The following is a 72,089-nucleotide window of genomic DNA, read 5'->3' on the forward strand; positions in this document are numbered from 1 at the left end:
AGAAACTGTACATAAACATGTCCCAAAGTTATTTTAGATATGAGCTGTTCTGGGACACCAAGCATCACGCCCTAGGAGCTAAGTGTGGGCTATGATGTCTGGCGACCACATGACACAAAGTCACTGGAGGCATCATGGATCTCCTGCTGAGTTTCCAATAACAAACCAACGCATTCTGGGAATTGTAGTATGGGTTCGTTTAGGCCGCAGGACAGGGTAAGAATGGAAATGTGGGTCTCTAGTGACAAAATGGAGGACTGCCGATAAAACCAGGAAAAAATAAATGCATCTCCTTGCTGTCCCTCACGCCCCACCCCTACGCCCGCCCTCATCACGTCTTGTGGGCACCAAGGGGCAGAGCTGGCCTTGGGTCAGTTAGCGTCCTGGGCGAAATCATACTTGGCACCCCTCCTAGTCACCCTCTCTAATTATCTGTAAGTTCCATGTCGAAGCGAGGCTTCTGCATGCAGCTTCCGCACCCCTCTTGGGGTGGGCGCTCTGGGCGTGGGCCCAGCTCACACATGCTTGAGCCCCCACCCCTCTGGGCGCTGTAGTACAGACCTGAGTGCGGCTTATAACGGTCTCGGCGACGCAGGGCCCGTCTCACCTTTGTACCGTGGAAGGGGTGCGCAGAGAGGGCTCTTTGTGTCTTCTGGCAGGATTTGCATGCACTCAAATGAGCCGTGAGTGTGAACAGAGGTGTTTGTGTGCGCGCACATTGCATGCAAAGGAGGGAACAAGTCACCGGACACACACAGTGCAGCTTGTTTCGTTTTATTTCGAAAATAAGGCACATTTCCTGTAACAGAACAAATGATCAATTTACAGCTATCTATATATTAACAAGAGATTTCCATGTGTGTGTTTGGAGATGTTAGATCCTGCACATTCCATTTGCATTTATTTTAATATGCAGTCGCCTCTGGCCCCACGTTCATGCCTGACATCCACGTTGCATAAAGACCCCCAGGCCACTCCAGTTGTTCTCATAGTCACCTCCACCCCCACGTTCTGGATCCTATAATGTGGGGCAGCCCCCTGTTTAGGGCCCTTGTGCCACCCCTGGTTCTATACTGGCCCCATACACCGAGCAGGGTGTTAACCCCCAGTCCTATATCACTTGCAGCAACACAGTCTCCATAGGACGCACTATGTGACCCTCTGTTCTGTGCTGGGACACTGCGGGCCATACTCCCCACGCAGTCTGCATTACATGACCGTAAGTCCTATATTGAGCCAGAGGAGGAAACTGTGACCCCTGACCCTATACTGTCTAACAGAGGGGTCTCCAACCTGTAGCTCGTGAGCTACTGTAGCTCATCTGGGTTCAGCCCAACTTATTAAATTAGAAAGCTTTTGCTTGATTTAATTAATATAAATATAACAAAATTGAAATTATAAAACACCAATATTATTAGTAACTCTCAGTGCGTTTCATTGAACATAAGTAGCTCTCAGAACAGAAAAGGTTGGAGACTCCTGGTCTAAATGCAGCACTCTGTCCCCACCTAGCCACACTTTATGACCAATGGGCCTATACTATCAGATATCAGTACTCAGCGCCTCGACTTGCCGCAGTGTGTGATCTTTGGCCCTATGCTGTGAGACAACAGAGCGCGCTATTCACACAGGTTTTCAGAGAATGACCCCTAGCTCTAGACTGTGCGACTGGATGCCACAGTCCTCAGACAGGCCCACTGCCCTATACAGCAGCACATCAGAGCATATTATGTCTAACGACCAGTGTGTGGTACCCGGCCCAATACCCAAAGAGCTGCAGCTATACAGCTCTATACTGTGACAAAGCAGGAATCACTCATACATTACCAAGCGCCTAAGACACACTCTGAACGCTGAGCCCTAAATGGAGCCCCCATACAAGTCTGTGAACCTTCGTCATATACTATGAGACACAGGCCACAGTCCAAGAGCGTGTGGATATTGGTGCAGGAGGGTGAGACATCAGGCACTCACTCAAAGCTGAGCACGAATACTCATGAGATGAGCAGAGTGCTGTTCATCCGGGCCAGTCCTGCGGCCTCAGTCTCCTCCTCATATGCACTTTATTGGCCGCTTCATCTTCTCCGTTTAGTTCTCCACTCTTGACTCTCCCCCCCTCTTCATCACTTCTCTTGCCTCCATTTGAGGACAGTTTAATGAGGCACCTCATGTTTGCGTACATATATACACTGCTCAGGCTCCTGTTGGCAGTGAGATGTCTTTAGCACAGATTTTGGATGAGATGGTTCTGGTCAGTGCCTGAAGCCGCCCTAACTTCCTCGGGCTCCAACCCTGGGGCAGGGTCTCAGCCAGACCACTTGCTCCTCCAGATATGGCAATGTCCATAGGCCATGAATTTGGAAGTATTGACGTAGACGCAAGCGATACAAGTCACTGGTCCAGTTCTTATTGAGGGGTTACCAGCCAGCCCCCCAGCCTAAGTGGCCCCTGACAGACTAAGAAAGAGCCCGGGGGGTGCTCTTCCTGCCCTCAAGCAGCCTGCAGTCGAACTGGTATGTCAGCTTCTTCTTCACCTTGAGGATCTCACCAGTCTTGCCGTAGTTGCGTAATGCGCGGGCCATCTTCTGGTAGGTCATCTTCTTGCGGTTGCCCTTCTGCTGCCCCCAGCGGTGGGCCAACAGCTCCTTGTGTTTGGAGGAGAACTGGAAGGTGCCGCGCTCCTGGTCCAGCCACCACACGCACTCCTTCATCTGCCCGCTCTGCAGCAGCTCCAGCAGGAACCTGTAGAGGCGTACCTTCTTACGGATACCTGTGGACAGAGAGAGAGAGACAGGGACACTGGGTCAATAGACTAAAAGTCGGCAGAGGACAAGTAAGAGCTAGAGTGAAACACAGCAATGTTCCCAACCAACACCAAGAAGACCGTCACTCAGGCCACATCACCAGCCGCCTCGATTACGGCAACGCCCTATACGCTCGCATCTCTATCCAGCTCCTCAGAAGACTCCTGACCATACAAAACTCTGCAGCCAGACTCATCCAGGACCTCCCCAAAAGAACCCGCATTGCCCCCCCCCCCCACCTGAGCGACCTCTACTGGCTCCCCATCCAGAAGAGATGTCAGTTCAAGATTATCACGCATGCCTACAAAGCCCTCCATGACCCAGAACCTGCCTACATCAACCATCGACTGAACTTCCACCAACACTTTAGACACTCGCACTGCTATTCACTCTCCCTCACACACTGTCGCAGCCGCAACACTGGTCCCTCCTTCTCCTATATCACTGCCAAGACCAGGAACGACCAACCCCTCCAGCTTCGTACAGCCTCCTCACTGGCAGACTTCGCAAAGAGACTCAAGACCTGGCTCTTCGAAGGAGACATAGAACCTCTAAGGGTTACAGTGTTACGCTTTACAAATGCTGTTTGATTGATTAATTGATTCACCAGGTGCTAAGTCGTGAACAACAGGGGAGCCAGGGTCATCAGGAGGTGAGGGGTCAAGGTGGAGTCATCAGGGAGCATAGAGGAATAATCCACCACATATGGGGTCCATTTATAAATTCACGCTGATTTTGAGTAGGTGTTGATGTCTTTGGATTTATACAAGGGATCCTAACCCTAAATGTATATATTTCTTATTTTTTGTGAATAAACATTTTTTAATTTTGTGATATTCACTTTATGAATTTTAGTAACAGTGATTATGGTACAACATTTTTATTTTGCTTTATTCTACTGCATATTTCATTCAGTAGCAACATGTTTTTCAGTTTTTTGTCTGATTTGTGAAAGTTATTCAATGTTTATTTACTTTTGGAAAATAAAGAATTGTGACACAAAGTCAGAGCTGCAGGAAGCATAGCAAGAATTTTAAGGAGAAAAGGTCATGCCAACTACCAGAGCTGTGTCATCCTTTACTTTCTTTCTTTGTCCCTAGATGTTTGTTTCCCTGCATTTAGCGTTTTTTCACACAGACTGTGGGACCCCCAGTCCCTCTGGACTATTCAAACTGCAGCCATGATGCTTTTCAGGGACCCCTTTGGTGTTCCATGAGAATGGGGAAAAACTTAATTAGTTTTCCCACTCTACAATCTCAAGGGGGTAACGCCCCTTGATTCCGCTTGGACTGCAGTCGACCTGAACCCTTGATCAGAGAGACAGGATGCTGAGAAATCGACTGCTACAAGTGCAAGAGAGACTAAGTAATCACTGCCATGAATCAATCAACTCGGATTTGTAGAGCGAGGCCAATCACTCGTGAGGCCATCCAGGTGCTTGGATCAGTCGAAGAATAAAAGGAAAAAAACAGGGAGAAAGCAATAAAAACGAGGAAAAAAGAAGTGAAAACAAGGAAAAATCAAGGAGAAAGCGTTGAAAACGAGGGAAAAAGCAAGGAGAAAGCTGTGAAAACGGGGAAAAAGCAAGAAGGACAGGAGCAAGGGCGATGTAGCAGCATGGGGATAGCTGGGCCACATTTTTCTCTCCACCACCTTTGTTATTTTCTGTTGTTTGAGCCTGCAGTTGCAATAGTGCAGCACACAGTTGTCTAGCCACCTACCCAGACCAGAGAGACCCTCATGGTGGGCTGTGAGCAGTGTGAACATACATACGTTGGGGAAGATTTACAAGGTCTGGCGCATCTCTGCAAATCAGCAGGAATGCGCCAAAACACTTGCGACCCGCAAAACCACCCGTGCGCCACCACTGATGCGTGGAATTTACAGTGCGGCGCGCCGTGGCGTACGGATGGGCAGATGCGCGTCGCATCCCCCGGCAGAAATTTCGCGCAATGCTGGAGCTGCGTCGCGCTTGCGACACGGCTCCAGCAAGGCTCGGGTTGCCCTATGCCTAACATGCTGCGTCAATCCTTACACCTGCTTCAAGCAGGCGCAGGGTTTTGACGCAGCATGGCCATAAAAGTGAATCAGTGAAATCTTGTAGATTTCACTGCGTTACTTTTACGAGGCGTACCTGCGAGGGAACCCCGAGCCTACGCTGGAACATCCACATGAAAGATGAGGCAGGTTTCATGTGGCACAGAGGTTTACATTGTGACGCATCTCCCTAGATGCGTCACGTTGTAAATACGGCGCAACATGGTGCATGCTTTACGCCACCGCTGCGTCACAGAAGTGACGCAACAGTGGTGTAAATGTGTCGCAAGGGGCTTGTAAATCTGCCCCGTTGTGTTTACTCTAATTCTAAACTAGAAGGACAACACACCTCGTTAGTTTCAGGAAATGTGTATTTGAACTCCAAGACACTAACCCAATTTCTACAGGTACCAAGTAGATTTGCTGTGGATTTTGCTTTTCTCTGTGTTGGTTTAGAATTAAGTTCACAAACTTCTAGGAATGTGCACCTTAAAAGTTTCCAACTAGCTACAAAGTAATCGTCTCTCTTTGTTACACTATTCAATCTTCTTTGGGCATTGATTGCGAACTTTGGTCATTTTCAAACCCTATTTAACTGTATTACTACACTGTGTTAGTTCTGCACCTTGTCAATTCATGGTGCGTTTCAAGCTTCATGAACAAGAAGTTGATCAATTCTCAGCTAGTTTGGCTCCAGGACACTGAGGCTACCAGTCATTTGAGGTTGAAAGGCTCCCACTGTAGTAGGTTAGCAGGGTTGCCCAAAAGGGGATTATTAACTGTGTTGTGTGACTATCCGGCGAGGGAGGAACTAGTTGTTATGTTCAAAGCACTATATTTGCTAGAGTAAATGGCTATGTTCATGGTTGGCCATTTTTCAAACAAGACTCATGTAATCCTAATGCGCTGCTGCTGTCCACATAAGGGACCCAGGGCGCAAAGTGGCTATCAGCAATTTAGAGAAACGCTTTGGGGTGTTTGGGACTTAGTTGTTCTCTCCGGTGACTTAAATGCAAAAATCAGATGTGAACACTGCAGGTAATACTATAGCTCATGATGCAACAAGGTTGGGGTATGGCTAAGCAACTAACTGCAGTGTGGTTCATGTTATTCTGGAGGTTTGGCATCCGCCAGTCAGATGCCTGCTAGATGATAGGCCAGAAACAGCAATGCCAGTTAGGTACCTGATGCCAACGAAAGCAGGGTACACATTCACAGCTGGTTCTTTTTGCAAAAACCTCTACACCTCATATCATTGATACATGCACCAGGAGCACCCGTTACGCAACAACGGCTTGGTTCTAAAATAAGGGAGGATAGAGCTGTGTCATGCACAGGTGTTGGTGACACTAACTACAAACTTGAAAGTTACCTGGAATAGCTAATGTGAAGATATTCGTACATTTGATACAGCCAACGTATAACAAGCGATCTAGGGAGGAGAATGCCCCTTCTAGGCGCTGTCTCATTCAGTAATGGAAGATTACGGCCACCTTATCTAAAGTGTCATTACGCATATAAGGGAGACAGACAGAACTCTGAGAGTAGATTGTGTGGAAACCAACTTGGTACCAGGAAGTGAAGAAGTATATTGGCTAGAGACCTGCGTCAAGCTGTCTCCCCGTGAGATGGATGACTGTTCTAAAAGTAATAGGGGGCAAAAGCAAAACCATAAAAAGAAGGTACAACGACAGGAGAATAGGGTGGTGTCTGGGAGCTGGGAGCAGATTCATGTAACCATAAACAATGAGAGCAGTAGAGACTTTTGGAAAAGAGCCTGAGCAGTGGTGGATAGTTGAATTTTGCTCATGCGCAAGACTATCAGAAGTTAAAAATGTCTCTGTACACTGAGCATTACCAGGGGGTGTAGCGTAGTTGCAGTTCCTACGACGCGGACCTCCGGTTGCACCAGAGGGTTATTTTGGGCTGCATCAAGAACGCGGGTGTCTTTTTTCATTCTGGTTTAAGCTGCTGTAGCAACAACCAATAAATTGCTCACAGGATGGAAAGAGGCGATTTTATCCCTAATATGGTCTACCCGACCTGCTATTTATTGCTGTGTGTGATCTAAAATGTTTGTAAAAAAACACTAAAAAAAGAAATACTACGCTGGAGGGAACTATCAACTTCTGAGTCCCCAAGTTGCCTTTAGACGGGGAATGTCCACAGTGCTTTTGCACTTGTTAAACAAAGTTTAGAAAAGCATTGGTAAAGGGTGTTGCGCTGCTGCATCACGCAATTGTGGGCGTCTCTTTGGCAGTGGTTTAAGTTTGTAGATTATCGACTGGGAGAACCTCCTCTGCTGGTTGCTCCAAGGTTCCCAGCAGTATTGATCAGTGATATTTAAAGGGTCATCTTGGCTACTGTATGGCACTCACTGCTAATTTTTACTAAAACCCATTACAGCAATTAGGCAGGGATATATTTTTGTCCTCCTTTCCCCCCAATATTTGTCTGCTTTACATCAAAAATTAATAATAATTGGCGAACTGCAAAGCAAACATCTAGAACTTTAATAGCTTTTCTCAGTCTCTCGTTATCCTAAGGTTGTTAAAAAGAGTGGGTTTGTGAAGTAAGGTTTGCTTTGGCTAACCACTGACCGCTGGCTTAACAGGTACATTTCCTAAACGTGTTTCCCCACTAGATCAGTTCCAGGTCAGACTTGCAGTTATATATTTATTTGTGCAGATATTTTTAGAATGCAGAGTGGGCCCGATAGCTAGGAGCGCTTCACAGTGGAGCATGACGAGCATTGTGGTTAACAAATAACATAAAGCAAACGATAAACCCCAAGGGAGTCAAAGGAGCCATTTGTCACATCATATACAGTCCAGCTCAAGGGGTACTTGGATACCAATCATAACAGAACAACCACAGTGCAACAAGAAAACAGGAAGGACACACAGATCGCCTCATGGTAGATAGCCCAAGTCAAGAGAGGAGAAGAAAGGGGAACATGCCTCCCTTTCAGCACAGTGCCTATTAACTGTCTTCCTCGAGAAAGGCCTCTGGCTAAGTCATCCACTCCGCTCCCTCCATGTCGGTTAGCTTCTCCCTGAACACAGGTGAGGCATTGGTCAGACTGTCTCTAGCGCATGCGCATGCACATCCACTTCCAGGCTGTCACAGTGTACGAATGTGCGCCGGTTGGCTTTCTCTCACGCTCATTTGACATTCAACCTTCTCTTGCGCATGCGCTCAGTGCATCAAGCCTTGCAACACTTGCACTTACCTGGGTCGCAGCTGCAAGCCTCTCCTGGGTGAAGAGTCTCATCCGATTCGCAGTCGGACACCTCAAGTTGTGGGCTGTCCCGGTTGGGGTACTCTTCCTCCTCCGAAGGGCTCAAGGTGCCGCCGGGCTGGTAATGGGGGTACTGAGGATATACCTGCTGAGAAAGAGAAGGAACTGTTAATCCTAGGGCACAAGTCCTAAAAAAAAAAGAAGGTGGGGGACTAACCAAGTTAGGCAGTATGCAAGTGACATCATGGCCCATGACTTCACTGTGTGTGACATCACACGTGGGATCACAGGAAGTGACATCACAGGGATTAGCATCAGAACGCATGACCTCACAGGAAGTGACATCACAAGAAGTGATATCAGATCTTAACACCTCAGACATATGTTTAGCAGTTCTACCATGAGGACATTTGAGTGCATTCCAAGATTTAACAAGCGTGTCGGGTTGTGCCAAAAAACTGATGCACTCCCGAAACAAAATCTGTGCTTCAACTAATACATTTTTTTTAAGTCTATCACAAAGAAATTTGTAAAAAGGAGAAATGTGGCAGTAATCTGTTCTGCCCAATTGGTTGCAAAGTCTGCATTTTTAAATATCTTATAGGGTCAGGGCACCTGCTGCAGAGATCTTTGTGTGCTCAGTAAATCTCAGGGAACAATAATAATGGTAAGACAACTCTGGAGGTTAACGCATTTGCGGGAGAGATCTGTGCTTTGTCTAGTCCCAGTTTTGAACCAAAGTAGCATACAATGTTAATATGTTTCCAGCAAAGCACATCATATAGCATGCAGATGACATATTTTTGTATGTAGCTCCGTAGGTGGGTTACTGCTTTTAACACAAAGATAATTGTGTTACTTACAGTTCACAAATTGTAATCCTTCTAATATAGCACAGTGAGCTATGAAGGACACGTGACTTCTACTCCTTATAACCCTCACTGCCTTATGCAACACATCCTGATTTACACACATATGATCTATTGCCAATGTATAATGTTTACGTGTGACGTCAGAAAGATGGAAGACGAAACAGTGGAGCACACACGGTTGCCACTGCATGTAAGCAGTGTATGTTCACAGGGAGGAAGCGTGAAAACCATGCTGAACACCACGATGCAGTAGCCAGTTATGGAAAATAGATGGCCCACCAACCTCCTTGTTTAAGGTGAGATACACAATGTGTGTGGGAGCGCGGCGGGCTTGCTCCCCAAAGTAAACAAAACATTACACAGCCTAAACGCAGCGGCAACCATGTGTGCTCCACTGTTCCGCGGTGTCAGTCTTTCTGGTGATAACCTGGACACTGGGTGGTTCTCAGTTTTGTAGCATCGTGCACATCCACACATTATGCAGCGCTCTTTATGTGACTGCCCTTAACTACAGAGTCCTTTTAACCCGCATCTTGCAATCTATTCTGTTAGGCTTACCACAGATGCACACTGCCCCAGCCTGCCACTACATTCCTGACAGAATACTGCTGTGTGGCCTCTGTGCTCTTTATGCCATACCTCTTATGACATTGTATTGAAACTAGATGTTGTGGTGGAATTCTACCTCCACCTTCCCATACCTTTTTTAAATATTTCTAACTCCATATGAAGAGGCGAAACACACCTCTCCTTCATTATCGTCACCTTACTGATTTAATATTGATATTACTATACTAGAGCAGCTTTCCTACACACATTATGCTCCTGATTGGAATTTGGCAGAATTCCTGGCTCGATTTCAAGCTCCCTTTTCTCCGTCTTTAATTGATGTTGTTACCTGCCTTCTTTGAGGTCACAGCTTTATCTTTGTTATCAGTACCTATTAGCCAGACTACTATGTCCCTCCCCTTTGGAACTCTTTCCTATATTCCCTCTATAGGATAGAGTGCACTCTGATCCCCACTGCCAGGGTCCCTCAAGTTGAAGAACAGTTCCCAACAATTGTGGGTAATCTTGTGGTTCTTGTATGAATACCACATTTGATTGGCTTCACTTGATTGTGGTGTTTATGATTCTCCATTATTTGGGTAGTTGGCAGCACTATCTTTGTAAGTGTTACCTATCTTATGATTTTAACCTAGCTGTAATTGTATTCCCAACAGCTTGCTTTGCAGTCGAATTGTAGTTGAATTTCACTGTGGACCACTTTTGTGTTTGCACTTTTTCTTGTATGAGCGCGTTATATGAGAAGAGGCAGTCTAGAGGTCCAGCGAATGCCAATACTCCTCTCCAGAGGGCCTAGTTGGCAAAAATATGATGGTCTATGTTTAGTGAAACATAAGCAGGGTCAATTAACCTGCAGTGTCCCCATTTTTAATCCTGATCCAGGCACCCACAATTAAAGTTGTACGCCTGCTCTGGAGCCATTTTTAACTAATGTTCCCACTTATTACACATTCCGAGAGCCTCACCACCCATTAGCTCACTACAGGGTTTTTACCAACTCTCTTAAAACATCCAAAGAGCTCTTCTTCCAGGAGAAGGAGTTGTAGCCTGCACCGTGATCAGCTGTCATGATGGGAGAAGATTCCCATTGATGAAGCATGCCACTTCTGATGGGTGAGGGAATTCGTCCTAAAGAAGGTACATTCATGTACAACTAGATTTTTCTGACTTTTCTTAAGGCCCATATGTTTCTGTGTGTGGTAGATATATGAATTGGGAGTGAACACCTGGAGGTGTCTAAATCTCCCTTGGCCCTCTCTATTTTTGTGTTAATTTCCACAATGCTTTCTTCCATCACAAACCAGCTTGCACAACCAACTGAATAAATGCTAAGGAAATGTACAAAATGGCACAACACATTCCTTAGCAGATTTATTGCACACACTCCAACCAAACTGTCCATCATGGAATCCATACCTGGCCCCCAAAAATATTCACAGACCCTCTTCCTGGTCCCTGACATGCCTCACACTTCTTAACATGTATAGAGTGCTGTATGCAGTTTGGTATCATATGTATTTCATTATATTAATTCACCACTAATCCTTTATGGGTGCCGGATCAGTGTGGTACTCGCCAAAAAAGCGTTTCAACACCCCATTAGGGTAGCAAGCGCCATATTAATGTAAACCTTTTTCCCTCTTCTATCCATCCAGTATCCTTCTCAATCCAAATAACTGACTAACATGTCCACCACTCCAATTACTTTCATATTTCACTATACTAATTCAACACTAATTCTTTATGGGTGCCGGAGTAGGAGGCTACTTACCAAACAAGCGCTCCTACGCCTTGTCAGGAGTAGTAAGCGCTATATAAATACAATTACAATACAATACAATACATGTGAAATAATCTTCTTCCTGAACCAAGCTAAAATGCTTCCTTGTCGCTTTCCAGTACACTATTTATCCTTTTGCCAAATATTTCCTGGGACCCTTAACCCTATATATCTCATTAATTTCCGAATTGCGTTCTCTGGCTTGTAGTTCTGCATTAAATAATCCGGGCACTGATCCCAAAAGCTCAATTAGCAATGTATGTGCAGCTGGCGCAGAAAACTGCCCTAGCTGAAGATGTCAGACAAGACATGGGGGTAACTTTGTACCAATGGGGTTTGTGAAGAGGATGTGTGCAAATCCCCTTAAGAAAAAAGAAGACAAGAGAAACAGGTGAACAGGAAATGTATTTTTTAATACACCTGTGTGAAATGTGGCTCTGGTATACACAAAGGGACAAATGTACTGGTATTCCATGCAGCACTGTGCAGCAATGGTGTCACTGTGAGCCAAGCTTAGGTTTTGTGCCAAGCTTAGGTTTTGTACTGGAAGGATAGATACCCTTCCAGTACAATATACTATGCTTACACCTATTTTAAATATTTTCCCACTTTGTATGTGTGCTGTACAATGAAGCACACATCCGAAATCACTAAATAAAGGTTCAAGTGTGCGCTATTTCCTGATGCTAAACCCTGCCTACTTTCCTTTAGTAAATTTGGTTTAGTATCAGAAACCGTGGGTGGTTGCATGGGAACGTGCTTGCACCGCGCATGGTACCGCCCCTTGGTGCAAAATAATGCAAGGCAGCACTATGCATTGCTTTGCGTCACTTTACGCGATGTTTCCAGTGCTAGAAAGTACATAGGAAACGAAGATTTTGCGCGGCGCAAACATGGTGTAAAATCTTAGCAAATCAGCCCAAAGGTCTTTCTGGACTTGCACACAAAAAAATCCTCCATCCTAAACTCAATTGTCGGAGAGATTTGAAGCTTAAGGCTGAATGGACGGTATTCACAATCAAAAACATGAAGTACCATCACGGCGATAGCTTGCATGTTATTCAAGCAAAGGCCACACGAGGGTGGTAACACCCCACGAGGTGGGACCATTGCTGTCGATGCCTGCACTGTTTTGCTTGATATATTATACCTTCACTCGTGCAGATTTAGGAACCGCGGCCGCTTTCTCATCCAGTCTAAAATCTGTTTGAACCTGGGAAACACACCACGAATAAGCGATGGCTCTTAAATATTGTACTCCGGTATATTCATATAGACTAGTGAGCTAATGCTCCTTCTCGATAAAGCGCTCTACCTTGTCGAGCTGACTCCGTAATTGAGGTCTGCCCGGTGCGTCCGCGGTTCATCAAATGACTACCTTGAGGCTGCTTATCTTTTACAGTCAGATTTTTACTTGACGTTGAAAGATGATGACCCAGGCATTGCAGATTCACGCGGGAAACCATTCAAGGTCTTAAATGGAGTTAGAAAAAAGCTGCGGCAACTGGAATAACATTGCAGCACGGCGCAGAGTGCAGCCTCTCGTCTGCTGCCCGCCCTCTCCTGCCTGGCTGTGCTCAAGAAAAGGTCACGCTTCATAGTTTCTTCAACAAATGAAACTATATTTTATATTTTTCTGATTTTCCAATCGGCAGCTCTGATGGGGCATCTCTAGATGCAATGGGGAAACGAGATTTGCGACTCCCCTTCCCCAATCCCCCCCCCCCCCCCTGCAAAGTGCTTGGAGGGACCCAGTCAGGTGGTCCCAGGCCTGTCCATGGTCTTAGGCCCCAGGGGAGAGGGGTCCTCCAACAGAATCATGCCTTTTAAGAGTATACACCAAAGGTTTCAATGCTTTGGTATTTCTAGAAGCGCTGCATACAACCCAAATAAAGGACTTTGGAGGAGTCTGGTCTGGCAGAGATGAGCTCTTCGGGTAGGGCGTAAAGGTGAGCCAGGGCTACAAAGGGAACAGTTTTATCCAGAAAGCAGAGTTGAAGACATAACAGCTGAACCGAGCAGTATGAGTCGACTCAGAGCAAGCCTCAGAGTGGAGCGGAGTGGTGGGCGAGCTCTGGTGACTTGGGCATTATCAGTATAACAAGAAGACCAACATCTGACGGAGGAGGCGAGCAGAGGACCACACATCGATTAGGGAAAGAGGAGATCCCTGTGGAGCGCTGCGTGGGATGTTGCAGGCTTGAGATCTAAAAGGATCTATGCGGAAGACCTGAATTAGGGTGGCCTGATCAACTGCGTCCAATGCTTCACTCGGTTCAGAATGGCCAGAGGTGGAGCTCCTTTGGGATTGGATGAAGGTTTCACCCATCCCAGGCACCGACCCCCTACCAGTGAATGGACTGAAACTGGCTTGCAGGGTGTTGAAAAACTAATGGTGTCAGTGAAACTGGCCAACTACTTGGAGGTTGTCTTTTAAGCACCCTTGGCCAAAACTACAGCAGGAGCGATGTAGGTCAGTGACTAAGCAGGTGGCATATGCCACGTAGGCTTTTAATTATAAGAGCAAGCACCACCGCCTTTGTTCTGATCAGTAGGACATGCCAAGTTCTAAATCATTTATGAAAAATCACAATGACCACTTAACGGAGTTGATTCTCTATTTCACACAGCATTGACGTAGAACTGGAGGCCTGTCCGTAGCATGCCCAGAGTTTTCGCCTGCTCTTACCTGGGTGTCATAGGTCACTTCTGGCATTGAGCACAGAGCCTGTGCCACCCCCTCCTCAACCTCCGCTTCCAGGGTGTAGGGTTGGTAAATACTCTGCATGTACGACACATTCTGCAAAGCGGTCAGCTGTCCATTTCCGGATACATCATAGCTGGGCTCCGGCTGCTCCATCCAATTCAACAGGAAATCTGAAAGAGAAGAAGCAGAGGCATGAGGCCATATCTGTCCCAGAGCAAAGATGTGAGATAATATCTGTACAGGACAGGCACGTGAGGTCATATCAGTTTAGAGGCAAAGATGTGGGACCCTGTCAAAGCCTTAGCAGAGGTGTGAGGCCATATCTGTCCCAGAGCAAAGATGTGAGATAATATCTGTACAGGACAGGCACGTGAGGTCATATCAGTTTAGAGGCAAAGATGTGGGACCCTGTCAAAGCCTTAGCAGAGGTGTGAGGCCATATCTGTCCCAGAGCAAAGATGTGAGATAATATCTGTACAGGACAGGCACGTGAGGTCCTATCAGTTTAGAAGCAAAGATGTGGGACCCTGTCAAAGCCTTAGAAGAGGTGTGAGGCCATATCTTTGCAGAGCTGAGGTGTTGTATTTTATTATTGCTTTATCTTTTGGAACAACACCTCGCCATGGGACGACGCATGACGGCCTGGGGATCTTGGCCCACCACACCTCCGACAGACCACGCCCACAACCTCTGGATCATTCTAGACAGCAAGCTGTCCATGAAGATATAGGTCAATGCAGTCTCATTGGCCTGCTTCCACACCCTACGCATGCTCTGCAAGATATTCAGGTGTCTCCCGGTCACCACCAGAAGAACTGTCACCCAGGCCCTCGTCACCAGCAGACTGGACTGCGGGAATACTCTGTACGCAGAAATCACCGCACTCCTCCTGAAGAGACTACAGACAATACAAAACTCAGCCGCAAGACTCATCCTCGACCTCCCCAGAAGGACCCATATCACACACCCACCGCAAGAAGCTTCACTTGCTCCTGAACCAGAAGAGATGCCAGTTCAAGATGCTGACCCCTACACAACGAAGGACCTACATACATCAACAAACATCTGTCCTTCCACCAACCTATAAGACACCTACGATCTGCTTCCCTCTTCCTCACAGACACCCCCCTGATCGGCTGAACCAACAGCAGAGGACGTTCCTGATGTCCAAGGCATGGAACAACCTCCCCCTGCACTTCAGGACTGCCCCATTCATCCAGCAATGCAGGAAAGAACGTAAGCCCTGGATGTTCAAATGAACAAACCACTGTACAGCAGCCAGCTTCTCCAGTGCCTTGAGACCCTCACGGGTGATATGCTGCACTAAATAATGGTCTGATTGATTTACAGTAGATCTGTACTAGGTCAGATGGGAGAGAGTACATCTGTGCTGGAGAACAAGTGGGTTTGCCATTCACCTGGGGCACTAAAATTCCTGCCTCTGTGTCCCCTCCTCTTATACTGGGTGCCTGTGGGTGCCCCTTTTACGGAAGACACCATCAATGTGTGGGATCAGCAGCATATCAAAGGATACTCAGAGACAAGATAAAGTAAGGTCAGACCTCCTCTGTTCCCTCCTCCCTCCCTTCCCCGTTCTGGAGAAAATTGTACTCTTGTAAAAAACGTCAACAACTTTCCAGAACGGTAATCATTTGTATTTCTTTTATTGTTGTTACTTTTATAAAAACTCAATAAAGACAATTAAAAATAAATCGAGGCCTGCTCTTACCTGTCTGAGTGTCTGGATGAGAGAGGTACGACAGTGTGCTGGATTGTTTGCAGATAGAGTCCATGTCATAGATCATTCCATCCAAGTACTGAGGAGAAAAAGAGTCATATCAGTACATTAGGAGACCCTCGCAGGTGATGGTGCGCTTTACAAATTACATAAAATAACATAATCCTGGGCGTTGTGCAAGGCCACCCAGCATATGCTGTTTGAGAGACACCTCATGACGGCAACCTGGCTCCACAGAGCCTTTCGATCCAACATTGGATCAAAGCCTCATACATGGCCGGAAGAAATATGACTATAACACACACGAAGGAGTAGGGAAATGAAATACAAAGGTGGCACATGCTTAGTAAAAAAATACTGCCCTCACTCACAAAGTTGTGGCATGCTTCATCATTGGGCTTGCTTCAATACACCCTTGCACAGACAAACGCCTGGGGTGGAGCAAAAGGGAGGGGAAAACAATGCAAACATGAAAGTTGGGATCACTGAAGTAAAGTGCAGTGAAGGTTAAAACTAGCTCAGAAGTGTCCCCTCTCGAAATGTTATTCCTGGGCCCACCTGCTAGGTCTGAAAATGTGACACTTTGGCAGTAAGGAGGGGTGAAGGAAACCTTTATCTTCTCCTATCACCATCATCCTTCACGTTTTTAGACCTAGCTGGTGGGCCCAGGAATGACATTTCTAGAGGGGATACTTCCGAGCTTCCTGAGGTGCAGGGGGAGGTTGTTCCGTGCCTTGGCCGCCGAGTGCTCTTGGTACTCCTAAAGCCAGGGCATCAACAGATAGGAACACAGTAGGGCAAATAAGAAACACAAGCCAGCAGCCCTTTGCAGTCTATGTACCCAGCTATCTGAACAAATACCTGTGTCCATCAGGTCCGCCCCGTCTGTGTTCCAATTTAGGAAAGACTCAGCTCTTCCACGACTGCTCTCAGAACCCATCTACCTCTACCAAGCATTGTTGAATGTACCTTGTTTCTCACTCGACTGCCTTCTGCTAGGCTTGCGCTATAAAAATATCAAGAGGCTTATTTAAAAGCCCTTTATGTCACGGGTGCATCACTTTTACCCATAGTAAAAGTGACACACTGGTGGCTCAAGGTGCTAGTAAATAAGCCCCTAAGTGTATAACTCCAAGGAGCCCATACAGACTAACTAGGGCAAACTACCTAGGTCTAAAAAGCTATCTGCAGCTAGGAGATAGCAAGCAATTCACCCTGAGCTTTGTTGTCAAATATTTCCAAGTAGTCTATCATGCAGTATATCCAGTTGTCAGCCTATACAACCGGTAATATCACACCAACTAATCCAAACTCCCTTGAGCAGCTAGGAGGCACTGAAAATCTATCTTAAACTCAAATATACAGCGAATATTGCAAAACAATATTACTCTATATCACACCCTTGCAGGCATTCCATACTGCAACCATGCAACTAGGTGATACCACACAAGCTAATCCAAACTCACCTGAACAGGTAGGAAATAGATGGTGCCTAATGCAACTCAACTACATAGCCAATTAATACCCAGCAATCAAATTAGAACACATTCATAGAACCAAGTTATAACAATCAATCCAAAATTCACCCTATACAACCAGGTGACTGCAAAAAACGTAACCCAGAATCATTTGAACAGCAGGAGATACAAACCAGTCGATTTCAAACTCCACTGCAAAGCCGAATTATACCAAGCAAACTACCTCAAACTCAACCCAAGAGCCAGGTGATAACCAACAGTCTATCTACAACTCAACCATACAAACAGGTGACACTGAGCAAACTAATCCAAAATGACCTGAAAAAGAAGTAGATATCATGTAGCCACAAGCAGCCTACACAAAGCCCAAACGCCTAGCCAAATAATACCAAACTACCATAAACTCAATACAACTATATGATGATACCAGTCTATTACACTCACTCGCACAGCAAGGTGATATCAAGCAGTCTATCCAAGCTCAACTTCAAAATACAAACTCAAACACAAAGATGATGCAAAGCATCCATCATACATTTTTCTGTAGAATCCAGTGACACTAAAAAAATTGAACTGAGCTCCACCAAACAAACAGGTGGTACAAAGTAGAGTATCCCAAACAGAATGATATAACTTGGTGATAACAAGCAATATATCCGAAACACATCTGTACTACGAGATGCCAACTAAACTAATCAAAACTCAAACATACATCTATAGGATCTAAAACCAGCCTTTCCAGACTCAGTTAATTTACCAGATAATGCCATTCCTACACTAAACTCAACACCACAACAAGGTGACACCAATCCATCACACTCACCTGCACAACAAGGTGATATCAAGCAGTCTATCCAAGCTCAATCTCATAATACAAACTCAAACATTTAAGTAGGTGATACAAAGCATCCATCATAAGTTTGTCCGTAGAATCCAGAGACACCAAATAAACTGAACTTAGCTTCACCAAGCACACAGGCAATACCAAGCAGACTATCCCAAACTGAACGATACAACGTGGTGATAACAAGCAATATATCCGAAACACATCTTTACTAGATGTCAACTAAACTAATTAAAACTTAAACATACATATCTCTGATCTAAAACAATCTATTCCAGACTCAGTTCATTTACCAGGTAATACCACACCACCTACACTAAACTCAACGCTACAGTTGGTAATATCAAACAATTTACTCCAAACTTGTCCAAACACTTATGTGATAGCAGCATACAATAAGCACGCACCTAGGTTCTATCTCCCCTGAAGTGTTGCCAGGGTATACCAGGCAGATTACCTCAGGCTCAATGTCATTGCCTGCGACCACCTAGAAAGCAACCATATACTGAATACGACTGCCAGGCACGGAACATACAATGTGTCTGGACCCTGTTGTTAAGTGATTCATGTCCCATCATCGCTGGACCTCAGTTCACGCTACTCAGTCATCTGTAGATGCCATACGAGATATTCTGCGCCCACTGCTTCTTTCTATTGATATTCAGTGCCAACACCAATGCTTTATTTATGCTGCAGTCTTATTTGACGCAGACAATGCCTCGAATCCCTCGCATATAGGGGCACATTTACTATTATTTCTTGTAACGCGGCACAGCAAGGGAACTTGCCCTGTTGCGGGAAAGAGAGCAGTAATGCTCCTTATTTACAAAGATATGGAAAATTTCTACTCTCTCCTTGAGCTAATGCACTATGTGCTGCCTAGTGCCAACATAGGCACCCTTGCTCCATACTACCAGGGTGCCTGTAGTATGGGCAAAACAATACTTCGGCAGCACACATGGAAAGAGGAAGTAACAAGGAGAAATAAAGATATTTCGCCTCGTTATGCCTCTGTCAAGTTGGCGAACATTTTAGCTCAAACCCTGGTTTGCAAGTCATTGTAAATCTAGGTTTGCATCAAAATACATGGAGGATGTATGGTAATGCCCATTCTCCACCCTTGGAACACCTACTCAATGCAAAGTGAAGTAAGGTAGCGCTATGCACTGTATTGCAATAGTAGCTTTGATTAGCTCAGTAAATTCCCAAAATTATTTTGCATCGGGGCTGCGCCACAAAAGTGACGCTAAATCCTAGTAAATCTGGGCCATAGTTTTGCTGCAGACGCGCTTCACGCAGCCCTACTCTGGGATAAACCTCTTTCGGCTTTTCTTGCCAGCTCAGGAAGGCTGACATAAGTTACACAACCACAATCGGAGCACTCTCTTAGCTACCATAAAAGCCACTGGGGCATATGCCCCCTATCAGCATCGGAGACAACAGAGAAAGCGACTTACCGAGTTGGCAAAATGGGAGCCGTCGAACCTGTTGAATCAGAACAAAAACAGCAACATGTTAGAAAGAGGCACGATCGAGGAAAGACAACTCATCAGTGAAGCAGTGGAACAGCTTTAATTCAAAAGAAAGTGTGGCGTCAGTCATGGGACAGTGAACGAGACATCGACTGCGAGGCACCTGCGCCTTCTAAGCACTGGCATTTGAAGGAGGTCTGCTGTCGAAATGTGACGGCACGAGGACACACACATTTTGTTTACTAAAGGTATTTATGTAGGTCAGAAACAATAAGCGAAAGTGACGGAGGCTGAACCTTTACAACAAAACTGGGGTTGGCAATCCAGCTGGTGACGTGAGCAGAGTCTGCACAACTCTTGAAAGACAGATTTCACCTGTAGTCTTACCAGATAAACGTCAGCTATATTTACCCACTTTATCCACGATGTAGTGCTTTATTAAGTTTAAGTATCGAAGTTTAGTACAATCCTGGAATATTCCTTTTCACTGAGAGCAGACCATTTAGAAGCAGGCTGAACAGTTGCGCCAATGAAATGAATATGTAGAGGTCGGTTCAAAGTTCATTGGGGGTCTGACGCCATCTCTCTGAGTTACATCCAATGGCGATGTGGAATATGCGATTAGGAATAGGAGAGTGAGTTTAACTGTTTTTATTAGTCACAGACTCAGAACCTAATCTAATCTGGTTCTCAGATTGGCCCCAGTTGACTGCTGCTTCCTCTGTAATGGGTTATTACTATCTTAATACTTACAATCTGCCCGGGGGTGTGGGTTGTTTTCCTTGCAATTCTTACATTACAAAGCCTCTGTCAAGTGTTGAAAATGAAGCTGTGGACAAGAAGAGACTGTGCAGGGATGTGTGTGCTCTTGAATCTCCCCTTGGTGACTTGGCAATCACTATCTGGGTCTTGTTGCAAACCTTTCTTAATAATTCTGTTTTAGGAGTTTCTTGAAGTGTTACTGGTTAGCCTCAGTACTTACTTGCAGATTGAGAGCATCCCAGATTTTTGGCCTTGAACTCCTAATGCTCCGCCCCTTAGTTCTCCAGTTTCATTAGTTGCTATGGATCTAGAGTTTGTTTTTTGATCGCATCACTAGCTGCTACATAACTGGTCACAAACCTGAAGGTGTTCTCATCCTCTGTCCCAGTAGGTCTGTGACTGGTGGTCGGTATTTAACTTTTATCCTGAACCCTAAAGGGGGACTTCTTAAGCCGATGTGTTTTGTTTCATCTTCTAAAGTTAAGAAACAGGCACAGCACCTGATTTAAAATTTTCTGGAGTTTCTTGTCAAGGTTAGCATAGACTACCAATTTCAATTTAGCGCACTCCTGAAGCACATGTTCAGTAGATGTGACGTGTTGTAAGTACTGTTTAAAGCACCACCAACCCGGAGATAAATGATGCCATCTGCCTATAAATACAGGTACTAGGAGCTGATTCAAACCAAATACACCACACATTCTCCTCGACTTTGTTTCCAGCGGTGGAGTACAATAACTCAGGGTGGCTGTCAGATGGTGCAAATACAAAAACCACCAATATGACCTCTTCTGATTTAAGTTGGCCAGGTCTTTGGTGCAAGACCATTGAGGGATTGTCTTCTTAAGCACTTGTTTAAACTGATCTTTGAAAGTTGTTATCCACCAATCCATACTGTGAGCTGGTTTTCCAATTCAGCTGTGGTAGGACAATAATGGGGCGACCCTGTGTCCTTCAGAACCTGGGTATGGATAAGTAAACGAAAACAATGGTTCTGTCGGGTTTTCCAACCATTTCTTATAAGAACGCCTATTATTGAAATATTATTCTGTAATCATAAACATTTGTATCTCAGCTATCCAGGCTTATAGAACACATAGCAGATAGTAATACGAGTGACACAAATTACTGTCTACTATCTTATAAATAAATTAAATCATTCATATATATTTACACATTTGTAAACAAGGCTGTCAACACGAGGTGAGGTTTGTAGATGATAAGTGATCAAGTGACATTTGTGCTCAGTGCTGGTGTTTAGTGCATAATATTTACAGCGTGCTTAAAATATGTACATGGGAAAGAATAGGTCAGAATTTTAGGAAACAACAATGACCCTGCTGTGTATTAAATATTCCTAATCACGCAGAGCCTTGGTCAATCTGGACCATGCGAGGTCGTCGACGTTTCAACCCAAACTAAGCTCCATTAGGTAGTCAAGGCAGGTTTTCATCAGGACAAAGAACGAGGGTAGGGGGTGACAGCCAACAAATAACCAGATTGACTCCTGGTTAATCATACATCTTATGGAGCCTGATAGTACGATCAAAGTTAATTAGACCAGGCGATGTGAATGTAAGCGTTTTGGTTGTAGCAGAAAGGGAGGATTCAGTGCTGCCAAGCAGGGACAGGCAGGGACAGACAAGCCGTCCGTCAGCAGGGTAGATAGCCCAGCCATCTTTAAAAGGCCTTTCACAAAAATGTGTAGCAATCTGCCAGATTTAGTCCCTTTGAGGTCTTAGAGGAAAGGAACCGTACCCTCCTTCTGCTATTTTTACCACCCCTGATAATTCCAATCTGGATTGGACTAACTTTTCTGACACCTGGCGTCGCTTTTAGAATTGGGCCTCCACTTGTATCTAGCCATGTTTGTTTGTTTTGGGCCCTGACAACATAGATTACAGTAATCCAGCCGATCACCATGGATCCTGTGAGTTCAATTCCATGTCTGGATTCCAAGAAAGGCAGAATTTCCCTCAGTGGTCAGAGCTGAAAGTTTGGTAGCCTTGAGAATTTATTAGAAGTAAGAAGGATTGACCTTCTGTACTGGATCCAGAGCTATCCTTCGTGTGGTGGGATACTCGAGTGGAAGGACTCTGTTCTTGTTGCCACCCATTCGCAGGATCCCTGATTTGTGCCATTTTGGCAGTTCTCTTTTATCGCGCAGGCAATGGGACCCAAGTAATCCGAAGCACTGTTCTGAATCCCTGATTCGATGCAAAGCTCCAGCTTCTGCCACACTGTCCAGTACATCATCGGGAGAGATAGAGAAAAAACCCTTGGTGTGGCCCAGTACCATCCAGCCTACTCATGTTGGGGGTTGTCTCGCATAGGGTCCTGGGGGTTATGCCCTGTAGGTACGAGAGGAGGCATTACCAGAGAGAGAGAGGATTTTGGAAAAACACATTTATGGTGAGCTAGCCAACATCACCCAATGTGTGCGCACACAAAGACACACACACCTCCCCTCTACCTGTCCTTCAAAAGGCCATCAATTTGCAGATACAGATGAAAATAAGAATCACCTTTTTTCACGGTTTGTCTATCCACGTGGAAGTGAAATCCCTTGACAAGAGAAGGAAGCTTAAATATTTCTAGTACAATGGGCTTTGCGAGGAAATAGTTTAATTCGAAGATGAAGAAAATATTAGAAATGATGACAGAAGTGTTTTGAGACACATAGCTGCCAACTAACCCTGTGTATTGAGGGTGCCTTTCTGCCAGGTCTGTCATTTTACCCAAAGCACTGAGCATTCTGGGATTTGTAGTTCATTATTGCCAGGATAAGGCCTCAAGTCCGAGCTTGCTTTTAGAAAGGGCATGGAAGCTGAGCTCGCATGCGCCTCAGAAGGCCTTGCCTGGCCTCATTGTACCAGAACCATAGGGGTTGTGAAAGAGATATCACGTGCCTGTGCCCTTGTATCTAACGCAGGAAATAGCATCATTCATCTTTTGACTTGTGACGTCGTGCAAGTGTTTTAAATATTTTTTTTAATAAGAAAGCAAAGCTGCAGCATTTTAATACACACACCAGTGGTTACTAAGGGAACTAGCTGCAGAGAAATACGTTTTCTCATTTAGTAACCAGATGTGGGTTTATCGCGTTTGGATAGCGGTCGATAATGCTGGTAGGTGCCAATATACGGCTAACTAACGGGACTCCCTTTGCACCACTGCGCTTTCCAAGACACTCAATTTAACGAAATCCTAAATCCCACAAGCCAGGCGTACAAGTGGTAATTGCTAAAACTACACGTGAAGTGAGCATTACTCTCGTCCTTGGATGTCGCCAAAGAGAGGCCTAGAGTTGTATGGGCCGCCGTCCGCATGGCGAGGCGGGCTTCATGAAGCAGAAGGCCCGAACCTAGGGTCCCACGGTGAGCTGGGCGTGCATTCGGAGCACGTGTCTGAGAGCCCGACCTTGCTGCAGGGTGCAGACCCTGGCCGGTGGGCGCCTGCGGACGGAAAGCTGTGAGCCGTGACTCCTAGAAGACGCTTCAGCCGGAGACACGGTGCCTGGCCTCGCCCCCGGCGCAGTCAGGTGGTGAGAAGTTTCCTCACACCCACACCAGAGCCCCCCATGCTCTGGTCCTCGGGGCCCGCTTTGCATATGAGGAAGGCGGAGGTTTCATCGCTGGATTACGGTGACAGGCAAACAACAATCTGGGGCCTGGGCCAGCGAGAGACGCCCGACTCTGGGAACAAGCAGAAAAGCAACAGTTTGTCGTTTCTATAGGTTAATGGGTCAGTGCGCTTAGTGCAGTGCGCGCAGCAAAACACACTCAGGAATAAAACGAGGACTTAAGTATTTCTGCAAAGGCCATGAAAATATATACCATCAAACCAAGGAAATATTAACACGTGCCCAGAACTTGGGAACCGGTGATTATGCTATGAAGGTATATTATTAATGTGCATGCCCATTCGCCACCCTTGGGTCCCCTCCGGAGGCTCAGGTGAGGCGCATGCACGCCTCCAGGCACCTATAACAAGCTGCCATCCCGGCAGCAAGAGCTCTACGGAAGATGCAGCAGCATGAATAAGGTTCTGGAAGATGCCAGTTCAAGCTCCTCAAACACGCCTACAAAGCTCTCCATGACCTATTACCTGCCTACATCAACCATCGGCTAAACATTCACCAACCCGCCAGACACCTGCGCTCCTCTTCACTCGCCCTCGCACCGCCTCCCGCATCCATCGCAAGGAGCTTCTCCTACATCACGACCAAGACCTGGAACAACCATCCCCAGCATCTCCGCACAGCCCCCCGCTGGCAGGCTTCAGAAAGTGACTCGAGACCTGGCCATTCCACGGAGGCACAGGGTCCGGATACCCCGGGGGTGACGGTGCTGTGCTCTACAAATGCTGTTTGATTCATTCATTGGTTGCATCAGAAACCTTCCGCCCCCTGACACATCTGTCATTAGACTCGAGTTAGAAAATATTCAGCAATCCTGAGGCTGCTAGACCAGTGCATCCCAAACTGTTTAGAACCACAACCCAAAGCGTAACTAAAGCATTGTGTGGCAGCGCACTGTCACATACAGACAGCACATTTTCCATTGAAACTGCCACTAAATTTCCACAGAAAGGCAGCTTTACTGATGAAACTATAGTGCACACAAATGATAAGGTGTGAAGATCGGATTTCTGTGAATATCTATACTTTGTTTATTACCAAGGGCCTTTTTATGATGTGGGGCGGACCATCGTGGATACGACCTGAAAGCTGAATTACGATGCTACTGTACATGGTGCGGTCGCAAGCTCCCTTTCCTGCATGGGAGCTTGCGCTGTGGTCAGAAACCGGCCGTAGCACAAGCTCCCATACAGAGAAGGGAGTTTGTCTTCAGCCCTGCACTGTGTGGCAGGCACCACACGGTGTAGGGATGAACAGGGGGGCACCATAGGTGCCCACTAGGCCACCAACCAGAGGCCGCTGGTTGAAGGGGGCCCTGCTAGGGGCACCCAAACTCGCTTTCCGACAGGCTTTCCATGTCGGAAAGCCCGGCATGGTAAGCCTGCCAGAAACCGCCACCCTGACCGCCTCCCCCACCCCCTTCCCCAGCACCTTGAGACCCTCACGGGTGAGTAGTGTGCTTTAAAAGCCTGATTGATTGATTGATCATAATCCAGATGGCGTAAAACGCCATCCATATGGTTTATGGGCTGGTCTCCGACTGCTCGGCAGGAAGCCCGTCGGAATCTAAGCTGGAATGACCAGCCGGTTTCACTTCCGACTGCCTAAATTGTAATTAGGTGGTCGGAAGTGAAACCGATGATATTGGTTGGAAAGCCTCCAACCTCGGAGGCTCTCCGATCGAGACCGTGATCGGGCCTCAAGTGTCTTGATTTATTTTGATCCTATTAAAATCTTTGTTTCCATCACACTTCAGAATTACCAAAAGATTAGCTTCATTTTTACTTTCCTAACTGATGAATTTTACAGTTCTTTGTATTTACATTTAGTTCTGTGTTACAAAAAAATTACATCATACAGCCTTTTCTTTCACACTACCTATACACCAGGAAGATTGTCACAAAATTAGCTTTACTTTTCTTTTATAACTCTGACTGAAAAAGGTAGAGGAAATGGTAAACACAAAGCCCATATTAAAAAAACATAAGCAGCAATTTGCCAGAAGACATGGCCTGATATTTGAACTGTTTTTGAAGCGCAGGAAATGTGACGAGATAAATACAGAATTTAAAGGCATCTTTACTTATTACTTGAACTTTCACAACCCATCAAAAATCAACATGTGACCCACCAGTGGGTCGCGACCCACAGTTTGGGAAACAATGTACCAGGTTGAACGATATATGAGGTCCACCCCTAGACTCCAGTCATAAAAAATACACATCAGCCACTTGTACTAACACACTGCAGGGACCGACCAAGCCTACGTGCACATACAGAGCACTGCTGCTTGGGGACTTCATGGTTGCCGTGTTAGCTTGGCTGGTCAAGCACGATGCACTGTCTTCCGTGGTCTCAAGCTCTGTTCCGTGGCAGTTTCAGACACGATCTCCGCCCCCTCGCTTAACTCCACGCCATCTGGTAAGAGCTCAGAATAACGGAGGGCCCCACAGCAGCGGTGCGAGTAACAGAACAGTTGGTTCCCTCATACGTGGCCCAAACTTGCAGATTTCAAGTTCAAGTTCAGGAATTTGTATAGCGCACTACTCACCCAGAGGGTCTCAAGGCGCTTGAGGGAGGGTGGGTGCATTACTTATCGAATAGCCAGGTTTTTAGTTGCTTTCTGAAGGAGAGGTGGTTCTGTGTAAGTCGGAGGTGAGTGGGGAGACCCGACCCTCTCACACCTGACTCACTCTTGTGGCTCAATCACGCCTAGTGGGGTCTCCTTCTTTCTGGTACTTGAGGGAGGTGGGTGGAAGTTGCCTAAAATTTAAGCAAATTGCATTGCTTTGAGTTACTTTGTGTCAAGGGGCGTCCTGTGGGTAATATATTACACTACCGCTCATAGTGTTTGTTGCAAAGCCCTATCTACTAACAATGTAGGCAGGGCTTCACACCCAAAAAGCGACTCCGCATTGAGGCAGGTGCAAAGTGGTATTTCTCCATACTTTGCATATGGGCTGCACTATGGAAGTGCACCCTGCATGTACAGAAGCTTTGCTAGACTCATGCAGCCACCTTCGCACTGTGATGCAATGAAGTGTACGTGGTACTAGGCAGCCTGAGTGTGCCAGCACTTACGAAGAGAGCCTCAGTACCATATCTGTAGAAAAAGCCATTGTCTTGCTTTCTCCCTTTCATACAACGCTGCACAGATGCGCGTGAAATAAAGGTACATTTACCCCTTTTCTGACTCTGGTTGTACTGTTTTTTTTCTTTAAAACGTCGCCGTGAGCACTGCAGATTCCTCAAAGGGCTTCATTACAAAAGAATTTACATTGTAGGCATTTAATTCTTTCTAAAGCAATAGCTATGGTCTACGTATCCTAATTTTTGCACCAGGGTTTATTGGCTTACTCTGAGACCTACAACCCTGCAAGTGTAAAAACTCACTCCACAGTGAATTTCATACATTATTTGATGGCCTGGTCATTTTTTCAGTACACAGTTTCCATTCACAGCTTTCCTGTGCACTGATGTGTCTAGGGTGCACACATGTACAAAACATATGGGCATACTTTGTTCCGCTCTGTCATTTTGCACACGCATAATTCAAATGTATGGCACAAGAAAAAATAGATGTCAGCAAAAAAGACTTGCACGTGTGTTTGATGCAACTAAGACATGCAGAAAAGTAGTGTGCATCTGTAACCTTTCCGTGGTGAATATTCACCAGCACTGGGATATCCATGGAGGTACGAATGCCAAGTGTTCAAACTTATAGCTCCAAAAAGCATCTCTGCCAGGTGATGTGGGGCACTGAAGCTCTGTGTCCTAGCCTCTAATGTTATTCTTTGTTACTCTTGGGCCATCCTTTTAGTCCCATTCCTTTATATAATGAGCTGACTTCCTCTCAACGTGAAACTCCACTTGCACCCAAGCTATGGGAACTGAATGGTGGATTGCTGGGCCGCCAAAGGAGCCCACACTGTTACCCTTCCTACCATGGGAGATAAACTGTTGAGACGCAGAAGGTAGCAACGCCTGATCATGTTAGATAATGATGGCGCCCCATGCAAAGCACGGAACAAGGACAACTGCGCCAATTATATCACTCTGAGTGCCATGCCTACCCTTTCAGAGGGTGCGGATGGGCGATCTCTTAGACCAGCCAACTCACTGTGATGGACTAGACCATCTACTGCTCTGAGGCAGGGGACCGCAGACGTACAACTGCCCCAGTGGGAGCCATTGCCCCATTTGGGATCCATAGGTAGATTGGTTTCTCCGAGCAAAGTATCATCTGAGAAGGAACCAAGTTCATGCCCGACGGGGAATAAGAGTAATTGCACTCAAGTTCTCCACATTGTACCACCCCCTAGTTGTGGCCTCAGACAAGGATGAGAAAGAAAGTGAGCAACTGAGAAGGTGGTTGAGCAGAGGAAATGCCACGCTTCTACTCACTTTCCCCCAACTTTGACACCAGAGCAGCGAGAGGAATGTAAGCCCGCTTGGGGCCGTTCTCTGTGCTGTTTTCTCTGACACTGGGATAGACACAGTAAGTCTGCCAACAACAATGACACTGGTTTCAAAGAGCTGGTCAAGTGCAACACCTGCTGGATGTCTGCTCAGGTTCAGGAATACATTAGCAGCATCCATCCAGATGCTGTATCTTTTGGTTAGTGAGTCCTCACCGAGCCCCTCGGCTAGTCCCCTGGGTCTGCTGTCAAAGGAGGGGTGATGAGGGAACCACAGGGGGCTTACTGGTGCCACTAGAACTGGCAGCAGCTCATTGTCAGAGCTGATGAGCTCATTGTTAAATTCAGTGTTCAATTTGTTGAAAAGCTGTAGTTTAATCTTCGCCTACTTTTACATTGCTGTTACACTTGATGTAAAAGAGAAGGTGGTGACCCCAGAGAGCCGGTTCATGTTTAGGGTGATTCCTTTTTAGGCTAAACCCTGTGATGGTAGCCTTGAAGACAGCAGTTTTCAGTGACATTTGGACAGATCACCAGGTTCACCTCAAGAAGGTGCTGTGGGCACTGTAGAGATTTATCTCGTGATCAAAGCTACCAAATCCCCGATTGGCAGAGGTCCATATTTCGAACCAGGTGGGTGATGAAAAGACAGAGCCTACCAGATGAAAGATCCAGGCACAACTATTCTGGGAAACCCCCTGTCCCCCAACTCACACCCATATGTTGGCATCCTTGGGCCTCACTAATTACTTTCAGAACCGTTTAAAAACCAATTTGACCAATTGAAAAGAGCTCTGTGAGGCACCAGTCGTGAGAATGACGGACATCCATTAGTCCTTCACTGTTCAACATGGCATCGCTGACTGTGGGACTGGCGCTATATTAGCCCATTCCAACAAGAGGGTTAAGAGCACCCTCTGGATTTTGCTTGTCATCGGATCCTGCTTGGGAAGGAGCTAAGTGGTCTAAGCTTTACAATTGTGTCAGTGACCCCCCCAACCTCCCTTGATCATGCAGGTAGTGCAGTGGTAGAGCACCCTTTCAACAATGCTGACATTGAATACTGAGCTCACAGGTGGACCGCGAGGCCTTTGTTGACCTGGGCATTGACCATCAACTAGACTTATGGAGGGAAGCCAGCACCTGTGAATTGTTGATCCCCAGGTTTTACTTTTAAAGAGCCATCAGATAATGCATTATGAAGACTCAGGGAACTCCTGAAAGCTGAGGACTTCAGCCAGAGGACGGAAGAGAATTACAAGTGGTCACTGAACTGCAGAACAAGGACCCTACCTAAAACCTATATTGACAATAGCCTTTGAAATGTTAAACCTCGAAACACCAGCCTATACCATTCTTATTTTAATTACTCTGCAACTTTTCAGTGTACTAAGCTTCCCTGGACAATCACCTTCTGTGTCTGACTCACCCTTCACACCACCTCCCCTGACCTAGGCCTTGGCTGATTGGCCGAACTACCAAGGAGAGTCCAAGCGGTTTTGGGGACCCAGCTTCCACTATAGACCCAGTGCCCAGCAGACTGGTCAGTGGGACAAACCTGCAGTCTCTCATTTTGATACAACTGTCTGGTCCTTGCAACCTGTTGAGTGAAGGGAAATGCCTAAACGGTGCAGTATGGCCCTGTGGCCCAGTTTGCAGCATTTTATGAAACATTGGAAGGCTGTGTCTGCGCAGACGTGCAGCCTACATATTATGCTAAAAGGTGTTTAAAGGTCAATAAATATAGTGTGGCCCTGTGCATTGGTCTGTATTGATTTAGAAAGAATCCAAACCTTCCTTGGGGGCTGCAGTGTTCTGTGTTTTAGGCTATAGTGCACTGAAGCCCACTTTGGCTCTTTTGCCTTTTTGCCCAGCCTGCAGTGCTTCACACACCTACACTGGGTTGCAACATTGGATTCCCTTGTCACATTGTATGATACTACACACAGCGCTGTGAGGCAGCACGGGTGCAGTGCAACCCTATGCCCAAGCCTGCAGTGCTTTAGTAGCCTCACAAGACTGTGAGTACAGCACGGGCCTGTTTCTCAGTTGATAGTACATTAAAGCTTTAGAGGGCGCTCTGGGGCAGTGCAGTCCTTTGTCACATTCCACGTTGCATCACACTACCCCCAGGGTGCACTAGGGCCTGTCTCTTGGCCTACAGTACTTTAGAAATTAGAATGCAACCCAAGACTCTCTGGGTGCAGCACAGGCCTGTGTATCAGTGAAGAGAACATTAAAGCATTAGGGGCTATGTCAGGCAATGCAGTCCTTTGTCCCACTATATGGTAACTCAGAAAGCATCACACTGGCCTGTGTCTAAGTCTACAGTACTTTACAATCCATGCCAAGCCTCTGTGGGTGCAGCACGCGCCTGGGTCTCAGGCTGCTCTGTGGGTGCAGTGGGGCCGGTGTCACACCTTGCCGTGTTTCGAGCGGCTCGACCATGCCCTATGGGTACTTTAGGTGTTTCGTGTGACAGTGAATTAAACTCAGCTGAACGGGATTGCCGGCCTCGCTGGTAAGTCCGCCCTTGCTGCGTGACAGTCGGAGGACATGTGATTTCTCTCCAGACGGTGGAACAAGTTGCTCCACAGGAAGTGTTTACTAATCTCTCTGGGGACAGATGGGTGTTTGAGAAACACACTGCAAGTGGATGACAACTGTTCACCCTCATCCCCCTCCCCCCCCCCCCGCCCATTTCCCGTCTGGGATGTGACCACATTGCCCCAGTCTTTCGGGTGCACCCGCCTGTTGGGAAATATCCCTAATTCATAATAGGCCAGTCCGGCATCTCTTGGCGCCTCTTCTGTCACCGTTTTGCGTCGAGGGGGCCCAGGAAAACACCCGGGGTGCTGTCTGTCGTTGGTGGCGGGAGCGGGGCTAGCTGTGCTCAAACCTCATTAGTGGGTAACCCAGGGCCTGGCTGAACCCGGCGACGGGCATTAACAGGTTGTCCAGACTGGCCTGAGGACCAACCTCTATTTTGGAGAGTGAACAGGGTGTGCCGGGTTGAGGCTAGAGAGACCCTGTTTACTGCCATTAACAGGTTATCCAGACTGGCCTTAGGATGAACCTCTGCCTTGGCACCTTGAAATTAACAGGGTTGGGCTGATGTACCTCTGTTTCAGGTCTTTGAGGGTGAACACTGCTTCTTTGAGGATGGCTAAGTCTGGACAGAGGCAAAACCTCTCTCTGACGTTGCACAGGGCTGCACTCAGGTTAGCATCTGTCTCAGGTTTTTGAGGCTGAACAAGTCTGGGCCAAGGTGGCCCCTTTGTCTCGGGCCTTTGAGGTGCAATGGGGCTCCGTTGAGGTTGCCCTTCTCTCTGAGGTATTTGAGGTGCAATGTGGCTGGGCTCAGATTGTACCTCTGTCTTAGGTCCCGTGGGGTTGAGCAGGGCTTTTCTAATGTGGCTCCTCTGTTTCAGATCTTTGAGGCCAACGAGGACGAGGCTGCAGTTGCCTCAGGACTTCAAGGCTAAAAAGAGCTAGCCTGAGGTTGCACCTCGGTCTCAGGTCTTGCAGGCCGACTGGGCTGGGCCGAGGTTGTACCTCAGCCTCAAGCCTTTGATGTTGAATAAGGCTGGGCGGACTAACATTGCACCTCTGTGTCAGGTCAGAATATGGTTGGGTCGAGGTTTCATCTGTCTCAGGTCTTTACGGTTGAGCATGGCGGGGATGATACTTTGCCTCTGTCTCGGGTAATGAGGTGCTGGTGCTGTAAGGCTGTGTTGTGGTTGTACCACCGGCTCTGGTCTCAGGAGGTTGAACAGTGCTTGCCTGAAATGTTCCCCTGCCTCAGATATTTGGGGTAGTCCAGGGATAGAATGCTGCGTCCTCTGCCTCAATTCTTTGAGGTTGAACAGGCCTGAGAGGTTGCCTCTGCCGCGTGTATTTGCAGGCTGGCCTCTGGGTCCGGTCTTTGAGGCTGAACATGGCTGCCCTGGAGAAGCTTGGCTGTTTCAGGCCTCATGAGGTGGAGCAGGACTTGGCTGAGGGTTGCAACCTCTGCTCACTTTTCTGAGGTTGTCCTGGGAGCTGGACTGACGCTGATGAGTTTTACAGAGAAGAGTCCGCGTCACGGGTCACAGAGGTGGCTGAGCTCTATGTGACGACGTTGTTAACTTTGAGGGGTCCTTCCCGCGCTAGAGCGCGCGCGCACATTGTTTACCCTTCACGGCGCAGCAGAGACAGACGCCTCTGGTACACACTGGCGTGCACGTGCAGGGCAAGCACGCGTTGCTTCTGAGGCTGCGGCCAGGGCCACGCGCCTGCCATGCAACTCCAGGGCTCAGACTTGTCTGACACAACCCTGGGGCACCCCGGGGAGGACTGGAGGTGCGCGTGGACACCTCTGCAGCCAGGGCCGCGCGCCTCCCATGTAACTCAAGGACTCACACCTGTCTGACACAACCGCGGGGCACCCCGGGGAGGACTGGAGGTGCGCGTGGACACCTCTGCATGGGGCACACGAGGAGTATAGTCAAGTGGGATGAAAAAACTGTGTGTGGGGGGAGGGGTCTCTCAAAGGGGCTTGGACGATGTTATTAAGGGAGAGGCCAGGGCTACTGGCTTTGTCAATGGCTGTTAGTTGCATAAGATAAATGAGCAACAACTGTGGCTTCCTTGTATATAATATTGAAAATGCTTCAGTTCTGAAATGATGAGACTGTGAAAGAACTATATCGAATGTCCTTAAAGTGACATAAGAGGCAGTGAAGCGAGGTACTGCTGCAGAGTTAGGCCATTTTTCTCACCATGAGGGTGAGGGCAAAAACAGAGAGCTCGATAAGACCCGTCGCAGCTCAAGCTTTTTCGAACTACCGGTGCTGAGCACTGGCAGGACCTGGCCCACTTAAAGCCCTGAGAACGAGTCTTTGTAAAGCCTATTGTGAGCAATAGTAGATTTATAAAGCGCGCGCATGTCCCTTAGTTGGCCGGAGTTAACCCTCTCTGCGCCCCAGCCTCGGTAGCATCTCACTGTGAGCTGTCCAGGCGTGAAGCTGCGCTTAAGCGGCGAGTGCAAAGTCGTCTCATGATGACCCCTGTGGGAAACGAGCAAACGCCCATCCCGAGGGCCTCACGCATGCTTAGACTAGGCGCCGATCCGATCTGGGCAGGGCAAGGGATGAAGGGACACTACAGCACACCTGGGTACCCCTGCAGCAACCTACGGGCTCCTCACTTACTTCTGCTCCTAGACTCGTCCTACTTGGCGCCCTCCGTCTCCCTGGCTGCGCTCCGCACCCATGCACGCCTCGAACCCGGACACCTTGAACCCTGCGTTCTGCTGCACATTTCGGTGTAGCACCGGGCGGCATCCATCATATACAGCTCGCCTCTGCGCCCTTCCTGCACATCTCGAACTCTGGGGCATATTATCAAGGACCGGTGTTAAAATTATCGCCGTTTGCCGATAATGGGTTTGATAATACGCCCTTGTTAATTCCCATATAAGCCCATGCTGACATCAGAACATGGGATTCTATAGGAATTAACAATGGCGTATTATCAAGCCCATTATCGCCGTGTTATATTTAAAACCGGTCCTTGATAATATGCCCCCCTGTCCCTGGCCTAATAACGAACATTGCACCATTTTACACACCCCAATACCCTCACCCCCGCTTCACACCTCGGACCCTGCACCCTTTATGTGCACCTGGACAGCTGCTCTCCTATGCCCCTCGGTGCCGCCGCCATACGTGCACATCTCGACCTTTGCACCCCGCTGCGCTCTTTTCTGTTTATGCCCCATGCACATGTTGACCTGTTTCCTTTCGACACTAACACTCTCTATCTCTATGCAGAGCGACACATGCATGGACCATTGCAGCCTTTCTGCCCTGCACTCATCACCCTGCGCCCTTGCGAATCTTCACACGCGGCCAGCACGCGCTCTGTCTACCCCATGCACACCACCCTGTACCACCGTCATACACCCCTGCATACATCACTCATATGAATCTGTTCGCCCTGTGTATACCCCTGCTCCCCGAACACCCGGTGCAGCATCTATGTACACAAGACCTGTTGTACCCTTCCTTATGCACCAACGGCACATACACCTTGCCTGTCCTCCCATACCTCTACAAACTCACTTACACCCCCGAGTACTACTCCTGTACCCCCTCCTTCAGGGTACACCTCCCATACCCCCCAGCACATACCTTTCACGTATTCCTCCTGAACCCCTACACACATTTACGCATTCCCTGTACTCCTCCTGTACCCCCACATACACCTTCCTGGCACTCCCCTGCACTCTAGCACGCATCGTTCCTGTACTCCTCCTTTACACCTTTCAAACACAGGGACGCATTTACGGTACTCCCCCTGTACCCCCGCTTTTAACTTCCCCCCACTTTTAACTTCCGCGCGCTCCTCCTGTACCTGCACTTTCCCTTCCTGGTCCTCATCGTACCTCTCTACGCCCACATACCTTTCCTGTACTCCTCCTGTACCCCTAAGCACACACACACGCCTTTATCTATACTCCTCCTGCAACCATATAACCCCAGACACCTTTGTTGTACTCCTTCTGTACCCTTGCAAACACGCATACACCTTCCCCGTGCTCTTCCTGCACCCCTTAAATGTATGCTTTCTGTACCATATATGCACACACCGGTACTCTCGTGTACCACTACAGGCGCACCTATAGCGTTGCTATACTCCTTCTGTGGCTTTACACTCGCTCCTCCTACTATACCACCACATACACCTTCCCAGTACTCCATATATAGAGTTGTGTGTGTGTGTGTGTGTGTGTGTATATATATATATATATATATATATATATATATATATATATATATATATATATATATATATTATATATATATTATATATATATATATGTGTGTGTGTGTCTATACACACATGTGTGTGTCTATATGTATGTATATACGTGTATGTGTATATATACATATATATATATATATATATATATATATATATATATATATATATATATACACACACACACATATATGGACACACACATATTTATTTCCTGTACACTTTCCCTGCACTCTCTCCCGCACACATCCCATGCCAGCGCTGCTGTACCCAGATGTGCTCGCACACCTCTTCTGCACTCCTACAGGCACACACCTTCTCTGCACTCCTGTACCCCTGCACATCTACGCTTCCTTCGCCAACTGAAGCCATGCACTTAACTTCACACGAGCACCCATCCTCTGCGAGCTACACGCTGTACATCTCCTGCTCCTCCCCCCCCCCCCCCCGCGCCCCCCACCCCCCTTCAGATCTTGACCCCGGGACTCTCATGTGCTCTTTTCATCACATGACTATTTACAGCGCTTTGAAACTTTAGGCGTGAGTTTTGGAGCACTGCACAGAATCTCATTTTTATCGGCATATTATTATTGCAGCTAATAGCAGTGTCATCGCGAGCATTGTAGTGACTGTAACACGCAGACTCTTACTGTAAGTGGTCCAGGGCCAGCATGGCTCGGCCGGGGTCACACCGATTCTTGCACGACTGGTCCTGGTGATCTGGTGACTGGCACGACGACGACCCTCTCCAATGCTGTCCTCCGAGGCCTCTCACGACGTCCGACTCCCGTGCTGTCGCGTGGGCTCCGCTGCTTGTGATCAGAGCGCACTATCGAATGTGAGAGCGCGCCTCTCCGTGCCCCTCCAGTGAGGTCGCGGACCTGATGCCACTCTCTGTGTCAGGTACTCACTCCAGTGTCGTGCAGGGATACAGTGCCCCTCAACCTGCAGCTAAGAGCACCCTGCCCAGAGTCCCAGTGGCTCTCTCTGGTGACACACCGGTCTCACAAGTGCTCTCTCTACCACAACGCCTCTGTGTGTGAGGGTTGGCCTCCCCTTGACCTGTGCCCCCTGCGGTGCGAGATTATGCCCTCGATCTGTTGATACTCAGCCCACTATGTGCCCCGTGCCACAGTGGCCCTCTGGCGCTACACTGCCCCTTTCCTGCCCGCAGGTGTCCTGACTGAATCCGTCCCCGCCGGCGTTTCCCTTTTAAAGCCCGTGCGAGGCAGGGAGGGGCCGGGCTGAGGTCACAGAATTCCCCTCCACTAGTGAAAGGTGGAGCCAGGTTCTTGCACAATACACAATGCACAATAGGCAAATACACGAAGAGGGAAGTCTGTAAAGAAAGGGCCGGGGTGTCGGGGGTGGGGCAGGGGAGGGGTGCAGGGCAGTGCTCCGAGGGTTCGTGTACACAGAGAGATGGGTGACACGGGGGCGGGGAGGGAGGGGTACAAGTAGTGATCAGCAAGTATACACCAATGGTGGGTGCGCACATCGAGGGGAGTGCGAACACGGGCCTCAGATGTCTGACCACAAATAGTTGACTGCGACCAGAACGTGTCGCTTAAGCAGTTTGAATACACAACTCAACAATACACAACATATGTGCGGACACGGAGACACAATGTACGTAAAGCCGCAGCATTCGGGGACACACAGTATGGGAAGACAGAGGCACGGATTATATGCAGACCTGGCAGCAGTGTTCACAGAAAAGATATACGTGGAAAGGACACACACAGGGGCAGTACATGCTGCCAGTAGATACACAGCATATATACACACTGACAAAGGCAATATATGCAAACAGAGTAGAAATATACACCGAGCAAGACAATGTACACAGAGGCAGTATGCAATGATCCTTACCGTAGACACACAGACAAAATACACAGAGACACACTACACAGACAATATGCATAGCCATCTAGGAGATATACAAGCAGGATGCGTGCAACGATAATGCACAACAAAAGGTGTCATACAGGCAAAGGTAGATGATATACACATATGATATCCACAAATACACAGAAGCAACATACACAGACAGAGATGAGCTGCACAGACACTTTGCATAGCCATCTAGGGGATATACAAGCAGGATGCATACAGCGACAATACACAGCAATAGGTACAATACACACAGAGATAGACGAATCCTGCCTGCTAATCCGCCTTGACCTACTGTCAGCCTTTGACACGGTTAAACAGGACAGCCTCCTAGAATTACTGGAAAGTGGGATGCAGATATCTGGGTCTGTCCTGAATTGGTTCACCTCTTTCCTCCACAACAGATCACAACGAATCAAGGTTAATCAGTCCCTTTCCAATTCTCCACCTGTCACACTTGGGGTTCCACATGGTTCAACGCTCTTACCCACTTTCTTTAATCTGTTTGTAGAGTCATAAACTTAAAATTCTGAACCTACCTAACACTCACTATCAAATGTATACTGAGAAAACCCAACTCTACTTGAAAATCTCTTCCCCTGAAGATATTGGTCTCTTGACAGAACCCTTCAAAGCGCCAAAACTGGCTGACACGCAACCACTAAAAACTAAACGCTCAAAAATTTGAATTCCTCTTAATCGCTCCACCCAAACAGTCCTGTGATATTGGAGAATGGATGAAGCAACTAACAGCTCTTACCTGACTTCCACCCCTCATAGATTTCAGGAGATCTTTAGGAATAACCATTGACAACAGCTTGAAGATGCAGGAGCACATCAGTACAGCAGCTAAAGGAGCCGACGTCCAAATGAACATCCTAAGGAAATGAAAACCCTTCCTCCCCTTCGATGACTTCACATCAGTCGTTCAAGCCCTAGTGGTTTCCAAGTTGGAATATGGAAGTGCAACGCTCTGCAGTCTACCTAGATAAACGCTGCTCCTCTAAGGGCTTCCATTAACTCTGCTGCAAGCCTCATCAGAGGGTACAAAAGATACAACCACATCACTCCTACAGGCTCTAAACTGGCTCCCATATGAGGCAAGGATTGAGTTAAAAATTGCCTGCATGACCCATAAAACCCTTCACTTCAATACACCGCGGTACCTGGCACAAAAACGGGATCTTTCTGACTGCTGTAGATCTTCTAGAAACTCTAGCACCTTACTGCTGAAACCTCAGAAATTCTGTAAAAATAAAACTTACAAGCAAGCCTTCTCGGATATTGCCCCATGAATCTGGAACTCCCTTACCCCTGAAATCAGACGAATCCCCTGAACTGTATCATATACAATGGAAGTCAAAGCTCTAAGTCCCATGAGATCTATTAGCTGGCCACATTTCTATACCTATGTAAAGTAATGGACCGAAATGACCATGTATATGTATATATAGCTGGTGGTATGGGCTCTGTGATGACCCCCTGCCTCATTTTGGGTCCCTCCCGTCCTGTTTCTCTCTAGATTTTGTTATCTGTTTTAATGTTTCTTACCTCTTGATCTCTTGTAAAGCACTCTTTGGGTCATTTTTGCACTATATAAAACGCTATAACTAAATATACATAGATCACATCCACATATACACAGAGGCAACATACACAGACAGAGATTAATTACACAGATAATATGCATAGCCATACAGAAGATATACAAGCAGGATACATACAGCGACAATACACCTCAATAGGTGTCATACACACAGAGGGTGATGATATACACAGATAATAACAAAAGGTAGCAAGGGGTCAACACAAACTAAGTAAAACCCTATATGGTGACTCAGAAGAGTAAAGGAGAAGAACTAACAATGTGTATAAAGTGAGAAAGACATGGGACCACTAGTCTCATTGAGGGAAAAAGTTCCCATCAGTCACCATTCGATTCCGCCCTTCATCATCTGGGATCAGTCGCCCTCAGAGACAAAAGTAGGACCCACAGTGGACTGGTCAGATGTTGGAAACCTAATCATGCCTGTTGAGTCCAAAAAGAGGGGAAACCGACAGAAGTGGTGACTGAAAGCAGTGCTTAAAAAAGTGAGGTGCAAAGTGCAATGGTGAAATGAAATGTATGTAAAATTAGGTAGGGAAGTGAAAAGGGATAATTTATTAAAGAATCACTTCACTCCTAAAGATAAAACAAGAGTGCGTAGTGGTCTAAACAAATAACCACTGCTGGAAAAAGGAGGGAGGTCGACATGTTTCTGCAGACTGACAGGATCAACATAGTATCTAGCTGCTTCTTCAGGACCAAAACGCTACTGCTTTAAAGAGAACAGAAAAAACAGATATCACCTGAAATCCAGTGATACTATCCTTCTCCTGGCTGTATAGTTCAATGCCAAGACAGGTTCAATACACCGTGAGACACACATAAAAGGGAAAAACAAAGTACACAGAAAGGTTATTCCAAATAAAGTCCTGTGTTGAAACAAACTCTTTCTAACACAGTTCTCTTGAAAATATCAGGAGACTACCAAACATGTATACTTCATGTCCTGATATTGCATGGTCACACACTCATAGCTTCTCACTTACCCAATAGGTAGGAGAGAGAAATCCCACCTCACCTGGCACACAGCGCAGGTAAAACGGGGCACCGCTCTGAAAGTAGCGAAAAAAATATATATATAAGAGAAGGAAACTAGGTAACTCGGGATGCCACAGTATTCCAGTGACACTCACAGACCACAAAACAATTGAAAAAAAGTACACCGGCATTAATTGTTCGCCTAATACCGTGTGCCAGAGTCAATATGATTGATTAACTACGCTCTTAGATGAGATGGTAAAAGAGCGCTAGTGAACATCCAGGGGTGCTCGAAATACGAACAAGGTAATGGCGTCTCAGTTAGAAACAAGACGGAAGAAAAAGCCCCAAAGGAGTCTGACAAAAGGACAGTCTAAATCCGTCCCTAGTATGTAGTGCTGGTGCGTGCCAAACGCTAAACCTAGCTGATGCAGAGCTGGCACATACGTTAGACCGCCATTGCGGTTGCCTAAACAAAAATAGTAAATAGACAGAGACAGGGCGCCTACCTGTCCGTCAGTACCCCGGGCGTCCCTCTGGGCTGTCGTGGGAGGTACCGACGCGGCGCCTAATCGGACTATATAATTCCGCCCACTCCCTCGGCCGAGGGGTGCGACTGGATGACGTCAATTGGTGCGCCACGCGCACGGCATCATGGGAATTGAAGTCTTTTGCGGAAATATGACCAATAGGCGCGTCATGGGACCCTCGTATTCAATTTCACAGGGATAGGGAAATGAAAAGAAAGTGCCCTATCAATTAGTGTCTGAGGAGAAAGCGGTGTCAAAGCATGGGAAGGTGAAACCCCTCATGTAGTAATGAGCACTTAACAAGACTCTCATCACTCGTCATAGGATGAGAGGGAAGAAGATCATGTAGTCATAGCCTAAAGTGGCACGCGCTCACACAGGAAAAAACTTTGCGCGCTGCAACATGGCTAATACCCCCTGAAGGTGTAATTCGCAAAATACCCGTCCTGGATAGGGCAAACACCTAAAAAATTCAGAACATTGTGAAAAAGCACTGGGCGATTTTAAATACTGGGAGAGATACGACCATTTTACCTCCCCCCCTTTTGGCTTTCAAACGTGGACGAAATGTCAAAGACCAGCTGGTTCATACCAGACCCAAACAAACTTGCCCACGACCTGTTGGGACTTTATGGGATATGCCAGCGGTCACAGGGCATCATCCCTGTGGGAATTGTGTAGCGTGCCCCTTAACAACTAAATCCACTCAGATTGATTTTGGTACAGGTCGCCCCTGGGAACAGCGACGCTTCACAAACTGTAACAGTCATAATGTCATCTATTTGATCACTTGCCCCTGCAAGAAGCAATATGTAGGCATGACTACGCGAAAAATTAAGACACAAATATCTGAGCACAGGAGCTCTATCAGATGTAGTAAACAAGCTACTAGGCTGACTTCTCACTATATAGAAGTTGGTCACTCATCAATAGAACTCAAATGGACAGTAATTGAACAGCCTTTAATTCCATCCCACATTACTGACATTAGCGGTTTTCTTTTCAAAAGAGAACAAAGATGGGTATATAAACTTAGATCTGATAAAGAGGGCCTGAATGAGGAGATTCCTTGGATGGCACTTAAATGATATCTGCCCATAGTCTGATTCACCTTAGAAATTGCTGAAAGATGCGTATTCGGGCGACCTTTGGGTGGAGTTTTTTAGGTGTTCCGCAAAAGACTTCAATTCCCATGATCCCGTGCGCGTGGCGCACCAATTGACATCATCCAGTCGCACCCCTCGGCCGAGGGAGTGGGCGGAATTATATAGTCCGATTGTTGCTAAAAAGCAGTGGGGCGACGCTCCTCTGCCTTAGGGGAGGAGCCACCACTGCCTGATTGTGGAAGGTATAGTTTCACTCGTACTATTTTGTATCTTCCATTGCCCTGTTTGCCACCTCCTCTGTTTCCCCGCTTCCGAGGTCTCTTCTCCCCAAGGCTGTTGTGTGGCTTGACACAGTGCTTGAAAGGTGGGATAAAACAAGAAAAATAAGCAAAGCCAGTGAATAAGAAGCAAGAAAATGAGAATGACAAAAAAATCAAACAAATGGAAAACACTGGGTGGATGCAAAGCCCACCATAGGTCTTCAACAATACCTGGAAACGATAGAACGAGGCGGAAATGCCATGTTTGCAGAAACACAGCTCACAACCTCTGTTCTTTCTTTTCCCTCCTTACTCTATTCTGAAGTCCTGGATATAAGGATTTCTCCCACTGTGTGTGCAGCCTTCTTTTTCTTGTTAATAGATCGTCCCCTACTTTATGCTTCTTCATGTGCTCTAGGGTTTTTGGAGGCTATCACTTCTTTCAGCACCACTGAGTCATCACATATATGACATCATATCAACTTAAAAACTATTGCGACATACAAATATTGTGGCAAAATCTTCATGGAACTAAATATTGGGCCCGATTCACAGAACTAACTTAAGACAAAATCCTAAACTTACCATTTTCGTATTCACAGAAGGCACTTACTCATTTTGGTATTCACAGAAGACACTTACTCATTTCGGTATTCACAGAAGTTAGGAGTCCTAACTTTAGGACTCCTAAATGCCTTGTGTGAATACCGAAAGTCCTAAAGTTAGGATTTTTCTCAGGTTAGGAGTAGTAAAGTTAGGAGTCCTAAATTTAAATTTGGGATGCATCAAATAGCAACTTAAGAAATTGCTAAATTTGCGATTACTTAAATTGCGATTGCTTAAATGCAATGCATTAAACAAAAAATTATTGTGATTTCGCATATTAAGAATCGCAAATTACCATCAAACTAAAGTTGATGGTAATTTGCGATTGCTTTGAAAAATTCACTAAAGTGCATTTTTTAAAGTCACATTTTACACACACACATGAGGTATGTGTGTGCGCAACATGTGGAAAAAGGGGAATTTCAAGGGTGCAACAGGGTATCCTTTTGGAACCCTTGCACCCTTAAAAGTGCAGAATCAGAATCAGATCCCAGACCTGAGGCGGAAGCCGGGCTCTGGCGGTACGCACTAATTTTAAAAATTGTAATACTCTGTTTTTATTTGTGTTGATTAATAACCTGCTAAACAGCTGAGTGAAACTTGCATCCTACCTTCTTGCCACGCAGCCGATTGAGCGCTGTCGCGGTAATTGTTTGCTTCATTTCCAGCGGCCGCCATTGCAGGTGTGCTCGCTAGCCACGCCCCCTTGAGGCCACGCCCCTTCTTTCTCCTTTACTATGTGCCAGGGCAGGAAGCGCAGCGGGAGCGCCTAAGGCAAGCCCGTCGGCGCCCGTCCGCGCCTGGACGGGCCCAGGGACCAGGCAGAATGGTGAAATCATCAGATACTCCTCTTCAGAGTTACACTCTCTGCAAGATCCCGCTCCTCAACCACTCGACCCGTCCACGCACGCTCGCCTAAAGGCAAGTAGCATCCTCGCTCCTCATTACTCACAAGACCCGACTCACACTCTCCCCCTAAATTCAAAAAATCTTATTCCCCCTATACCCAATTTCAGGACTCTTCGCTGCCTCTACCTCAACACCAGATCCCTGGTCAAACACCAACTTGACATATTCTTGCTTTTGAAAACGGAGAGCCCCGACATACTCTTTGTCACTGAGACATGGCTCACCACAGACTCCCTGCCGGATATACTCTCGGCCCTACCATCAGACTATTACATCTTGTCTGCAAACAGAAAACTAGGTAAAACTGGGGGAGGCGTGGCCGCCATTATTCATAAAGACCACACTTTTTCCCCCTTACCCCCTCTAGACCTACCAGACTCGGATAACCTAGTTATCAAATCTGACACCGAGACAGGCACTATGGTGCTAGTATTGCTATACCGTCCTCCCACATCCATGCCTTCCTTCCCTGCCTCCTTGTCTGAACAAATTGCAGGCCTAGTCGTCGACCACGACAAAGTTATGGTCTTAGGAGACTTCAACTACTGGTATAACAACGCTGATGCTGGACCTCACGCCACAGAACTGTTTGAACTCCTCTCCAACTTAAACTTTCACCAACATGTCGCGACCCCCACCCATGAAAAGGGACATACCCTAGACCATATTTGGTCTCATAACATCTCCACCTCCTGTCCCACGGCCTCACCATGCATATGGTCCGACCACCACTTACTACAATTCTCTATCACCACTCAGGGTTATCAAAAAAACCATGCACCCCCTGGAGGCTCAGTCAGGAAATGGAGAGCTTTAAACCTCCAAGATTTTCTCTCCTCCCTGTCCAACTCCGTCCCCACCCAGCTACCAGATATCAATCTGATGGACAAAACGCATTCCGAGTGGCTCCTCTCCGCATGTAATGAACATGCCCCCCTGACCAAGTTCTTTCGCGCCCGCCACATGGACGCCCACAAATGGTTCTCTGCTGAATTAAAAGAACAGAAACTAGAACTTCGCCAACTCGAACGGAAGTGGAGACATAGCTACCTAGCCTCTGACAGAGCACTGTATAAGACAGCTCGCAAAAAATACAAGGACTCAATCTTAGTGGCGAAATCTACCTTCTTTTCAGAAAAAATTTCCAACGCCAAAAACAAATCACGGGAAATCTTCAGAGTCGTCAACGACCTCTGCAATGACACCAGAACTGCCCCCTCCCAACCCGCATCTCAAACGCTGTGTAACCAACTCAACAACTTCTTCAAGGAGAAGATTGACAACATAAAAAACAGCATCCAAACCAACCACCCTGCAGACGAGTCAGACATCTGCAGAAATCCCAACACCCTACAAGACTTCCCCCCCATTGACCCACCCAAACTATTGGAACTTATGAACCGAGTAAAATCGGGCTCACCCAACGACTCCTGCCCTCCGCACATCCTGAAAGAGGTCTACACCAAACTCCCTCAGAGTATACTCCCCATCCTGAACACCTCACTATTACAAGGTACGGTACCCGACTCCTTTAAAAACGCCACCTTGGTCCCTCTTATAAAAAAACCAGGTGCCGACCCCTCCAACCTCGCTAACTATTGCCCCATCTCCCTCCTCCCCTACTGCGCAAAACTACTGGAAGTCTATGTAACCAGCCATTTATCCAACTTCATTGAGATATCTGACTATTTCGAACCCAACCAAGCTGGATTCCGCCAGGCACATTCCACCGAGGCGGTGATCCTCGCTGTGCAGAACACCCTAAGGACCAATGCCGATAACGGAATCCACCAGGCCCTCGTACTACTCGACCTATCGGCCGCGTTCGACACGGTGGACCACACCATTCTATTACACCGTGTCGAACAAGCCGGCCTCAATGGCACGGCCCTCTCTTGGGTTAAATCCTTTCTGACGGACAGATATCAGGCAGTAAAGCTGGAGAACTTCACAGCCCCCACCCTACCTACCACTTGCGGTGTCCCACAGGGCTCCTCACTGTCCCCCCTACTTTTTAATCTTTATCTTAAACCCCTCCTGCACTCCTTGAAAAATAGAAAAGTAATCATTTTTAACTACGCTGACGATTTGCAGCTGATATTCCCCCTCAACTCCCCGGATTCCGTCGAGGAATTCCAAAAGACCATGCTGCATATCCAGAGCTGGATGGATCGGAACCATCTTAAGCTAAACCCAGGAAAGACTGAGTTAGTACTCCCCTGTGACAGTACACTCAGCTGGGGCCCCTACTTCTGGCCACCTTCTATGGGCACTCCCCCCTCACCATCCCAGACAGCGAAAAGCCTTGGGGTCACTCTTAGCGCCGATCTCTCTCTGAAAACCCAGATCGGAACAGTGATCTCCTCCTGCTTCTTTCAATTGAGAAAAATAAAAAAAATCGCTCATCTGTTGTCTCATTCCGCCCTCATCCAGGCAGTACTCGCGCTAGTCCTCTCGCGATTAGACTTCTCTAACTCGACCTACCTCGGCCTCCCCCTCACCATCTCTAAACGCCTGCAGATTGTACAAAATCAAGCGGCCAGATTAATCTTCAGGAGCAACCGCAGGCAGTCAGCCAAACCTCTGTTAGCCTCCCTCCACTGGCTCCCCATCACTCATCGGATCATCTTTAAGACAGGCTGCATTATTTTCAAGGCTCTTCACGGAAAAAGCCCTAGATTCATCAACCAACTTATTATCAAACATATCCCGACCCGTGAGCTTCGGTCCGCCCACCTATCCCTTCTCAAGGCGCCGACCTTTAAAAAGAAAAGACTCGGCGGATCCAGCTTCGCACACCTCGCCCCAAAGACTTGGAACTCTCTGCCCTTGTCCATCAGGAGCTGCTCCAAGCTGATTGAGTTCAGACGTGCATTAAAGACCTGGCTATTTCAACAAGCGTACTGCTAGAACTCTACATCCACCGAACCCTCTTCTCTGTTTCTCTAGCGCCATGAAACCCCTGGGTGTCCGCGCGCTTAACAAATTCCGCATAGAAATAGAAATAGAAAAGTGCATGCAAAATTTGCGAGTACCTATGGAGTACTCGCAAATTGCGCATGCAATTGCCTTTGATTAGAGCCCCATAGGAAGCAATGGGAATCAATTCCTTAATTGCAACTCGCAATTTGCGAGTCGCAATTAAAGAATTTTAAGGACTGGTTTTTTTTTGCGATTCCTACATGAATTGCATTTTGCGATTTCTAAATATCAAATCGGTAAAATTAACTATTTAGAAATCGTAAAATGCGGGCTTGATTCATGTGCGCCTTAAAGATATAAACTAAGCTTCTGCATCAGTTAAATTGTTTCTGTGCTACTGAGTGACACTATTTCTATCATATGTCATCTGAGTTGCTGTGTGACTGTCTGAATCTGTGTGTGAGTGGCTGCATGTGTGCGTGAATGCCTGTATGGGTGAGTGAATGGCTGTATTTGTGAGTGAGTGGCTGTATGGGTGAGTGAGCGGGTGTGTGAGTAGCTGTATGGGTGAGTGAGTGGATGTATTGGTGAGTGAGTGGGTGTGTAAGTGGCTGTATGGGTGGACGAATGGCTGTCTAGGTGGCTGGATGGGTGAGTTAGTGGGTGGGTGCATGAGTGGTGTTTGGGTGAATGTGTGTTTGTGTGAGTGGCTGTATGGGTGGGTGAGTGGGTCTATGGGTGTGTGAGTGGCTCTATGGGTCTGTGAGTGTGCTTGTGAGTGAATGTAAAGATTTGAAAGTCAGTGTAAGAGTGGCTACATGGATGTGTGAGTGGCTCTAGGGGTCTGTGAGGTGGTGTAGGAGTGGCCATGTGGGTGTGTGAGTGGCTGTATGGGTTTGTGAGTGGGTGTGTGAGTGACTCTATAGCTGTGTAAATGCCTATGTGGGTCTGTGAGTGGGTGTGTTAGTGGCTGTATAGATGTGTGAGTGGCTATACGGATCTGTGAGTCGGTGTTACAGGGGCTGAATGGGATAGTCAGTAGCTCTGTAAGTGACTGGGCCAAAACAGAGCCTCACCAACTCCTTTAATGAACACAAGTCCACAGTTTTGCAGAAAAAGTCTACCCACCGGGAGTACTTTCTACTGGTTAATTAGTAAGTGCTACCTATTTGGGTAAATGTCTAGTGCGTATTCTACACTACGGCTACCTAATGGACCAGAAGGACATGTCTCCAGAGACCGTGTATGGGTTTTGGCAAAGTGATTGTTCCTTGTGCGTCTTCATCCAGAACTATGTGATAGCATGAATCCTCCATAGAGAGGACAACAAGACTACTAAGAGATTAATCTTCACCAAACAAGGGTACTTTCTCTTAACTATATGAAGCAAATGCTTTGTTTGATGGAGATGGTCCCATTTTTTTCGGTATCAAGAACATATGACCAAAATCCACGCGAAATGCGCTGAAGGACCTTTTGGTAAGCTGCCTATTATTCAGACAGAAAAACAGGACTACCACTGCATACTACTAAGGTGAATGGGTGGGGAAAGGCCAAACGGGTGGAGCTTCAAGTGATTTTGCACATTTCAATACTCATAGTCATTTAAAGGGAGAACCACAGACTCTGCTCTCACCAGGAGAGGCCAAGAGAGAACCCACTCGTCACAGTCACTACATACACCAATAGATCAAGGATGCATTCACTTTCACCAAGGATTTTTAATCATTTTTTTAAATTTGGAACTGCAGAGAAAACACTTGCTTTGCCTTTGAGAAGCCCAGGAAGTTAGGATTATGTGTCCTGTACAGAAGTGAAGCTTCAATTGGGGCACCTCCTATGCTTAAATTTGTAAGTGCTTCCCGTTGTGGTGTAAATTCTGTGAATTGAGCATCAGGATCCGTTCACCCATGCAGAACCTGATGGGGGAGGGGGGCCATGCACAACCCCCATTCCCAGGCTGATTTAGGTCCCAGGGACCCCATCATCCGTCCAATTATTGGAAGCGGAGGGGAGCCATGCCCATAGGACTTATATATATTGGTGTTTGCTATGTGCCATTAAAATATATATATATATTTGTATGTATGTGTGTGTGTATATATGTATATATATATATATATATATATATATATATATATATATGCTGAGCTCCAAAGAATGATGACACGCACTCATGGGGGGGTTAAATCCGGATCGGATTTATTACGCACAAAGTGAATGAAACAGACGCGTTTCGGCGGTACGCCTTCGTCAGTATAAGGCGGCCGCCATGACGCTACACATTATAAACAAAAAACTTCATCATTAGATCTCGCGGGATCTGTCCCATTTGGACGCCATTACGATGTCAGGCAACGTGAATGTTTAAGCGAAGGAAACAAATAAAGTATTTACATTTCATTGTGTGCAAAGAAAACATGTAAAGTATACATTCAAAATAATAAGTGAAAATATCCGCTAGGTTCAAGACTGGATGACCAAAAAAGGTTGACAAATTAATCAGCATTCGATGAAATCATATATTGAATACAAGTCACTGCTCAGGAAGCTGTAGCGGTTACTAAATTAGTACAGCCCGTGTAAGGGCCTAAATACCACAATGAACCCTTATTAAGCCTGGTCCCTCATGTTAGAACCAAGACACAAAATATATATATATATATATATACTACATTGTTCCGCAAAGTTACCCAGCCTCTGAATGGCGGTGGTCTACGGCGGGGATGCAAGCCCCCTTAAATCCAATCCTAAATTGTTTTAGTAGTCAGCCCCCTATAAAGGCAACTATCAAAAAATAGCAACAGCCCAAATGTATAAATGGCAGGAAGCCTTTATTTCAACCACTTACAAGCCCAAAGCGTTTCGGAGAACGTGTCTTCTTGCTCATATATTAATATATATATTGGTCTTTTTTTAATCCTGTACACTGGCTGAATTAAAATGCAAATAAAAAAATAACGTTACACTTACGGAGCTGTGCTGCTTGATTTCTTTAGTTCCGGCGTCCATTGAAAAGAAGAGACGGGGGACTGGGGACCTGCTCTGAGATAAATATATATCAAGGATCACATCATAGAAAGGTTAGAACACTCAACAAACCTATGGCTAATTTGAGTTGGCATAGGAACCACAACCAAAGATGGCTAGCAACAGTGGTTCACTTTCCCTTACGCCTAACCAAGATCAATCAGACATCTTTTTAAAGTCAAAAGTCAGTGTCTTGCGACCTGCCAATAAATAAGAAACGCATCTGGGCTCTGTAACCCAACTAAACAAATGCCTATCAACAATGGTTTCTAGCAGATGCTTAAAAACTACTAAGGAGAAAATGGACATAAATTTGTCTCCTACCCAACAGAAAAAGTTTTAGGATAAAACTCTTGCCAAATGACATCTCCAGTGCTGGCCGGTATCACTGCACCAGATTTCAACAATGATAGCTTTTGTCTTCTGAATGATGAATAACTATACAGCATATAGTATATTATTAATGAAAATTGGATTAATTGAAATCCCGTCCTGGGTGTATGTTTGTTAGAATGGAGATAAGCAGGCATCTAAAAGTTATATAGTATTGTGGGTTTGAATTGATTTTTGTGAGTAGTGCTTTTGTATCGGTATAATGTATAACATAATAATGAATCACATTGTATGGAATTGATTTGTATATATATATTTTCTTTTTTTCAGCCCTGATGAATTCCGAGTTAGTACGAAACGCCTAGGCTGAAAAGATTTGATGAAATTATATGATGGTTTTTCTTTAATAAATTTGGAACAAAAATTCTTTGGAACTGAAAAAAGGGCCTGTGGACTGGACTTTCTTTGAGAAAGTCAATAATTGATTGATAACATTGAAAGAAGGGGATACGCTCCTTTCCTATTGGTATTGTTTAATTGAGGATTGTGGCCCGTGAGCGGCGGGCCACGGAGATGTGAGCATTGCTATTTGCATTGAGAACAATATTATCCAAGAACAACAACTTGTGCTCACATGCGTCAAGCCCTCACTGCCCTGGGTTCAGTGAATGATTGCTAATTAAGGGCAGTGCAGCACAGTTGAGGTGATTTAAAATAATGATCAAGTATCAGTACAAGTTATTGGAAGAAATCCCAGGATGGAGGATGATCGGGAAAAATTGGCAGCTGAATTGTTGGCACAAAGTAAAAGGACAACTACTGAAAGCAGAAAAGATCCTTCTAACAGCAGTTTAAAGTCCACATTGTTGAAACTTGAGAAATTAAAAAAAAAGGAGTTATCAAAATGTTGGGACGGCAGCACCTTGAAAAATTACATGGAACAGAAAAGAGTGCACAGGAGATTAAGAATTCTCATCTTCCCCACATTCGATGATTTGGATGAGGACTTGCTTAAGATTACACCGCAGGGTCCTCAGTATGCTGCAATTTATTTATTTGTTTAAAAACCCATGGAAGATCTACATAAACTGAGGACCAGGGTAAATTGAGGAGGAGAAATTATGGATGTAATGAGAAATTGTCCAAAGAGGAACGATTAGCATTTACTAGCCTCAAAAATGGCGAAAGTATAGTAATAAGCAAAGCCGGTAATATTGTACTTATGAAAAGGGAGGATTATGGTAATGAGGTGAGGAGACAACTTGGTGACAGGGGGTGTTACAGGAGATTGACTTAAAATCCAACCAAGGAAGCCGGTAGGATTATAACTGAAAGGTTATTTACCTGGAAGGAACAAGGCTTATTGAATGAGAAGGAATATAAACATTTAAATGTTACGAATCCCACCTTTCCATTTTTGCCCAAAATACATGTCTCTGCACAATCCACCAGGGAGACCAATTATCTCCAGTATGGAGGGGTCTAACTGAACATATTTCAGAATTTGTGGATTTGTTTTTAAAACCACTGGTTATCAATTTACCCCATTATATAAGGGACATCATGGATGTCCTGAATAAGTTATAGGATGTGGTCTGGGAGGATGGTATGAGTTTTGTGACTCTTGATGTTGTAGGATTATATACCTGTATAGAGAATGAGAAAGGAGAGCAAGCATTGAATAATTTTTTAGGAAACAGGAGAGCAAGCCTTTTAGATCATTCAACAATGATTGCTGAAATGAGTAGTTTGATACTAAAGAATAACTTCTTCCTAGTTGAAGGGGAATGGTTTCACCAAATGAGAGGTACAGCAAAGGGTTCCAGGTTTGCTCCCTCTTATGCCAACCTTTTCATGGGTTGGTTCGAGAGGGAGCATGCCTGGGGCAGGAGGGCAGCTAAGTGGATGGACTCCATTTTTTTTGGGGGGGGGGGCTATTTTATTGATGATGTTTTGGTTATATGGAGAGGGACAGATTTGGAGTTAGCAGAGTATTTAGAATTTCTGAATAGCAAAGATTTCAATGTAACTTTCACTTTGTGTCACCATAAAGAAAAGATTGAATTTTTGGATGTGGGACTGTTTATAGTTAAGAATAGAGTGCAAAGCAAGATATTCCATAAAAAAACAGCTACAAATTCTATTTTAAGAGCTGATAGTTCACACCCACCTGCAGTTCTAAAAGGCATCCCATAAGAAGAGATGATACGGAAACGGCGTAACTGCAGTCAGGATAAAGATTTTGAAACAGGACTAGCAGAATTACAGACTAGACTATTAGGAAGAGGATATTCGCGTGTTTGTTTGGAGAAAGCAAAAAGAAGGGTGAAGTTGGTGAAGAGAGAGCCTCCTTTAGTGCAGAAAGAGAGAAATTAAGTAAAGGAAAGAGTAGCTTTCATTTCAACATATAGTATGCATCAAAATCTAATATATAAGATTTTTAATAAGAATTGGAATTTGTTAAAAGGGGAACCAGGACTATTGGATGTCATTACGGATAAGCCTAAGGTCACTTACAGGAAATGTCCAACCATTGGTAGTTTAATCACGAGGAACTATTTGGAACATTCATGTGTACAGGGAAGAAACTGGCTCCCCACTCCACCGAAAGGGATGTTCACATGTGGTGCATGTAATATGTGCGACTTGGGTATTAATCGCATTAAGGAATTTAGCTACAATACACAGAAAAAATACCATATAAATGAATTCATTAATTGTAATAGTTGCAGAGTAGTGTATGTGCTTCAGTGTGAATGTTTGGAGATCTACATAGGGAGCACAAAGCGCACCTTGAAACTTATGAGACAAGAACATAGGAGAGCAATAGTCAATAAAGACTTTAGATCCCCTATATATCAACATATTAGGGAGAATCTTGAGGATAGAGTGATGATCAAGTTTCATGGTATTCAACGAATTGTTCGGAAAACAAGGGGAGGTGATTGAGAGTTACAATTAAGGCAGCAAGAAGCCATATGGAGTAGTAGATGTAGGCTGGTTACTCCCGGCCTAAACAGCGATAATGAATTACATCAGTTTTTAAATCATAATTTCCTGAGCCACGATCTAAGAATTTGAGACAGTGGAAATAGTAGTTGTCATCATAGTGTAGTAGATTGTTGATGTTAGTGCTCTATTATTATAACTACAACCCAAGGGATGAGCACAGCTAGCAGGTAGCGTAAGCTAACCTATAAAATTACTGGGGAACAAACAGGATAGGAATTAGGCGCAATCACTTAGAAGAGGAAGTTGGAACAAGGAGATGGGTGTTGGGAGTAAATTCATAGAAAGGAGATTAGAGCATGAGATGAGCACGTGGTCAGGTTGCTCAAGTTAACCAATAATATTACTTGATTACAAACAGGAAATAACTCAACACAAAAGAGGATGTTGTTATATGCGTAAGCTAACCAATAAAATAGTTTGGTTGTAAACAGGAAATGAATTGGGTGAAACTACGTGCAAAGAGGAAGTTGTTACATAGAGGTGGGTGTTAGGAGCAATCGATTTGATTGGTTTAGAAAGGTGGTGGACCACAGAAGAAACCATATGAATAGTTAATATGGAGGCTTGAGGGGGGGAGGAGCCAAGATGGCGGAGGAGACAGACGTGTAGTCTCCCGGCTCCGCGAGCCTTTGTCTCCCGCAGGTAAATTTTGCCATCCATCCTGTCACTGAGTGGCTGCGGGAGAACGGCGAAAGCAAGCGGAGGCTGTTGCCGTTTCTCCGAGGACCCTGCCAGCCCCCCAACTGGAGATATCGCCGAGCTGCTTCGGCGGCCGCTCCTGGACATTGAGCTGAGACCCGGGCTGACCCGCTAAGATGGCGCCTGCTGGAGCTTCGTGACCCGGTCGGGACGGGGCAATGCTGACGACCTGCCTTGCAACACGCAAATGCCTTTAACCATCGGCCCCTCTCACAAGGCTTTCCTTTGGCTGCCTGGACTTTACCCCGCCGATCTGCTGTGGAGGATGCTTAGGTGAGAAACGCCGCGCACTCCCCGCATTGGGCTGTGGCCAGCTGACGGTGCCTGCCTCTGACCCGTCCTCGCTCTGGGTCGATCGAGGGTGTCTCATCCTGCTGTGCCTCCGTTACCGGCTGCCCTGCACTGTGTCGGTGACCTGAGACCCTGTTTCGTTTTGCGGACCTTGCCGACTTAACCCCGTGCTTTCCCAGCAGAGGGATGGAAATTGATGGCGCTGTTGTAGCGCGGGAAGGCTCTGCTATGACCCACAAATGTGCAGTCGGGGGGGCCTTTGATCGGTGTGCCGGGGCGCGAGCCGCACATTACGCTGTGGATGAAGTGGAACCTTCGCCTGAGCCGACCTGCGGCTCTGTTATGTTAGCGCTCGCCGACCTGAGGGCTGCGTGGTGTGAAAGCTCCTATTTGCTGGGCAGGAGGCTTGACGGTGTGTTACTGTCAATGGCGCTTATACCACCGACTTCTTCCCCACACAGTACTGATCTGCTTTCATTTGGCTCCAACTGTGCTACGATGTTACCGCCCGAACACATGGGAGATGTTTCTTTTGGCGACGCTACACTGTTTCCCTCCTTGCTGGATACCAAGAATTCAACCGGGGCAGTGCAACTATTGTTCACAGAGCCGTCTGTGCAGCGACTGTCTTTCCTGCAGATTTGTTACCCGCAGGCTCCGTTATTTTTGTATCTCACTCTGGAATGCCTGTCTACCCTGCATTTGCCACTCTCTTGGGACAGTGAGACTGAATGTGCTTGGCGGAATCCATCTTGCCCTTTGATAACTCGATTCTGCCGAGGGCGGCCATTTTGCTCCTTTGTTTTATCTGCGGTGGGCTCTGGCCGGGATCCATGGCTGGGCGGGCATTTGCGATCGGGCCAGGGCTAGGAGTCTCTATATTCTGCACTGTGTTGGACTGTCTGGTGGAGTCTCGGACTTTGGCGCTTCCTCTGCACGTGCTACAGTAATATCCCTTCCCATCTTGATTTGTGATTCAAGCTTACTGTGATTATTCTTGTATGGGGTGGAATAGTGCAATGTTGGCTGGGGAGTTTTGGGGACATTTGATTTGGCCCCCCTCCGGTAATCATGAATCTATCCTTGCTACTGTGTATGGGGAGGGAGATGTTCTTCGGCTGGCGGAGTTCGGGAGACTTGGTATTTGGTGGGCTCCTCCCCACTTTCCATTCCCTTTTTCTTCCTCTATGAGAGTTTTAGATTAGATTAGTCTTTTCTTACTCTCTAATTCCTTATGTGGGTACTCTTGGGGCGACAGGCACGTTAGTAGGGGGGGGTGGGCCGTAGCCTCTTCGACGTGCAGGGTGGGGGGTTTGGGTCTTTACTCTCTCTTTTTGTTTCTATGGCCTTCTTCTTATCTTTATTCTTATTTTCTTTCTCTTTCTATATATCTCGGGTCAGACGGGAGGTTGGGTTTGGTTCCTCATGGGACGTTCTTTGTGGTTTGCGTCTAAGTCTGTATCACATGGTTTATTGATTTCATTATTAAGATTCTGATTTACCGTATATTCACTGAACGCTTACAGAACTTGCTTTTCCTTCCCCTTTTTTCATTATCGTTTGAGGGCGCATATCCTGTCATGACTTTTCCCATGTAACGAGTGTCCTTCTTATGTGTCATTGGATCCTTTATTGTTGCTATATAATGAACCCTTCCATATCCTATCATACTGCAGACAACCTAGATTGTAACTCCTGAAGTGATATATTGATTGGGCGGGCGCCAATTGGGGCGACATCTATTCCTGTGCTTGTGTGTCCTTATTGTAAAAGATTCACGCCAATCCTTTGTTAGCGATGTATAACTTGTAGATCTCCTTCATGTGGCTCGCCCACTCAGCTACCCTGTCTGACTTTAGGATGATTCGTCAAAAACATAAAATGAAACCCTCTTTATCCTTTTCCTGTGACTCCTTGCAAATCCATCGTAGTGTTCTTACCTTTTATTTGTTGCAGCGCAAGGTTCCCCGGAATGGTTGTATATTGTCATAGCGGCCGGCCCGCAGTGGTTGTAGGCTGACGCTGTGTACTGTGTTCACGAAAATAAAGGTTTTCAAAAAAAAAAAAAAAAAAAAATATGGAGGCTTGAAAAGAAATGAATTTGATTGGTTGTGAGGATTAACATGGCTGGAATTTGATTGGTTAAGAACGGTAGCGGACCACAGAGGAAACCATATGAATAGTTAATATGGAGGCTTGAAAATAAATGAATTTGATTGGTTATGAGGACGAACATGGCTGGAATTTGATTGGTTAAGAACGGTAGCGCACCATAGAGGAAACCATATGAGAAGTTAATATGGAGGCTTGAAAAGAAATTCATTTTTTTGGTTGTGAGGAGGAACATGGCTGGATTTATTTTTGTTGATTTTTCAAAAACCTTTATTGAGGGATTTCAGAACACACACATTACATAGAGCATCAAATCAGAGTAATACGCACAATAAGTTCCAAGTCAGTCTCATATATGTAAGATGCTCGTACCTGCCAGGCAACAGTTCCAAAGTGATCTCATGTAATCAAAACAGACACTGAAGTGTGGTCCCCCTCTCCACAGGAGGCAATAGGCAGGGCTGGAGTGACAGCGGACAGTGTAGCTGACTAGGGACAGGACAGGGGAGGAAGGCAATCACTAACCTTCATCGGCGGCCGCCGCGGACGGGGTGCCGGCTGGGAGAACAGCAGAGGCAGCGCCACTAGAAGGGGCTCGGGAGTGAAAGAATGTCACTAGATGTCCCCATATATCCACAGGTCGAGATGTTGTGGGCAGTAAGTCCCAAAATTCCGACAACAAGGTCTGACACCTCCAAGCATCCTCCAACTAGTTATCAAACTTGGGTGCCAATTTGTGACCCCAGCACATAGCCACCCTACGCCTAGCAAAGACCAGCAGCATCGCGATCAGGTGGCAAGAGGCGTCAGGGCAGAATTTAACAAAACCCAACAGGCACAGGGGGGTCAGACTGCACCGTCGTCAGATATGGCGGAGCATACTGCCTGCCAAAAATAAGACACCTTGGGGCACAGCCAGGCTAAATGAGGGAAGTCCGTGGCTGTGGTGGCGCAGCGCATACAGGCATCACTAGGTATAAGTCCGAATTTGTGAAGCTGGCCGGGAGTGCGGTACATCCTGGGTAAACATTTTAAATGTATAAGATGAAGTCAATAATTTGGTGACAGTTTCTTCGTCTGATTGCAGCAATACAGCCAATTAGCCTGCGTAATATCCATGCCGACGTCCGCGCCCCATGCCACACGCGTTAAATATGGAGAGACGGAGGCAGTCGACAAGGTGATGGCATATAATTTAGTGACTATCTTGTGTGGGGTCGGAGATGTATATATAAAATCGAGAGCAGGCATAATCGGCGGGGGCTGAGGGAAAGTGGGGTGGAGTGACCTGCAGACAGCGCGCAACTGATAAAACACAAGTGTGCCCAGCGGGCCAGAAGAGTCAGAAAGAGAGTAGAAGGAATTCACCTGATATAAATCCGCCACTGTCAGCAATCCCAGTCCCGATGCATGTTTGGACATGCCGGAAGTCTGAAATGGAGGAAAATCGGGATGACGGACAATCGGCATGGCATTGGCTGAGAGCAACCGAAGATTAGAGAAATGGCTTAAACCAGACCAGGCCCAGCGCAGTGTCTCAACCATGTCCACATCCGCACGCGGACGCACCGCCGGGGCAAATAGCGCCGTGGTCAGCGGCCAAGGAGAAGCAATGCCACATGTGGCTGGTAGGGAGAGTGGTGGATCCAAAAGTGCAGTAAGCTGGCTTGAGCACAGAGGGCATAAAGCTTAAAATCAGGGGCACCCATACCCCCGACCGACATAGGGAGCGTAAGGATCTCGTACGCAACTCTTGGCTGCCTGCTGGCCCAAGCAAGTGAGATTATTAAGGAGCATATCTTGCGGAAAAAATGAGCAGTCAAAAGAATAGGAATGTTCAGAAACAAATATAGGAACTTCGGCAGTACCAATATCTTGGCAATGGCAATCCGGCCAGCCAGAGATAACGGGAGACAACTCCAATGAGGAATCTTGAACTCTAACCAATCCACGGCATGCCCAAAGTTGGATCTTCAGAGTTTTGCAATGGTAATCCTCCAGCCAGACCAGTGCGATGGTATCAAAATATTGTTCGAAGACCTCGCGAGTGGGGGGGGGGGGCAACCAGTGGTATATAACTGTGAGTCAAAGTCCATAAAATGGGTCTGGATTTCGTCCGGGGAAGTGGTTCTGGCGGGTCCCCGTCACTAAGAGCTGTGACGTATGACGCCGCGCGAGACGGGCGCAGAAGGTTCGCCAGAGTCCCACCAGGACGGTCGCCCTCCCGAAAATGTCGGGCCCGGCCTTCTCTACCAAGAAACGTGAGATCCCTATCAGCTTCTTCAGAGAATTCTGTGTGTTTCTGTCGTAAGAGTGCGAGGGTTTAAGTCCTGGGGTTAGCAGCCTGGGCTGCATCAAGAGCCTTAATTTCGTTCTCCAAATTGGTAAGGGAGTTGCGGATAGAGCGAAGTATACCGGCCTCTTTAGAGATGCACTCATCATGAATAACAGTTTTGAAGCCTTCCCAGAGTACAGAGACAGAGTCAACGTAACCAACATTTAGTTCAAAGTAATTGGTAATGGCCGTTTGAATGTCCGCGCAGAAGACTGTATCGCGGAGCACGTTCGGACGGAGTCGCCATGAGAATGCACGCTGAGAGTGGGGGAGACGGAGGCTAATTTGAACTGGTGCATGGTCCTAGAACGTACGCGCCATATGAGCCGCATCCGTAAGCCAGGTGAGAAAGTCCAGGGAGGGGACCCAAAATCTATGCGTAACCAGCAACCCCTGGCACCAGAAACACAGGTGCCCTCGCGGGCACCAGGCCGCACATGACGCCAGGCATCATGGAGTGCATTGTCAGTGAGTATGGACTGAAGCGCAGCGGTAGCGCTCGGATGAGAGGAGTGAGGACCAGATCAAGCATCGCCGAGAGAAGTGGTATTGAAATCCCCCCCATATAATAGCAACCGGACTCCACCCCCAGGACTCACAGGGCCCACCAGCAGGAGCAAGGAGGCGCTCCTCGTGGGACTCAAAGGCCAAGAGTAGGGGCCAACAGTGGTGCCCGTGTCAGCTGTGCCAAGTTCCAGTGGCACCCCGCTTCAGCCGGGTCCAGTCAGTCAGGGACGCAGTGTGCTCCAGGTCCGACCCACTCAGCACAGCCGGCGGAGGAAAGCCAGGGCCAAGGGAGGTGGTTGCCGCAGGTAGGCCAGGCGCTGGGGAGAAGTGCGGCGGCCGGGGGCAGCGCCCACTCAGTCAAGCAGGGGGGCGAGCGATGGAGGGAGCGCCTGCCGAGCTGGACCACGCCAGCAAGGAGTCGCGGGGGCCTGCCGCTCCCTTCACCGAGCCCGGGTGCCCGCGGCAGGTGCCGGGTGCAACTAGGAAGGTGGAATAACAATGGCACCTGTACCGCAGTGCCCCGGACTGGACGGAACAGCCCGCAGGCCCTCAACCCCACCAGCAAAGCAACAGAGGCTGCACCACTCACCCGGTGCCACGGATCGTCGTCCCCAGATCTCCCACCAGCCGCAGGCGACACTGGAAGCCCGCCGCGGCCCTGAGAGAGGAACGGCCGGCCCTCGCAGGATCTGCAACGTAGGCCCAGCGTCTGTTGCAAATTTCGTATCTCGGCCGCAGGAGCTGGATGGGAATCAGCAGTAGGCTGTAACAGCGCCGCACATTAAGCATGGGCGAATTTTGCGAATCTCAAGATTCGCGAATTTTGCGGATTTGCGAACTCGCAATCCGCAAAATCCGCGAATTGCCGCGAATTTTTTTTTTTTGTGTTCGCGCGTGTTTCTGCCAGTTCGCGAGGGTTTTTACAATTTCGCAATTTGCGAACTTACCTGTCGGGTCGCAAGTTTTGCGAACTTGTTGTTTCTACGTGTCCAGCCTGTTTGGGACACTCTTCTTCATCACTGCCACTCTCTGTCACCACTGCCACTCTCTGACTACTCATGCCACCCTCTGACCCACCCATGCCACCCTCTGTTTCATCACCACACCCTCTGGTTGTCCAGTGTACATTATTTTCGGCAAAGCAAAGCACACCTTCCCTGCCTCAAGTGACCTGAATTAATTTGGGGCTGATTAATGTGTCACAGAATATTTTTTTAGCTGGCACCTGCTTCCTTAGTGCTTCCTGATTAGTGATCTTTTGCACTTGCTAAGTGCTTTCATTGTTGCAAAATTAGTTACAACACCTGCCCTGCCCCAACTGACAATAATGAATTAGGGGCTGATTAATGGATTTTAACTTCCAGCCTGGCTCCTGCTTGTCTCCCTTAGCTGGACCTTTGTGGCATATGTGTAACTATTCTGAGGTTCAGAGCAGGGTCACATAATAGTTGCAACTGGCAACTGAACTCTGGAGGGGCCCCTCAGGAAGCACTACAGGAAATGGCTACTAATGATGAGCCTGAACTTTTGAACCTGGTAAGTAGTTTCAGTTTTGCTAAGATCGTATTTCTGCAATTTAGCACTTACTCGCGGGGGGCGAAGTTGTTCTGGCAAGCCGCGAACTCACGCGAACAGTGCGAGCAAGCCATAAAATCCGCTGCTCGCGGATTTGCGGATTTTGCGGGAGATTCGCGGATCTCGCGGATTGCGAATTTACCGAAAATCCGCAAAATCCGCGAGCGAAACGGATTTTCCGCCCATGCTTACCGCACATGCAGCGGAGTCGGGACAGGTCTTCCCAGTGCAAATAAGATGAGGATGCCTGCGGGACTTTTCCGGATTGTGAAGCTTGGCTGGCAGAGCCCACTCAAAGTGAAGCCATCTTGCAGCCAGCCAAGCCACGCCACACCCCGCATGGCTGGAATTTGAGTAGTTAAGAACGGTAGCGGACCGCAGAGGAAACCATATGAATAGTTAATATGAAGGCTTGAAAAGAAATGAATTTGATTGGTTGTGAGGATGAACATGGCTGGAATTTGATTGGTGGAGACTTCCTTTAAAAGAAAGTGTTAGAGGGAGCTTCTGAGACTGCGGCATTTATCGGATAGGCTGCTGACGAGAATAACTTACAGAAGTAGAGAAGGTGAGAAGAATACGTGCTGGAGGTCTGATTTTGGATAACAGAGGAAGGAAAGGGAGAAATATAAATTTGGAGTGAGGTTTAACTGATTATTGCTTAATCTATAGTGGAGGTATGAGTTGATGGTGGATATTAATTGGGTTTATGCTTAAGTACTCTGACTTTAGCCCACTATGTTGGGTATACGTATGTAGGGTGGGGGCAGTGGTAGGTCCCTGATTAGGACAATAATGCATCAATTTTGCCAATTGTCAGCAGAGTGCCATAACAGGATGACAATGGTGTAAATATATTTTTACGCAGAATGCAGCACTTGTGATTGTGAAAGAGAGGACTACAGAATATGGAATAAGGAAGAGCGTGATGACTGCGCAAAAACTGTTGATGTGAAACAAGGTACGGTGTATCTATAAATATATACTAAATATACTAAAATAGATAACAGTTGGCAGCTTAGTTTAAATATAGACCGCGTTAATTGTATGGGTAGCACCCTGATTGGGAATTAAGCATTATCTATGCTTTTTGGCAGTTGATCGGCACTAGAGTTCAGTAAATGATAACTATACAGCATGGCTTGACCTGACTTGGGGAGTGTAGTTTGCTTTCTGTGTACAGCAATGAAGGAGTTGGTTGGGGCCCAGTCTGTCCCTGCCGTCAGCCTTTGACCCAGGGATATGGAGGTAGCAAGGTAAGCACTCACACTCGACCTTGCTTCGTGGGATGAAAGGGAAACTGGAGACTGGGGAAGCATTACATGGTGGATATTAATTGGGTTTATGCTTAAGTACTCTGACTTTAGCCCACTATGTTGGGTATACGTATGTAGGGTGGGGGCAGTGGTAGGTCCCTGATTAGGACAATAATGCATCAATTTTGCCAATTGTCAGCAGAGTACCATAACAGGATGACAATGGTGTAAATATATTTTTACGCAGAATGCAGCACTTGTGATTGTGAAAGAGAGGACTACAGAATAAGGAAGAGCGTGATGACTGCGCAAAAACTGTTGGTGTGAAACAAGGTACGGTGTATCTATAAATATATACTAAATATACTAAAATAGATAACAGTTGGCAGCATAGTTTAAATATAGACCGCGTTAATTGTATGGGTAGCACCCTGATTGGGAATTAAGCATTATCTATGCTTTTTGTCAGTTGATCGGCACTCGAGTATAATATGGGTGTAAATATATTTTTATACAGAACATAGTATTAGTGAATGAGATAGTGTGAAAATCAGGACGTCGTTTACGGATTGATCGTGAAGAATGTATAAGAAATTGGTTACATGAAATAAAGGTATGTTGTTTTTCTAAAAAATATCAATAGTTGAAGGGATACATTTTACAATCAAAGTGGTAATTGCAGATGTTGTTTAAACTTTCACATAGGTTATTCATGGGAGCGCTTAAAAAAGATGCACATTTGACTTGTGACGTTAGCCGGGTCTGGTGGCTCAGTGGACTAATGCGTCTACTGCAGGTGCCTGTGTACGACCTCCTAGCCAGGGAAACTCAGCCTTTCATCCATCTGAGGTCGATAAAATGAGTACCATTGAGTTGGGTAACAACAAACATCTGTTATTCAGCGCCAAGATACCCGTAGTGGTTAACGTGTGCTTTACAAATACACATGTTATGTTATATGAATAAAGGTCCAACGAGAATTGAACAAGGTCCTTTTTTCAAGATTTTTTAAGGGTAAAATGAAGGTGCATAAATAGGCTTTACATTTTTAACAAAAACTACACAGTAGGCCTCTGAGTAAATTTAGAAAATGTTGGGAAAATTTCTGACTCTGACTTAATGAGCAGTGAACAAGAGTTAATAAGGACTTATAATAAAGCAAAGTAAAAGAACAGGGTTGTCCCTGGTATTTAGTAGAGAAACAATGAGGCAATGGAGGTTTTTCTTAGGTAAATAACCTGGGTATTGGAATGTGCAAGCATGTAAAAATGAGGTTAACAATGTCAATGAATATGAAGGCAGTCTTTTGATATTTTTAAAGATTTACTAATGAAGTATATTATTATTGAAAATTGGATTAATTGAAATCCCGTCCTGGGTGTATGTTTGCTAGAATGGAGATAGGCAGGCATCTAAACGTTTATGTAGTATTGTGGGTTTGAATTGATTTTTGTGATAGTGCTTTTGTATCAGTATAATGTATAACATAATAATGAATCACATCGTATGGATTTGATTGGTGTATATATTTTCTTTTTTTCAGCCCTGATGAAGTCCGGTGTAGAACAAAACACATAGCCTGAAAAGATTTGATGAAATTGTCTTAAAAGATTTGATGAAATTGAATGAATGACATTATATGATGATCTTTCTTTAATACATTTGGAACAACAATTCTTTAGAACTGAAAAAATGGCCTGTGGACAGGACTTTCTTTGAGAAATTCAATAATTGATAACATTGAAAGAAGGATATACACTCCTTTCCTATTGGTATTGTTTTATTGAGGATTGTGGCCTGTGAGCAGTTGGCCACGTGGAGTTGAGCATTGCTATTTGAATTGAAAACAATATTATCCAAGAACAACGACTTGTACGCACTTGTGTCAAGCCCTCACCGCCCTGAGTTCAGTAAATGATAACTATACAGCATGGCTTGACCTGACTTGGGGAGTGTAGTTTGCTTTCTGTGTACAGCAATGAAGGAGTTGGTTGGGGCCCAGTCTGTCCCTGCCGTCAGCCTTTGACCCAGGGATATGGAGGTAGCAAGGTAAGCACTCACACTCGACCTTGCTTCATGGGATGAAAGGGAAACTGGAGACTGGGGAAGCATTACATGTTCATTAACTGCCATTCTTACTCAGTAAAACTGAGCCTGGTGTCTCTGAGCCCAGATTTATCAGGTTTAAAGTTTGCGACCCTGGGATTAACAGATCTGCAATTTACAGACCTGGTAACTTCAGAAGCACTAACCGTTAATACTGGCATGTGGCGGAACTGCACCTAGATTTACCACTCCGGATGGAGTTCTGCCACTTATTATCAGGCCCCAGCGCATTTGAATGACCATGCCCACTCTCCCAGGTAAATACTGCACTTAAGTAAAGTAATCTAAATTCACATTCAACATTAACACCTGAATTACATTCCTAGCCATAGACTACAAGAATGGCAATACCAAAGGCATACTTATAATTAGTTCATTTACTGGAACCAACCACTTGCAAGGAAATGCCCACAAAGTGATTCATAAGGCAAAAGCTATTTATCTTTAGGTGCAATTGAAAATGTTTATTTAGTGCACGTAAAAGTTCTAAACAATGAAAGAAAAACACATTTGAAAACAAGTGAATATTGCCATGTGACAAGAACCCAACATCACAATTTAAATACATGTGACATTACAATTATTGTTCACTTACCTGCATGCCACTAAACACATACATGTAAAGGTGTAAGGCCAGAAATTTCAATCTCCTACTCAAACAAAGTGGAAATTGTATATTGTGGACCAGGGCCGGACTAGCCGTAGCGGGCACCGGGCATTTCCCCTGTGGGCAGGAGGGGTGGGGGCCGGTTTTGTGGCCGCAGAGGGACGCTTTCCCTATAGGGTGCCGGTTTTGCAGCAGTGCTGCAAAATGGGCCCTCTGTAAGAAAAGCTGGAGCAGTGCTTAGCGGCTAACAACCCCCTTCCCTCCCTGCTAGGGCTGGTTGCTGTTCCCAGTCCGCCCCTGTTATGGACTGTGGTGATGCTGCCTTCCTGTAAAACACCTGCATCGTTTAGACACAACTTCATCTGGCATACACACTCTTACTAGAAAACAAGAAGAGGAGATACCACAAAGGAGCAGGATAATCATCAAAAGGAGATAACCGCGAATGTTGTATGACATTACCATCCTTTACCATTACCCACCACACAACCCTAAATTTCACTGTAGCTCCTGTTACCACTGTTCACCCCTAAACTCTAAAATTATCCTTATCACCCTTTACCATTACCTAACCATCAACTCTAAAATTTGCCTTACCACCCTTTAACACTATGCACTTGTGAATTCTTAAATTTCCCTTACCACCATATGCCACAACCCACCCCATAAACACAAAATTACCCTTACCACCCTTTAAAAATACCCACCTCTAAACCATGCAATTACCTATACCACCACCTATCCCTAAACACTAAACTTAGCCTCATTCATCTGTTCCACTAACCACCCCTAAACCCTAATATTACCCTTATTACCACCCTTTACTACTGTCCACTCCTAAACCCTAAATTTTACTTTACCTCTCTTTACTACTGCCCACCCCTCAGCCCCAAAGTAACCCTTACCACACTTTACCACTGCCCTCCACTAAGCACTCAAATTACCCTTACAGCCCTTAAGCACTTCTAACCCATAAACTCTAAATTTACCCTTACCATCCTTTGTTCCTACCCACTCTTAAACCCTAAAATTTGCCTTACTGTTATTTTTATATATATAAACCACTGGGTAGTTATAGTTAGTTAAGCATTTCCATAGGAAATGCAACTTCTGTTCTGCTAATAACTTTGACGCCGTTTGACAAATCTTCACAAAACTATCCAAAATAGTGTTCTTTGTTGCCTAATTCGTGCATGGAAAGTTTTGAGGTGATTTGTGGAGCAGGGATCGAGAAGAAGTAGGGATCCCATACCGCAAAATTCCTATTAACTTCCCATATGCCTTTTTAAGAGGCACTACTGCAAAAACTGCTGCATTGCACCAAATTTGGCAGGAAGCTAGATCTTGGTCCTGATCGTATGCTTTTTGTGATTTGGTGTAAATCCGTAAAGTTGTTTTTGAGAAATTAAGGTACAAAAGTATTTGTATATCTGGACTGTTGGGCTTGAGGGAAACTGGAACCCAATTTAAAACAACAGAGCGCCTTGATTGGCCCAACAGGCTTCTTTTTCCTTGGGCTAATTCACTCCCATAGGATACATGCTACACTGGGAAAGAGTGCTATGATTGGCTGCCTGCAACGTGAACAAAAATGTTGCAGGCAGCCATTACAGGACTCCGGGACTTAGTCCTCTGTCTTGAGTTGAGCTTAAAAACAAACTATGTATAAGGGGATAGGGATACCCTGTCCCTCCAAACCCTCATGGGCCAAAACATTATATATACAAAAGGAGAGAAAAGGGATTTGAAAGATTTTTTATCATCACTAAGTAACAATTGTTTGAACTTACAATTTACCCATACATACAGTAAAAGTTCAATTGATTACTTGGATATCCGGATCTAGATTGAAAAAGGAAAAATATGCACCATCTTGTACCGCTAAATTACTGCATGTAATAGCATTTTGTCGGTCAACAGTGCACACCCTGAAGCTCTCAAATGGAGCATCCCTTACGGAGAACTTCTAAGAGCTCGTAGAAATTGTTCTGAGGACAATGAATATGAGATACAGATTCATGAGATGTTTCACTGATTTAAGAAACAAGGATATCCAACAACTGTCCTGGAGGATGCACAAATGAGAGCTAAGAAACAGAAGAGAGAAAATCTATTGATGCCCTAGAAAATGCAGACACGGACTGGACCAAATCAAGAAATCATTAGGTTCATCCTAGACTTCAATAGATCCAATAAAACCGGGAAAGAAGCTATTGGCAATCATTGGGTTGTATTAAAAAAAAAGGACCAGGTGCTTAAACATCTGATAACGGATATGTTAATATCACATACAGAAAAGTGCCGTCCTGGGAGAGCTGCTTATCCAAAGTTATTTTACGAACAAAAATCCACAGAAGGGCAATTTGCTGGTATGTAATGGTTTGTTCAAGTGCTAAAAATGCAAAGCATGTCATTATGGCCACAACATGGGGAACGTAACAATTATACAAGGCATGACAAAACCCATTAAAGAAAGGATAGCATGCAAGATCATTCATGTAGTCTATCTCCTGGAATGTGTTTGCAGAAAACAATATGTGGGCAGCACTGTGAATAAACGCAAACTGTGTATTTTACAACATATAAGGCCCATTACAAACAAAGACTTCACATATGTAATGGAAAAACATATCTGAAAAGATCATAAAGGCCAGTTGGAGAACAATTTCCCCTATTCCGGTATTGAACATATCCCGATTAAGATCAGGGGAGGTAATAGAGAAGCAGCCCTGAGAATAAGCCGGAATAAGCGGCCTCTCCTCACGCAGCTCCAAGTAATTGTTCCAATTACGCTCTACATCACTCCTCAGTACTTTCACTGGCGGATCCCAGTCACAATTGGACTACTTCAAAGCCCTACAATTCAAGTATCAGGTTTTCATGCCCCTTGCGGCGCTCTGCTTCTTTCTTGCTCCCCGGCACCGCCCGGTTTTGAATTCAGCTTGCTCACAATTGCTATGTCCTGAAGATGATCTCGAATAGCTGAGATCGAAATGACGTCGACCCCCTACTCCAAGAACTCTGCACACTTAGTATAATTTATTTATGAGGAGTTCCTATATGTATTGTCAATGCGATGTTTATACTTTAAAGTCACCCCCACTTATCACATCACACTCGTTGTAACTTTCCTATGTGAACACCTGAATTTTCTCTTGCATATTTTCATGAAATAAATAACAAACATTATTTTGACTTACATTTTACTGTTCATATTACTTATTGTTCCCTGACATATTCATTATCATTCTTGATTCTAGCGCATTGCCCCAAATTCTGACACTGCCTAATCTTTGGACCTTCTTGGCCACATAGAACCATTCTTTTCTAAAACATTAGTCTATCCCAGGTTCACTTATTGAGTTCCCCTTGTTTTCTTTACTACCATCTACCACTTGAACTCCTCTCTTGCTTTTACAGTCATCACAACCTTGTCTCCGTACCAAAAACCTCTTGAGACACCTGAAGCCTTCAAATGCTGCAAAGTCCTGTAATGTAAAGGTCCTGGAAACACTGCCTGAATTGAGGAAGACAACAGACCTAATACACATGCTTGTTCTTTTAATTTAACTTCCTCTTTCCTCATAATAGACCTCACCTCCTATCTTGTCTTCCTTGTTTTCTTTTCTGGCAACAGCAACTGGGCCTTTACTGTGTCCACAAAAAACCCAGAAACTCTATGCTCTGTGATGGAACTAGCACCGACTTGTCCTGATTGCCAATGAAACCTAAAGATTCCAACAACTTTTCACATAATTCGTTTAATATCTCAACATCTCTGTACTCTGATTGACAATCAAAATGTTATCCAAATAGATTATCAATCTTATTCCTGTCTCTCTTAAAAAACACACAAATGGCCTCAACACCTTCGTGAAACACCAATGGGGTGTCGATAGGCCAGATGGAAGGCACCAAAATTGTTATAACTGATCCTTCCACCTGAACGGCAAATAATCCTGACACTGCAAAACTATTGGTATTGTTAAATGAGCATGCCTCTTCACCATCCAATCCTGTTCCTGCAACACATCTCATAAAAGACGTACCCCTTCAATTTTGAAGTGGCTGTAGGTCACAACAAAATTTAAGTCTTTCAAATGTAATACCAGTCTTCAACCCTTGTCCTTTTTCTCCAACAAAAGCATAGTACTTACAGACCCGAACTGGCAGTCTTCCATTTTCACTAAGGCATTTCTTACCAATAACTGCTCCACCTCCTCCTGCACAACACTCTCCAAGTCTATATGGAAAGTTAATTCTCTCAGTTCCTTTGACTGTCTTGGCTCCTCGTTGAACTCTTTTTGACAACCTGTCACCATAGACAACACCCAAGGGTCTTTTGTTATTTCTATCCATAGATCTAAATAACATTTTAACCTGCCTCCCACCTTTCCTTAGGTAACGCCAAAAATAATCCTCATACTCATCTTGTCCTGCCTTATTCGTTTGGCCTTGAGCACTTGAAGAACTGACTCCGCTTTATATTTCTCTCGGAGGGTAAAACCCGGACATTTCTTGCCCCGCTCTGAATGCTCCTCTATTTTGTTAGTATAAGTATTGGGACCTATAGTATCCACATCTGAGAGATTGTCCTCACCTCCTAGTCCTACTACTTAAATTGTCCCTTCCAAACACCCGACGCATTGATATTTGTACCTTATCCACGCTGTGAAAGTTTGCACCTACCCAACGTCTTAACCATACCTTCTCCAAATAAGAGCCCTTTTGCCTCCTCATAAGATTCTTTTTTTGCTAGTTCACCCAATGTGGGACTAATGCACAACAATACTATTTTGTGTCTTTCCTCTATTAGTCCAGCAAAAAATGTGCTTATTGGCTCCAGCCTCTTAACAAATGTGTATATAAATCATTTACCTTTTAATATGCTTCTTTAATAAAATCACACATCGTAGTTAGGGAACCCAAAAAATCCAACAGTTTATCCTCACATTGTTTTTAAGATCTGTCCAATCCTTTTCTAGGATCTCTTCCCATCTTAAAAAGGAAGGTAATCAACTCGGGCCAAATTTGATGTGATAGCGACCTTTTCATGAATTACAAGGCGAAGACACTCCGCCCTCATAATATTCCTTTCCGCTTTCTCCAATGGATTCTGTATCCAAAAGTAAATATAATCTGCTACATGGTCTAAAGGCTACCAATCTGAACCCCTTGTATATCTGATATCTTTCAGGTCAAATAACTTTTGCCCCAAAGGATCCTTCACTGATTTCTTTGTTTTACGTTTACCAATTAAGCCATCACATAACTCCTCATCCAAATTCTCTTTATAATTGAGATCCAGAATATATTCATCTCCATCCAATCCATCCTGATCCATTGAATTCATATGAGTCTCCTTACTCGCAGAGATACTCTACCTGTCTAATATGTTGCTTTGGACAACCAATCCACGCGAACCATTTGGACTTCCATCCTGCTAAAATCTTCATCCAAATGTTTTCTTTTCTTAATACACTTTCCACCTAGACCTCTGTTGGAGTACTCTTCCCCCTCTGATATAAAATGTTCTACCTCTTCTAAAAATACATTCTTTAGCTCCTTTAATACACGTTTGTCTGTTTCCTGCATTGCCTCCTGGGGAAACATCCTTTACAACAAAACTTTTACAACGCAGTGCTATTACAACGCAGGTTTTACAACGAAAACCATTACAACGCATTGCGCTGGGGGGCGCTCTAGGATAGGAAATAGATTTAATTTACTATCCAACACCTTCCCTAGTGTCCACGGGGACTGGAGTTGGAATAGTAAATTAAACTATTCACTATCCAGCACCCCAAAGCATTATGCGTTGTAAAGGTTTGCGTTGTAAAACTGGCGTTGTAACAGCATGCGTGGTAAAAGCATGCGTTGTAACGTCATACATCCTGCCTCCTGTGATTCATGTAACAAAAAGCCTCCTAATTACTTTCTTTTGGCTTTCCTCATTATTACTGTGCTCCATTGTTATAATCCTATTCTCTAAAAATGTACTCCTGAATTAATTTATTTCTGAACAAACTATTTCTGTATCTCTTTTTTAAAATGTGAATGCTATACAGGCCCTTCTCAAACTAGATCATACTACTTCAGGCTCAAAAACACGTTGAAATCACATAGATATGATACTTAGCAGCATACAAATACCATCAACGTCCTCTAAAATCAGGGCATATTGCTTCAAAAGAGGCCCTAATTCCTTTTAAAGCACGCTTTGATGTTTAAAAACGCCAAACACAAGCATGCCCACAACCAAAATGGCTGCAAATGCCAACTGGCTTATTGAAGCCATTTGCCCCTACATTGGCTCCTAATCACTGCAAACTGATGCGCAGGCCTGTATGTCTGCTTCAAACACCACAATCAGCGCATCAAAACATTGTGTGCGCCTGATACCTCTCTTCAATACTTGCCTTAGACAAAATACCTGTCAATAAAAACACCCATACAGATTGGAAAAAGCTATGTTTATAATTCATCCAATACCTAAACTTTCTACACTTCCTATACCATACCCACACATTGGGTTTTAACCTCATATCTATCACCCATACATATCCTTAAACTGAAGGCGAAACGCGTTGGGTTACTGACGAGATGAGAAAAATAAAACAGTTAGGGCCCGATGTAGGTAATTCCGATTTACCGACTCTTAAATACCGAATCATACCGATTCGGTATTTAAGAGTAGGTAAATAGGAAGGGGGCAGATGTAGGTAATTCTTATTTTAGAATTACCGAATCTGTAAGATTCGGTATTTACCGATTCGGTAAATACTGAATCGGTATTTCCTATTGATTCCTATGGGCCTTGAAGCCCATAGGAATCAATGGAAAATCCTATTGATTCCTATGGGCCTTGAAGCCCATAGGAATCAATGGGAAATACCGATTCTGTATTTACAGAATCGGTAAATACCGAATCCTGTCAGGGGGAACGGGGTGTCACTTTGACACCCTGTAGCACCCCAATTGCAGGCTTGTGTGCCATGTGGCACACATACATGCCCTAAGGGCATGTCTGTGTGTCACATGGCAAAGGTGTACATGCACGTATGTGCATGTACACTGGAATTCGGTATTTTACCACCCAATACCATTGGGTGGTAAAATAAGAATTCCTAAGGGCCTGTGGCACTGCAAACTGTGCCACCTACATCTGGAATTACAGATTCTGTAAATATACCGAGTCGGTATTTTACCGATTCTGTAAATTTACCGATTCGGTAAATTTACAGAATCGGTAAAATTGGGGCCCCCTACATCTCAAAAAACAATTACCGGTTGGTAACGGCCGAAATCGTCCGTTACCGACCGGTAATTGGCCCCTAGTATGAGCAAAATTCCTGCCTGAGTGAGCACCTTTTATGCCTACCGGCTGTATGCCGGACCTGTTTGAATCTAATATCGACTGGTTCTGTCGATTCGAGGAAAAGTGCACCGCGCATCATTGAGAGCGCCAGCGTTGCAACAAGGAACCACAACCGCATTGAAATTTTGGAAGACAACGCGAGGCTGCCCTCGCAGCATCGAACATACCTCGGAACAGCCGTAATACACTGCGGAAGGGGAGAGGAGAGAAGCGCTGCCATAGGATTGCCACACACAGAGAAGGGAAAAAGACGGAGCAGCGGGGAAACGAACCGGAAGATCAGAGGGTCGGAAGGTCAGAAACCTCGCCGCAGTCAAGAAACCGCCGGTAAGAGCAAACAGGAGCAGCGCGACGCCCCCGCAGCCTTTCATCAGACACGGCTTCCAAGCGTTACCAGCTGCGAGTCACAGCGCCCTTATTTGAATTTGGTAAAAACAACATTCAACACAGTAAAGATAGCCTAAACATATGCCTGAGACAAAAAATAGTTGAATTGATAACTTTATTCACAGGCAACCAAAGAATACAAATTACACAAACAAGCTACTTTATCTGTAACAAAAGGACTCAGGCAACTCGAAACCAACTTGGGAAGGACACGAGTCAGTCCACCCACTTTAAACAATTCTCGTCATGGAAGCAATGGAAGCCAAACGGATAGCAGAAATAAATGAGTTATTCACAGCGAAAAGGACATTACGCACAGAAAGGGGCCAAATACCAACACCGTCTCTAAGAGAGAGATCAACAAATGGTGGGAACTTCTAACCCTACAAAAGTATGTGGAGGTAAACAGAATTGCGCGTGGACTACGACTAACACTAATGCCCAGTCATCAGTCATCAGGATACATCCAGCGACTTACTCTAGGAAT

General features: G+C 45.8%; 1 protein-coding gene across 2 annotated transcripts; it reads right to left on the reverse strand.

Annotated features, from left to right (window-relative positions):
* Positions 1-758: 758 nt before the first annotated feature.
* Positions 759-36,351, reverse strand: LOC147701484 (transcription factor Spi-B-like). Of its 2 annotated transcripts, none has more exons than XM_086930160.1 (6): positions 35,815-36,351; positions 19,526-19,553; positions 15,738-15,825; positions 13,991-14,178; positions 8,074-8,230; positions 759-2,770 (listed from the first exon to the last, which is right to left on the reverse strand). In XM_086930160.1, exons 1-6 carry the CDS (start codon positions 35,835-35,837, stop codon positions 2,457-2,459), a joined length of 798 nt encoding a protein of 265 aa, XP_086786286.1. In that variant the 5' UTR covers positions 35,838-36,351; the 3' UTR covers positions 759-2,456. The 2 variants fall into 2 exon arrangements, with proteins under 2 accessions (XP_086786286.1, XP_086786287.1); XM_086930161.1 differs by having other exon boundaries at positions 8,074-8,227; positions 35,815-36,348.
* Positions 36,352-72,089: the final 35,738 nt, after the last annotated feature.

Source organism: Lissotriton vulgaris, chromosome 7 (genome assembly GCF_964263255.1).
Source record: "Lissotriton vulgaris chromosome 7, aLisVul1.2, whole genome shotgun sequence".
Taxonomy (NCBI): domain Eukaryota; kingdom Metazoa; phylum Chordata; class Amphibia; order Caudata; family Salamandridae; genus Lissotriton; species Lissotriton vulgaris.

What these genes read in the sequence shown, in the direction of transcription:
- LOC147701484 (XM_086930160.1), bottom strand. Translation starts at nt 35,837, where the DNA reads ATGCTGGCCCTGGACCACTTACA. An exon ending in CTGGCCCTGGACCACTTACA is followed by an intron (nt 19,554 to 35,814) that starts GTAAGAGTCTGC and finishes CTGATTCAACAG; the next exon opens with GTTCGACGGCTCCCATTTTG. An exon ending in AAGTGACCTATGACACCCAG is followed by an intron (nt 8,231 to 13,990) that starts GTAAGAGCAGGC and finishes TCTCTTTCTCAG; the next exon opens with CAGGTATATCCTCAGTACCC.